The 72,089-nt window shown below is 38.9% G+C and overlaps 1 protein-coding gene across 2 annotated transcripts; it reads right to left on the bottom strand.

Moving 5' to 3' along the window:
* Positions 1-40,096: 40,096 nt before the first annotated feature.
* LOC108712939 (aquaporin-9) lies at positions 40,097-60,723 on the bottom strand. Of its 2 annotated transcripts, none has more exons than XM_018255479.2 (6): positions 60,486-60,723; positions 53,926-54,052; positions 45,105-45,242; positions 44,519-44,637; positions 43,914-44,131; positions 40,097-41,699 (listed from the first exon to the last, which is right to left on the bottom strand). In XM_018255479.2, the coding sequence occupies exons 1-6, from the start codon at positions 60,624-60,626 to the stop codon at positions 41,522-41,524; spliced, it is 921 nt and encodes a 306-aa protein (XP_018110968.1). In that variant the 5' UTR covers positions 60,627-60,723; the 3' UTR covers positions 40,097-41,521. The 2 variants fall into 2 exon arrangements, with proteins under 2 accessions (XP_018110968.1, XP_041444254.1); XM_041588320.1 differs by lacking the exon at positions 60,486-60,723 and adding an exon at positions 55,174-55,379.
* Between the last annotated feature and the right edge of the window lie 11,366 nt (positions 60,724-72,089).

Below are 72,089 nucleotides of genomic sequence, written 5' to 3'. Positions count from 1 at the left end.
TACTCTATGGCCTCTGTAAATATTAAGGGAAATTAAGTGAGAGAGAAGAAATACGGTATACTCACAGTTCACCCCAGTCCATTGGTGCATAAACATGTAACAACCAAAAAAGTTGAGTTTTTCTTAAAAAATAACCAAAAATGTAATTAAACGTTCAAACCATTTATTACAACATATAGGTGAAGGCCTGACGCGTTTCATGCCTATTGGGGCACTAAATTATAGGTCAGGCCTTCACCTGTATGTACTAATTATTTTTTAAGAAAAACCCAAAACTTTTTTGGTCTGTAAGTTTGGCCAAATTTCTCTCGCTGGGAATATCAGAGGTTTCCTGTGAAAGAATCTCACAATCATATATAAAGACTTGATTACATCCATAAATAATTAGAATGTGGAGAATTGAATTTGTGTGTGCATGTATAAAGAATTGCTTAGACCTTGAGACCTTTGGGCAACTATCTAAAAAGGGGACAAAAAAAAACTGCTAAAAATTTTCAAATTAGGCCATTCAGAACTGATTGAAATCCACATGAGAAAGAAGGGTAGGAAAAAAAACCCAGAAATGCTTTCACCAGAAAACAGGCAGTTGCTGGCAGCATCCAATCAGCCATTCAACTGTGTAGTGCAGTTAGGCTTACAGAGCAGTTGTCTGGCTTGATAAATTACTGCACTTATGCAGTTGAACCTAAAGAAAGTTTGTTAATGTGTCCCTACATTAGCATCACACTCACTGGAAGGATATGGGTGGTTTGGATGTTTTAACATGCATATTTAATATGTCTGTGCTGATATTTTATGTGGTTTAAAGGTGCCATAGACGTTACAATAATGATCTTTCCTGGAAAAGAACTTTCCAGGAAAGATCATTGTTTCAATATACCTGTTTTAGAGCTGAATTGCCAGATATACAGGTAGAAACAATAGAATTCTACCTGTATCTAATGTGACTAACAATGGGCGATCTTAGAGTGCCTCCAAAGGCGCCCCTTCAAAATTTTCCGGCCAGCCTGGTCGACAAGCCGGACGATATAGAAGTTTTCTGACGATATCGGTCGGCTTGTCTCCCACTATGAATATTGTACGGAAAATAGTTTTGTACAATATTATCAGTGCATATATGGCCACCTTAGGGGTAGGGACACACTGGGCGATTTGGGGAGTTTTAGTCGCCTGGCGACTAATTGCCGCGACTTTTCTCCCCGAATGCCTCCCCTCGCTCTGCGCCTGGCTAAAATGAAAAATCGCCTGCGCTAATCACACGCGGCGATTCGTTTTCCGAAATCGCCCGAAGTTGCCTCACGAGGAAACTTCGGGTGACTTCGGAAAACGAATCGCCGCGTGTGATTAGCGCAGGCGATTTTTCATTTTAGCCAGGCGCAGAGCGAGGGGAGGCATTCGGGGAGAAAAGTCGCGGCGATTAGTCGCCAGGCGACTAAAACTCCCCAAATCGCCCAGTGTGTCCCTACCCTAAGACTAGCAGCCAGAGATGGATTGAATGGCAAACTGAAAAATAAATAGGAGCAGGATCAAAGCAGAAAGAGAAATAATAATGAAGGGGTCTGGTAAAATAGCCACCCTTAATAATATTGGCAGCCAAATCCTCTGGGTCCTAATGGGGGACCTGTTTCTTTGTTCTGCCTTAAACTAAGCCCCTGGTTGTTCTCACAGTGTACAGTAGATGGCACTGTGCTATAGTATAAAGGCCTAGGTAACCATGTGCTCTGGGTCCATTGCTTTAGCTCTTACCAAGCAGGCAGGAAGGGAATGGGTAATATAACCTAGGTACATTAGGCCTAGTAAAGGATAAGCTATACTCTGCAATAGGTCACTCTAGGAGTGACAGACTGTTTATTTAGTTAAACAGCTCAAGGCTCAGATGAGGAGAGTCAGAAGGATTAAGATCCTGGGTACTAATTGCCCACAAGTAGGGACTAAGTGCACAGATTTAGGGATGTAGAGATTCCCCTGAGTTCCACTTAGGGAAAAGGCTGAAAGCTGAGTATACCTTCCTTTGCTGCTTCACTGCTGCTGTGTATGTTCCCTTGCCTGTAGGGACTAAGATGATCATTGGTGCTTGTGTGAGTATATGCTCTGTGCTCTATGTTCTTGATAATTCCTATGTACTCCTGTGTGGATTATTCTGTTGAATAAACTAAGTTCTCTGGTTAAGCATAAAGAACCACTGGCGCCCAATTATTGTGCACAGCACTTTGTTACAGTTCCACTACACCCTGCCTCCACGCCGTTGCAAGGGCTTACACCTGAGAGAAAGGTCTCATCTGGAGCACAAATATATAAGAATGTAAGCTCATAGTAGTGACGGTGCCACTCAGTTTACCATAGCGCAACAATAAGAAATAATATACAAAATGAATCAAGCCTCCCAATCGATTTACATGTGACTGCTGACGATATTCCGAGCAGGGGAAAGTCAAATATTTCAAAAGATACAAAGACCAGTTTTAAAGTAACAGACTCCATACAAATACAAAATTTAAAAAGTTAATTTTTTAATGAGTTTTCCCTTTACAAGAGCAAATGTATATGCATTAACTTTGCTTGGGACTTTTCAATCAAAATATTGCATTTAATAAGAAGCATATTTGCTTTTTATACATTTATATGAGCACAGGTAAATTTTGCTATCTAAAAGTATGAGTTTTATTGAAATCATCGGCTTCATAACAGATGGTTATAAGATGTGCAAAGGTGTGTAGTAAAGGTTAATCCAGAACTGTAATAAAAAAAAATAATCAATTGAAGCTTGTGCACCAGTACTAATAACCTATAGTATCCAATCAGCAAGTAGTCACCTGTTTGGAAGAAACCATCTTGTTTGGTATAGGTTATTAAACCCAATACAAATGTTACAAGATACTATCGCAAACTGCCACTCGGCGCACAGCACCAAAAAATTATTTATTTATTTATTTTTGTACTACTTATCGTCGGGAGAGGAGGTCTGGCCCGGCAGGGGCCCATGAGGGTCCGGGCCCACCGGGTTTTTTCCCGGTGCCCCACCGGGCTAGTCCAACACTGGCAATGACAATAAATGTGTAGCCGTACAGAGTATTTGTGTTTTAGACAGGGTCAGTGACCCCAATTTTAAAGCTGGAAAAAGTCAGAAGAAGGCAAATAATTCAAAACCTATGAAAAAGAAGAAATGAAGGTCAATTGAAAAGTTGCTTATAAGTAGCCACCCCACAACTTAAACTTAAAGGTGAACCACCCCTTTAAAATACACATTTTATGACCATGCCATATGTATAATTTGTAGGCACATTCATTAAAGGATCAGTAGCTGAAACTGCTATTAAGGGCATATAAACTAAAATGCACACAATTAAGTAAATACAGAATGATGGTAATGGAATGCACGGAGGAAAGTAAATAAAGCCTTGGATAATTTAATCTTTTTATATTTATTTCTGTGCCATGGCTTAAAGAGGTTGATCACCTTCGAAACACTTTTTTTTTTTCAGTTCAGTTGTCTTCAGAATGTTCCCCAGAAATAGATGTTTTCCTGGCCACTCTCCATATCAGCATTACAACCGGGAGCTCCTCCCATCCCCGCCCATAGACCAGAAACGTCCCTCCCTCTAAATCTTTAAATCCCCTCTGGAGACCACCTACCTTGTCTTTTTTCTTTTTCTGTTCTCTTATAAGCATTAAGGGTTTCTTGTTGGGAGGGAGCAGTGGATCTATTCTCCCTCTCCTCCCCCTTCGTCTCCCACGAGCCCATACCCAGAGGCTGTCTGTCCTTGCGCAGCCCTTCAGTATATGAGAGATCCGTTCTGGGCGCTGCCTCACCCAGGCAGTCTTCCCCTTGTCTCCAGCTGGCTGGAAGCTGCACCTTAGCGTCGGCGTGCAATGTCTGCAGAGGAATGGCGGCGGCCATCTTGGTTGTGGGAAACCAACGGTCAGATCTTGTCACTCTGCAGGCGGCGGCCATTTTACTTGTGGGCAATTATTCACCCGACTTCCCCTTCCTCTTCATGCTTGCGCGCACCTTTATAAACTTGTGTTTAACAAGCGTTCATGCTGCCAGTTCCAGTCTGCTCCAGTTCCACTGAGGTTCGAGTCTTTTTTCTTGGTGACACAGTACAGGTAAGAGGAGCAGGGAAAAGCTCTCTGAGCAGGGATTTTTTAGCATGTCTTCACTTATTTTAAGCCTTCTATGCTGTTCTTATAGGCCCTTCTGCAGGGTTATATTTCATCATGGACTCCTCTGCCTCAGGTGCCTCTGCCCTACAAGCTACGTAGGTCCCTCCATTTTTCAATTTTCCTTTCTCTTATTCTGTCTCTCTCTCTCTCTATTTTCACTAAGGCATTTTGTGTCTTGCAGCTTGCCTGATGAGGTCTCCTCAAGAAAACGTAAAGTCAAAGCCTCCAATCTAACTTCCTTGGAATGCATGGGTTGTTTTAATACTCCTCTAGAAGGCAAAAATTTTTGCAAAACCTGCTGGAGGGATTTTTGCTGTTCAGCTTCTTCTTTTCCTACTCTGGCCCCCGAAAATGAGGAAAGTCAAGGGTTGATTTCAAAAACTAGGAATACTGGCAATACAGGTATTACAGCAGAAGATTCTTCAGATGAGGAATTTTTATCACCCGAACATCTTTCAGATTCTTTATTGGATTCTGAGGAAGAGGCTGATGGTTCCCAGGATACTTTTGATCTGGCATTGGTCGCTCCGCTCATAAAAGCGGTTAAGCAAACCTTGGGGGTGGAAGAAGAATTGTCAGGCTCTGCTGCCCATAAAGTTTTGCCCTCTTCTTCTTCTTCAAACAGACACGTTTTTCCTCTCTTTCAAGAGGTTTCCGACCTCATCAAAGCCGAATGGCAGAAGGCGGCAAAAAAGGTGTCTTTGGTGTCTCAGGGAACCAGGTTCGCCAAAATGTACCCTTTCAAAGACCCAGAGGTCAAAGACTGGGTTACAGCACCTGCAGTAGATCCAGCAGTCATTCACCTGGCTAAGAAAACCACCCTGCCAATCGATGACAGCTCGGCTCTTAGGGACCCCATGGATAGGCGAGCTGACTCAGATCTCAAAAAAGGTTTCTTGGTAGCAGGAGCTGCATGCAAACCAGCGGTAGCTCTTATTTCTGTAGCTAAAGCCATGTCTTTCTGGATAGAGGGAATCGATAAAGCCCTGTCTGATGGAGTAGACAAAAAGAGATCTCCTCTAGTCTGTCCGAACTAAAGCTGGCCACTGGATTTATTTCAGAGGGAGCAGTGGATCTCACCAGACTGGCAGCCAGATCCATGGCCATGTCTGTAGCCGCCAGACGAGCTCTCTGGCTCAGATCCTGGTCAGCAGATGTGTCTTCCAAGATGAGCCTTTGCACCTTGCCCTTTGAGGGTTTGCGTCTTTTTGGCCCTAAATTAGACGATGTTATTACAAAAGCCTCGGGGGGGAAAAAGCCTTTTCTTACCTCAAGAGAGGAAAAAGAATTACAACCCCAGATTTTCTCACTTCAGATCTTCCATTTTTCGTGGCTCAGGGAAAACGGGTTATGGCCGTCAGGTCTCCAGACCAGGAATTGAGAGTCAAAAACCCTTTGCATGGAAGAAGGGACAAGCAGCCTTCAGAGGAGACAGATCTAAGGTCTCCCAGTTTGCCAAAAGACCCTCCTGACTATCCGTCCTCCAGAGAAAAAGTAGGGGCCAGGCTAGCGGATTTTCTGGAAGTTTGGCACACCACCATTTCAGACCAATGGGTACTAGATATTCTACGAAAGGGCTATTTTTTGGAATTCATTTCCATTCCATCAGAAGACCATTTCACCATTTCTTCATACCCCAAAAAAGGGGAAAAAAGAAAAGCCTTAGACCATCATTTACAATGGCTAATAGAGGAAAAAGTCATCTCTCCAGTTCCACAAGCAGAAAGGAAAAGAGGTTTCTATTCAGTACTTTTCTTGGTGAAAAAGAATTCAGGGGGATGGAGACCCATATTGGATCTAAAGTTCATAAACAAGTTCTTGAGCATCCAAAAGTTCAAAATGGAATCCATTTTTTCTATAATTGCTGCAGTTTTTCCAGGAGACTGGCTTCTTTCCATCGACCTAAGAGACGCATACCTGCATATTCCGGTAGCATCCTCACATCAAAGGTTCCTGCGCTTCGCCATTGGGGGAAGACATTTCCAGTTTCAATGCCTACCTTTCGGTCTAGCCACCGCTCCCAGGGTTTTCTCAAAGATTTTAGTCACCTTAATCGCAGCACTCAGGCTGAAAGGAATTTTCATATGGCATTATTTGGACGACATTCTCCTGTCCGCAAAAAAACAGGAAGATCTGCTCAATTCTCGAGATCAAGTCCTAAACTTCCTCATTTCTCATGGGTGGCTGATCAATGCAGAAAAGAGTCAATTAGTTCCATCTCAGTCCCTAACCTATCTAGGAGCCTGGTTCAACACACGGGAGAATTCAGTCTCACTTCCACCTCAGAAGATGACAGTAATCATCGAGCTTGCTTCTCGTTTTATGACAATGAGTCAAGCCACAGCCAGGGACCTGATGTCTTTGTTGGGCTCTATGGCATCAACAATTCCGGTAACTCAATGGGCGCAGTGGCATATGAGACCAACACAGCATCTGTTCCTGGACCAATGGAACAGGCAACAAAAAAACTGGGAACAGTTAATCAATTTACCACTTCATTTCAAGGAATCTCTCCTCTGGTGGACCTTGGAGGAGAATTTGAGGAAAGGTTTTCCGTTATCTCAACCTCGATGGAAGATCTTAACCACCGATGCTTCAACCTGGGGCTGGGGAGCCCGGCTAGAAGCGAGATGGGTACAGGGAAAATGGCCTTCACGTCAGATTGGAGTCCCCTCGAATATCCTGGAAATAAGAGCAGTAAAATTAGCTCTGTTTGCCTTTGCCAAAGTTCTAAAGGGGTCCTCGGTCAAGATCTTAATAGACAATACTACAGCAGTAGTTTATGTAAAGAGACAAGGGGGCACCAAGAGCAAGTCCTTACTCCAGGAAGTTCAACCCATCCTTCAGTGGGCAGAGAAGAACCTGGTCTTACTAACTGCAGAGCATCTCCCAGGGAAGAGCAACATAGAAGCAGACTTCCTAAGTCGGAACTGCATGTCAAGTCACGAGTGGTCCCTGAATCAGGAGGTCTTTCAGACTCTGGTAGTAAAATGGGGCCTTCCAGAGATCGATCTCATGGCATCACATCTCAATGCAAAACTTCCAATGTTTTTCTCAAGAAAATTTTACCCGACAGCCCAGGGCTCAGATGCCCTGATTCAGAACTGGTCCTTCAACCTAGCCTATGCCTTCCCACCATTTCCTCTTATCCTGAGGACTCTCCAGAAGGTAGTCCAAGAGAGAATCGAATTGATCCTGATCGCACCAAACTGGCCTCACAGGCCATGGTACCCATTGTTACTGAAACTATCAGTAGCTGCTCCATGGTCCCTTCCCAAAAGGAGGGATCTGTTGAACCAGGGACCCATTCTTCACCCAAATCCAGCAGCCTTATCCCTTCGGGCCTGGAGATTGAGCGCAAGAGACTGGAAAATTTAGATCTTCCGAGAGGAGTTGTAGACACTCTACTAAAGGCAAGAAAACCTTCCACATCATCCTCATATAATAGGATCTGGGAAAGATTCCAGTTGTGGTGCATCCAAAGTGGTTTTTCAGGGGAAGAATTATCACTCCCTCACGTCCTAGGTTTTCTCCAATCCGGTCTAGAAAAAGGTCTACAGTACAGAACCCTAAGATCTCATACCGCAGCCATTTCAGCTATCTTAGGGACATCCTGGGCTGGGGACCCAACAGTACAGAGATTTTTCAAAGCCATTCTAAAAATCAGGCCTCCTAGGGTAAAAACGCTACCTACTTGGAGTCTTCCGTTAGTCCTAGGTGCCCTATCCTCACCACCCTTTGAACCGTTGGAATCAATTTCTTTTTGGCTTCTTACGCTCAAGACCCTATTCCTGCTGGCCATAGCTTCGGCAAGCAGAGTTGGAGAACTACAGGCTCTCTCCTGTGCTCAGGATCACATCTCATTCCTGCATGATAAGGTTATCTTAAAGCCGGTTAAATCCTTGCTTCCTAAAGTTGTATCAACTTTTCACTTGAAAAAAGAGCTCACTCTTCCCATTTTTCCGGAGGATATCCAAGGGCATAAGGAGCTAGAGAAAATTGATCCAGTACGATGTCTCAAGCGTTACCTGGAGGTCTCACGTCCTTTCAGAAAATCCGACAGATTATTTGTAGTCCCAGCGGGAGGTAGGAAGGGACAAGCTGCTGCCTCTTCAACCATCAGCAGGTGGATTACCCTCTGCATTTCCAAGGCCTACAAAACCCAGGGCAAGCTAGCTCCAGAGGGTCTGACGACTCACTCGACCAGGGCAATCTCTTCTTCCTGGGCAGCCTTAGCAGATGTGCCAGCAGCACAAATATCTGAAGTTGCCTCGTGGTCTTCAACTCGAACCTTCATCAAACATTACAGTTTGGATTTGTCCTCTTCAAGTAACCATGCCTTTGCAACAGGAGCCCACCTGGCTTTCTCTAGTTATTAAAAAGATTTTTTGCAACATTATTGGTTATATTTTTTCCCACCCTAGGGAATGTATGGCTCGGTATATCCGGTTGTAATGCTGATATGGAGTGGCCAGGAAAGTGGAGAATTCCTATCATACTTACCGTAATTCTCTTTTCCTGGCCACTCTCCATATCAGCATTTCCCACCCAGGCAAGTACAGATGCTTGGTATTAGACAAGGTAGGTGGTCTCCAGAGGGGATTTAAAGATTTAGAGGGAGGGACGTTTCTGGTCTATGGGCGGGGATGGGAGGAGCTCCCGGTTGTAATGCTGATATGGAGAGTGGCCAGGAAAAGAGAATTACGGTAAGTATGATAGGAATTCTCCACTTTTTCAATTACTTTCCATTATTTATTTTTTACGGTTTTTCCAAAATCTAAGTTTAAAGTTGAATGTTCCTGTCTGGTGGCTCAGTGATCCAGGTGCAGACTCTAAACGGTTAAAATTTTTCAACATTTAGTTGATACATTTCTCAGCAGTATCTCTTGAGTATTAACAACCATTGGATCAATTCCAACAGCTGCCTGTAATGAAATTCTGAACAGCAAGGACAAAGATAAGAAATGTATCAACTAAATGCATCAATGTTGAACAGTTTATAGGGTCGGCGACCCCCCCCCCCTTTCCCAGAGTTGCTTTAGAAGGTGAAAAATGACACTTTACACTTCAATATTAGAAAAACGATGACACATAGAAAGTAATTGGGGGGAAAAAGTAGTTATTTCTGGTGATCTATCAGAAAACTAGTTGTTTGAACACTCAAGATGTCTGCATTCTGCATCTGTAATAAGTTTGAATTTATAACATGTAATGTGAACTGACTTTTAACTGCCTAAGGGGGACTGGATCACTAATTCTGTAATCACCTTGCTCTCCAGGAAAATTCCTCTGATTGTATCATATAAACAAGACCTGTCATTCTGTTTGTTCAAGCTAAATTATTGCTTCATACATTCTGGACATACATGGTAACTGTGACATCTCATACTGCTTAGCTAATTAAAGGCAAGACATATTCTTCACCAATGGGAAATCAAGTAAAATTAGGCTCCTGAACGTTAGAAGATATCTTTGGTGGCTTACACAATAACGTTTTAGAGTAGCTAGATTCTCAAAGAGAACCATATCCAGTATGCCTTCTTGTGACAGTTATAAAATGTATATTACAGCCGAGATTTAAACTAGGAACATAGTGGCTGACACAGCTTAAAGATGATGTAAATGTAAAGAAGTCTTTTCTAGAAAGTGGTGGGAGTGAAATGACCTGGTTAGAATATCATGCCTTTTATTCAGTGTACAGTAGTACTATTTAGTGATATGATCAGGCCACAACAAGGATGCTGGACTATTATGAAGCAAAAACACAATAGAACTTAATCCTCATAAAGCCAAATGATAATGTACTTAATTGATAATATTGAATATAATTAAAATGGCAATGTTTATTAGTCAACCATGCCAAAACATACAATTAAAAACCCTAAGACTCTTGTAAGTCCTATGATGTTTTTTGCTTCATATTATGGTAATTTAAGTAGTAACACCCTCCATTATAGCCAATTATATCTCGGTCATTATTGATCAGTAATTTTTGTTACTTTAGCATTCTGGACTATTACCACCACAAGCAGAAGTTTCATTGTTGGACCTGAATGGTTGAGGATGTTAGTGTAGCCCATTAGCTAGACTGAAGCAGAGATACAGAATCTGTCTAGATAAACTGTGGGAGAATCAATATCACACACTGTCACAACCTATCAATATCAGCACTAAAGCAGAAATTAAAGTGTTAGGTTCTGTGAAGTTATTCTCAGTAATACATGAAGCTAGGGGGTGCGGAACCTAGAGGGTGAAGTTGTCTATAGGGTATTCCATGGAAAGATAATTTCAGGAGTGAATCTAGGCTTCCTTTCCAGAACTCCTTCTCCTAAGGATGATGTCAGACTTAGGAATAGAAAAGCATTGGGAAAAGCGTGCAGCTAACCAATAAAAATTTCACTTAAGGTAATGGGACTATGGGAGGATTTTTTTTTTTTTTAGTTTTAAAACAAAACAAATAATCTGTGACACCTTACTCCACTCACCCTATTTAAAGGGTTCCTTTTTTTGATGACTGCCTTTAAGCACCATCAGGTTCCAGTCTCTTCGCAATGAGAAAAGCCAAAATAAAACTGAAAATAGAAAATAAAATGAACTGATATAGAGCTCTTCGATGAAAAGTGTGGAACAACATTATTTACATTTCATCTAAGAAGTCAGAAATAAAATCTATACTTATGTGAGATGGTGAAAAGAAGAATAGAAATCAGAATTCGTATTGTCACTTTTACTGGGGCAGGGAGGTGTTTATTTTTATCAATTTGCTGTATACCTTTGCTGAATTGGTTCATGGTGAGTCACTGCAATGTGTGGTCCTGTAATAACCTACATGCCTTGCTAGTAGTTCCTGGTTACTGAGTGTTTTTTATTGTCAAAGACCTGATAGCCCGCTTATATCATCTTTTCATCTGAGAATGCCAAAATAAGTGGAGCTGCTGAGATACTCTCATTTTTAGCTGGCTGACTAGGCATATCCTTTGACAACACGGCAAACACCGATAGCATGCTGATGCTTTTTATTCATAACAATCCTATTAAGTATTATTTATCTGAAATGACAATGAGGATAGTTTCCTGCTTAAAAGAATTCCCACCACAGTAGGCCTGTTATCATGCAGATAAGATGGTAAAATATACAAATCTATTATGGATAAAGCTTAGGTACTCAGGGATATCAAATATAACAATTTAATTTTGTGTTTCAATAATCCTACCACTATGGATATAAAACTTCTATGCCAACTAGGAGTATCTTGATGCAGAGCAAGAAATAACAATACTGAGCCATTAATAGTGCTGCACTGTTTTCCTTACATAGATCTTACATAGATAAGAACCTTTGCGAATAACATTTGAATTGATGTAATATTGCTTCCATTTTCTTTATGTGGTTCAGTTTGTTTGTAAATGTGCCCAACTGAGTTTGACTGAAACTGTATACACATACTGTAGATTTACTGTATACCTGCAATTATGTAAATAAGGCTCAACCTCAGCTGAGGAGTTAGTGTAGCCCTGGGGATAAACCAATAGTGGGGCCTTATCACAGATGGGGGGAAAAAGAGAACTTGTCCAATGTGTTCTGCATACAGGACAAAATGCATGATCAAGAGATATATGAAGAAAATGAAATATTTTTATAGGACAAAAGCTAGGATGCGGAGATAGGAGGTGTCAACAGTACAGCTGGGGAATTATTTGGGTATATCGTAACCACAGTCTCCGCGGTTCCCCTTTTGTTCCGACTCAGTATTCCCATTTCTCCTCGGGTAGAAATTCACAATATCAAATATCTAACTGGGCAAATGTACAGCAACTTTCATCCCAGTCTGACAGAAGTAAGGGACATGTGTACTGCCCAAATGAAGCCTCTGATGAAGTCCTAAAGAGTCAAAACACGTAAGGGGAAGGCAGTTGATGTCATCCCCTAGCGCCCCGGAAGTGTTAGTGTGTGGAGGCAACGCCAAATGCAATACCAAATTAAAACTTGGAAATAGCACAGACACTCGAGGAGGAGAGGGGAGTGTGAGTGTAATCGGTGAAAAAAAAAAAATAATAATAAAAAAAAAAAATATATATATATATATAATTTTTAAAGGTTTTACACTATATATCTATGCTCTACATCTCTAATAGTAAGAAGGAACCTCTGACAGTCCCAGACGTTTGTAAGTACCCAATTTAATGCACACGTGGTGAATGTAAGGAGTAACCGGACACCCTATAGTAAAACTGGAAAGTTGTGGAACTACAACAATTGATAATCTACTTTGTCTGTTAGGGAAGGGATCATAGTGGGAAGGGAATCAAGTAAGAGGGTTTTCCTGGAAGTTCCACTAGAGGTGAACACAGTGCACTAAAGGGTGCAACAGAGGTGAAGTGGGATCTTGCCAAGTCTTTTCTCAGGAGAAAGTCAATATGGGATATGGTCTGTAATTGTATATTGCTGTGACCATTTTACCTCAACTCCATCATTGATCATTGATACTATGTGAATAATTTATTTTGTGGGATAAATAAACATTTATTATTGGTTTAAGAACTCCTGGTTTAAGTGACTCCTGCACATCCATAGAAGGACACTGGGAGGTACTAGTTGTGTATATATAATATATATAAATATATATATATATATAAATATATATATATATATATATATATATATATATATATATATATATATATATATATATATATAATTTTATTTATTTATTGCTGTGCACTATAATAAGCCATACAATGTAGGCGATGTACATTGTACAGCAGAAAAGTTGCATTTTACAATTTCAATGTGCAACGTAGGCCATAGGGTAATCATATGTAATCCAGCGCAATTTCAAGACCAATTTAATTTGTCCAACATGCTTTTCATGTAGGACAAATTGAATTTACAGGCAAAATGAGTCAGACAGGCAGTATTATAAATACTCCTTCTGTGTTTCTCTTATGATAGATTTGTCTGAAACCAGGAACTTCCATTTAGTTGCTACGGACTGACAGGAGTTATAGTTCAGCTACCTGTAGCGAGTTACATGTCCCACTTTTATCTCTAATATCAAGAACAGCAATAACCAAGAGTTAAATATTGTTTCATTATACCATACATATATTTTACTCCACATAGACTGCTGTGAAAATAAGACGGCTTCAGATGTTCTCCATGACAACAAAGTGTAATATCTATTATTACTAAAGCTTGACAGGTCAAAACATCTGGCATGTGCCTTTGGAACCTAGTTATTTTCACAGATAGTTATGTGGTCATTTTGATATCTGCAAATATTTGACTGGAGGTCTGCCATTTAGATATTTATTTATGTTGCAGGCACTGAAAGACCTCATAGTCAAACTTTTCTAAATGTCAAGAACACATTTTTGACAATGTGCTGAATACCACAACACTTTTGAGAAAATAACAAGCATTTGTTCTAGATGGCATTAACCCAGAAAAAAAATGATGTGCTATAAATACAGGAAACCTGATGGGGAAAAAATGTTCTTTGTGGATTAAATGCTGATTAAATAGAAATTGCTAATCATCTAATGATCCATATTAGCCATATCTTAATGTGTTCCTATACCTCTCCCAAAGTTGGTGTCAATAAACAATTAACCACATACCACTGATCTGCCCATTGGTCCAAATGAATAGATCTGAAAGGAAGTTGAAGGATATTGTGGCCTCATTTTCTTGCTGGACAAATTGATTGTGATTCAGTGGGATCAGAAGACAGTTTGATGGAATTGCCTCCTGATATAAGCCTATACATAGGGTGGTCGTTAGGCAGTAAGATTGAGACAGACTAAAACTTCAATGCAGGTCATTCCATATATGGCAACCTATAGCTTACGGATGCACCGAATCCGGGATTCGGTTTGGGATTCGGCCTTTTTCAGCAGGATTTGGATTCGGCCGAATCCTTCTGCCCGGCCGAACCTAATCAGAATTTGCATATGCATATTAGGGGCAGGGAGGGAAATTGCGTGACTTTTTGTCAGAAAACAAGGAAGTAAAAAATGTTTTCCCCTTCCCATCCCTAATTTGCATATGCGTTCGGTATTCGGCCGAATCTTTCATGAAGGATTCGGAGGTTCGGCCGAATCCAAAAAGGTGGATTCGGTGCATCCCTACTATAGCCAATACATTACTGTGGGCATAAATGAATTAATGTGAAAAATGTTGTTTGCTATGTTTTATCTTTTGGATATGCTGGAATTATATTTTTATTTGTGCCTTTGTATCCCATGCTTTTTATAGAACAACTAATGATGATGTTGCTAAATAAATCAGTTGCATCTGGAGGATAAGGACATGCTTGCACACAGTGAACTAATAGCTGGTTGCCAGACGAAGCTAATATTAAACAGAAGTCAGTATAAAATTAATGAAGTGTTCACATGGTTAAAACATGAAATATGTTATACTTATATTAAGTATTCTGGCTAATGTTTTAGTGTATATATCTCTTTAACTATACCTGCATCCACAAATGCATGCATTGTGGTAGTAGAATTCTGCCATCTTATAGTTTCTCAGTTGGCTGTAGGCGAAGGCCAAGATGCCTAGGCACTGTCCTTGTGCATTTCTTTCACCCATAGATCCTAAGAAAAGAATATATTAAACACAAATCTGGATGCATACAGAGCATATGATGTACTTATTTTATAAATCATATTCCTGTCCGACAGCTCATCAATACTCCACCGTGCTGTACTGGCATTATCTTTACAACACTGCTGCTTATCTGTATGGCTTTATGCTAGAGAAACAACAATAAAAAAGCTTTTATTAAGAAGCATCGGAAATTCCTCACTTGGTGAGCCCAAGGCAAGATACAAAGGGGCGATTTGTTCTGGATGATATGGGGAGATGTTTTAAAGTTGGTAGTGCTAACCAATTTAACTGCTTCTTCTATTTATTAGAACACCTGACCCCATACCCGAGGAAACACATGCAGAACCAAAGGCTAACCATTTCTAAATAAACACATTGACTGACTGCTATAAAAAGTGCTTCAATCACATTTTAGTTGTTTCCTTTGATTGGCCATATGTCTTGTGTAGCTTTCACTAGGACCAATGAATTTACTGTTTTTCTGGATTTTGAAAAATTCTTCCAAATTAAGCTCCATCTGTATAGCCAATGAATATATATATAATTTTTGAACTAAATAGGTAATGAAGAACCCAGCATGGTGCCTCCTTGTCCCTATGGTCACCGGAGATGGTGAAATAAGGGCCAATGGATTATATTTTAGCTTGCAGATATTTGTACAGCTTTCTTTATTTTCTAAACAAACCAGAACCTTCATTTTATTTCCAGTAAATGATTCTATAAACAGAATGTGAAATATTTCTCATACCTAAAATACAATAAATGGCTCTTTAAATGTAATAACATACATAATGATTATTATTTGAATACCTTACGATACATATCTGCAGCTTCCATATATGGCACCTGAGAGATTTTTCATACTGGTTAAGTGCATTGTCCACTGCTCCCAGATTTTGCAGTAACACAGATATTTTTGTAAAAGAGAATTGTGTGCCTCTGCACAAACCATACTCTCTCAGAAACATTTTCTGGCTTGGCTGAAGCCCTCCATCTCAGCAATATGCAGGCCCAGGTGGCTATAAAGTGTCCCTAAAGCATAAGACAAACAAAAGTTGCAATAGTACACACAAACACAAATACGAATTCTTATTCTTATGCATTTCATAGCCACACTGTTTTGCCTGTAAATTATGGTTTTTCAATGAAATTTCAAGCAAAGGTTTAAGTTTACAGCTAAAAAGGCTGTCTTTAGTTTTATTTTTTTTTGGGTGGTTAAAGAAAATAGTTTCTAATTTATAAATCTTTGATCTTTAGTTTACAATCAAAATAACATGTTAAAATGTCAAAATGTTGAGGAAAAAAAAACATGACGGTGCTAATTTGTAGATTCACCATAAAGTCTATTATTTTTACCGTAATGTTCTTTCTTTTACTTAAGTTTTAAAAGGATGATTTACAAACGCAGCTAAAGATGATGCAAATGCTGTGCTTATTGATGCCATTCATTAAAAAAAAAAAACCTGCATTATTAGTAAGAAAATAGAAAGCATCTAAAATTGCACTTGGAACGCTGCACTCCCTTCCAGTTGTAAATTATACTTTATGAATAGGTTTCCCAGATACAATTCTGTGCACGTTTGGAAGATGTCTGCATTAGCAAACAGTGGAATAAAAACTCTTTCAGTATGAACATTGGTGAACCCTTTGCAAAAATTAGCTGTGACCGTTTTTGCCGAAGATTCACAAATTTTTTGGCGAAACGGGACAGATTCACCCATCAGTAAAGTTTATCACTGAAAGAAAATCCTCATCTTCATTTTACTTAGTTGATTTTTGTCTTTGATTTTCTCTCAAATCCAAAGTCTAATGGATACTATGGATACTCTTCAGCAAGAGTAACATTGTATGAGCATGAGGCGTAAACTGAACCATGCCTCTATTCAAGGGAACATGGCACTTACAGTATCTTTCTTGTCAAGGAGGTGCAGGGCTCCCTAGGTGCTTGACATTGTTCCAGGTGAAATATATGCAATAGAATGGTGTGTAAGTGCGTGTCTATGTCCAGCCAAGTTCCATCACAGGCACGAGTTGTTCCCATTTCTGTACAATTTACTACTAATAATTTCACTATGACATTACTATGGAATTCTGTAAAAAGAATGTTGCTTAAAGGGTAAAAGCATTGCAAACAGTTCCTATTATATTTTTTTGCACTCTGCATTTCTTAAATATCCATAGCAGCATAATTAACACACTAGAGGGCTCAATTACTAAAGCAGTGCTCCATATAATGTGCTGATTTCAGATATGAATAGCTATGTTCTTTACCCACTATTCAGTGTTTTTCCCTCAAAATTGTAGGCAACCGACACAAAAAAGAGCCTTTTATTGTAAATTGCGTGCAAGTTGTGGCATAGGTATTTTCATGATGAATCACTGGGCCATGATGTCAACAACTGCATTTAGCTCCCAATTAATTTCTGACATTAAACCAGGTGATAATGTACAGTGCTTTGCAATTCATAGTCAGAGAAGACCGAACAGACTGACACAAGCTGTATGGAGCATGTATGGGAGAAAATTTCCATGGTAAATAACATTAAAAAAAAATGTATTTGTTCCATTTTAGTAATTTGCTGTTAAATTTGCAAATGGGCATTTAAAACTAATAAGGAAAATGTGTGACAAATGTCATCATATTTTGTGGTCACAACCTCATTGCTCCCCCGCCTAATGGTTTTAAAAATTAGTGTTGAGCACAACTTGTTTGTTATAATCATATTTCATATCTCCAGGTGAGTACATATAATTTCATATTATTGTAGTGCTATAGTAAATTGTGTGTATTGTACACAACTGAGCGCCACTCCCAATAAATGTGCCCCGGATGAGACCTGTAATCTTAGGGAGTGAGCCCTCGCAACGGTGTGGAGGCAGGTGTGTAGTGTAACTGGATTCAGGGTATAATAATTGGGCGCCAGTGGTTCTTATAACTTAAACATGAACTGGTTTATTGAACATACACAATCCTCAGTTGAGTAAACAATAGAGCATGACAGGATTTAGCATCACATTGAATAGGCAATACTCATAGCACCATATGGTCTTTATTAGTCCCCACAGGCAAGAGGACGTGCTCAGCAATAAAGGTACACCCAGCTTTCAGCCTTTTCCCTAAGTGGAACCTGAGGGGAATCTATCTACCCTGTTCCTATACACTTAGTCCCTACTTCTGGGCTATTAGTACCCGGGATCTTAATCCCTCTGACTCTCCTCGTCGGAGCCTTGAGCTGCTCAGCTAAATAACCTGTCTATCTGTCACTCCTAGAGTGACCTATAACGGTGAGTAGCCTATTCTTACTAGACCTGACCTGTCTAGGTTCCACAGGGCTCAACCTGCCTGTTCAGTTCAGAGCCAGCACAAAATGGAGACTGAAAGCATGGCTTCAGAGCCTTTTATATCCCAGCACAGTGCCATCTGCTGGTCACTGTGAGAAGCAGCAGGGTCCTAGCTTAGAGCAGAAAGAGCAAACAGTACCCCTCCCAACTGTATTTTAGGACCCAGTTGGGTGTCCATAACATTGAGGGACTGCCTGCACATAATACTAGGGGTGGCTATTTTACACATCCCTACATTATCATAAAACAAAGCAGTACAATTTTCACTGTACTGAACTCATTTGAGTTTTCAGTGCATACATCCAGATTCTGGCATATCCCAAAACTATAGTTTCATTGTTCCTCTGGAAGCAATACAAGGATTTGAGGTGGCTTTATATGTCTATAAATAGCTATATGGATAATGCTAGTTAGATTTCAACCTGCCACCTAACATTTTAGGTAGATATCTGACTTTTGCATATAATCATTAAAGCACTTTGTGAAAAAAAATGCTGTAAATGTCATGACAGAACACAACCTGCAGATGGATTACAGCTCATTTTACATTGTTTTGGAGACATTCAATAACATGCAAAAATAACATAAATCCTAACTGTACCCCTATTTGTTATCGCTGCTGTTTGGAAGTTTGAGATTTTTTTACATTAAAGGAGAAGGAATAGCATTTAACACTTGGGGGTGCCAAAAGTTAGGCACCCCCAAGTGACTACTTTTACTTAACAGACACCCCAGGTAAGTATACAGATATTACTGAATATATATCATGACTGTTTCTATGGAGGTTGGAGAATTAATGGTACATAGTATACGACAGATGAAAACTGTGGACCATCTGTATGCTAATGGGCATGCACTTAAGAAATTAAATCAATAATGTATTCAGTGTACAGACATGGGACCAGTTATCCAATATGCTCAGGACCTGGGGTTTTCCAGATAACAGATCTTTCTGTAATTTGGATCTTCTTACCTTAAAGGTGGCCATACACGGGCCGATAAAAGTCGGCATCTTATTGGCCCTTGTATGGGGCCCCCCTACGGGCTTCCCCGATCGAGATCTGGCCGAAAGTCGGCCAGATCTCGATCGGATGGGACAATAACCAAAAAAAAAAACGCCAAACGAGCGGATCTCTGTGTATGGCCACCTTAAGTCTACTAAAACTCATATAAACATTAAATAAACTCAATAGGCTGGTTTTGCTTCCAGTAACTATTAATTATATCTTAGTTTGGATCAAGTACAAGCTACTGCTTTATTATAACAGAGAAAAGAAATCAATGTTAGATATTACCAATGAATCAGTGCTGTTGATATTCAGCATGATCAGCCTGTGGTTGGATGTTGTGTCCTATCGAAAGAGGAGTTACTGTAAAAACATTCAAAATGAGAGAGAGAGAATTTTTACTATGTACAAGACATAAAGATCACATCAGTGCTAATTAGCACTGAGGTACAGTTACCATCTAAATCTCCTTAAGGTGTACTTCTATTACCCATAACATTGATCCTGAGTTTAAAGCTCTGTGCAAAACGGCTTCCATATTTGCAGTGTTAATGAAATGTTTGACAGCTCCCTTAGCAACTTTCTAGCTGCTCTGTATTATGAGCCAAGAGCAAAACAAACATACTTGTTAGATAGGTGAACAGGGATGTAGCAATGTACCTTGGAAAAGTAATAAATGTTGTTGTAGTGCAATAATAGCAATTCGAGTATTATAGGACTTGTTCAATATCTGTACAGTTAACTACAACCAGGTAAAAAAAAGTTATATTCAATTATGTATCCCATTGTGTGGAAGGCAGATTTAACATAATCAAATATAGGCAAAGTTGAACATGTATGTAACAATTTGCTGTATTTCAGCTAGGGATGCATCGAATCCAGGATTTGGGGTGGGGAAGGAAATCGCATGACTTTTTGTCACAAAACGAGAAAGTAAAAAATGTTGTCCCTGTCCCACCCCTAATTTGCATATGCCAATTAGGATTCGGAATTCGGGTGTATCTTTCACGAAGGATTCTGGGGTTCTGCCGAATCCAAAATAGAGGATTCGGTGCATCACTAATTTCAGCACTGGACTGAGGTGTTCTGGCACACAAGGCAAACTGACGCACCCTTAAAAAAAGGGGGCCTTTAACAATAGTGCACCCCTGGACCTTTTTTCTAAGCCAGAAATTAGCTGTACTGGGTATAAAAAAATGTTACTTTGACCTTTCGACTGAAATGCCATCAAGGAACAGAAACCATTTTTTCTCCTAATGGGTAAGCTTTCTGCTGCAATTCACGACACACAACCAGTAGTACAAGCAAGAACTTGCGTTCCTTGGCTAAGTTTCAAGCAGGTGCTCAAAGTAAAGATTTGTTTTACTCCCTGCACAGTTTGTCTGGCTAGGAAAAGATGGACACCTCCACTATAGCCGATAGCTATATTGGTTATAAAAGAAATCTTTTCTTTGACCTCTCAACTGAAACTCCACCAAGGAGCAGAAACACTTGTTGCTCTTATTGGATACAATGCAGAACCAGTAGTACAAGCAATAACTTGCATTCCTTGGCCAGATGCTCAAAGTAAAGATTTGTTTTGTTTTATTGCCAGTACAGATCATTTCTGGCTAGGAGAAGATGGGCAACCCCAGCAAACAATTGTAAAAATTAGAATACCTTCCAGCACAGTGCCAGTTCCAGTCTGAACAAACTCATAGATGCACAAAAAAGTTGTTTGTGCAACAATTGCTACAGTCACTTGTTTATTGCAGCATGGAAACACAATAAAGTCAGTAAAAGCGAGTGTTTGTTTCTGCAATGAGCCAAGGAGAAAACCTAGCAACAAAATTTCACCTTTGAAATGCACTTATTTTAAACTGGAAATTCAACTTTTCTGGGGTTGAGAGAGCAATTGGCTGTATGCACCCTCCTCAACCCCTCCTGAATGTAAGTGATGTAAGAGTGTGGAGCAGTTTCAGGGGCTTTCACAGCCTCCATTGCCCTTATAGCTTCTTGTAGTTTGGTCATTTATGTGTAAGAAAATACTCCTGCTATATATCTATAATCACCTTCAACTTTTTTGTAAAGAATCATGTTCCTTTCCAAATGTCTCCTCTAAAGAAAACAAATCCAATCTGGTTAGTATTTACTCATAGTTTATCTTCTCCATTTTATTTTACAAGTTTAGTTAAATGTATATTCAGCAGAGCAATTAAGAGGGTATAAACCTTCCATAGCAGTGTTGCTCCTCCCAAGGATTTCTAATCTGCAACAGCGATCGATGGCTTAATAACAAGGGTTAGAGCATTACTAGAATTATATTCACAATCCAAGATCTCCAGTGCCAACAGCCCATCTGATCCATTAGGAAGCCCCTATGAGAATCCTGACAGTTCTGCTTACACTTGACTCGTTTGGAGTTATACACAATCATCACCAAAGGTATTAAATAATTGTAAAGTTTGATTACAGTCTCTAATGTTGCACTTTATTCATGCGGAACCTAAAAATGACAAGACACTCATAATCCATTTGAAAAGTGAAATGTAATCACCTAAGTAGTTTCCAAGGATAAAAGGTTTATAAAACTGCATAGTTTTGCATTTCATTTCAAGTATTTGTATTTATAATACAATTTTAAGATAGCAAATCTAAGCAGCTAATTAGCATATTTGCTCCCTGGGTTGTTTTGATTCCAGACTGTCTCCCCAGATGTTATGATCTAAACCAAGAGCAACATGATAATAAAGGGTGACCTGAAACAATAATTGAATCACCCAGTCGTGAGCTAGTACTTTATTCTCCTCACTGAGTGAAATAGGTTAGCTTGCAGCCTCTATCCAACATGCTATTTTTATTTTTAATGTTCACATGGCATGTACCATTGCTTTTATTATCCCTTATTTATGTTATACCAAAATGCTCCACGTCATAGTGGAGTTTACAATATGATTTCCCTATAACTTTAACACATTACTCACGCACTAGCACACATACACAAAAAAGCATCCACTGTGGTTTTAGGATGTTTTTTAATCATTTATGTCAAATCTGGTCCTAGGCAATCTAACAGCTATGAATCCAGTTTTCATACGTTACACAAAAAAACCCTCAATAGGATATTTTCTAAACTTGTCCATAATAAAATATGTATTAATTAATATGGAGTATTCTAAACTGAATGACCAAATATCTATTGCGAAAGTTTAAAAAATATTGTCGGATGAGGACCACATTGGTGAGTTGATAGAATCCTCTCCCGAGGGCCTGCCATAGTCCTTTTATTATTCAATCACTGGCTCAGGGGCCAAATGATCAGATCATTCCAATTGGGCTCAGCATGTTGGTGGCCAAATTGGCTGAAGATCTGCTGGCTTAGTGAACTCGCCAATAGGGATGTAGCGAACGTCGGAAAAAAAGTTCGCGAACATATTCGCGAACTTGCGCAAAAACGCGAGCGGTTCGCGAACCCCATAGACTTCAATGGGAAGGCGAACTTTAACATCTAAAAAAAAAAATTTCTGGCCAGAAAAATGATTTTAAAGTTGTTTAAAGGGTGCAACGACCTGGACAGTGGCATGCCAGAGGGGGATCAAGGGCAAAAATGTATCTGAAAAATCTGCCTGTGTGTGCTTGGAAGAGATAGTGTAGGGGGAGAGCTGTTAGTGATTTCAGGGACAGATGATAGTAAGTTTGCTGGCTAGTAATCTGCTTGATACTGCTCTGTATTGGAGGGACAGAAGTCTGCAGGGATTTGAGGGACATTTTAGCTTAGGTAGCTTTGCTGGCTAGTAATCTACTGTTCTCTTTAAACAACTGCCATACGTTGACCTTGTAGGCATTGTTTGCCCAGTTTTTTGGACGCAGCCACTGAAGCACAGTTGCCAGAAAAATATGCCATATAAATGCTGAAAATAGTCATTTTTCGCCATACGTTGACCTTGTAGACATTGTTTGCCCAGTTTTTTTGGTTGCAGCCACTGAAGCACAGTTGCCAGAAAAAATATGCCATATAAATGCTGAAAATAGTCATTTTTCGCCATACGTTGACCTTGTAGACATTGTTTGCCCAGTTTTTTTGGTTGCAGCCACTGAAGCACAGTTGCCAGAAAAAATATGCCATATAAATGCTGAAAATAGTCATTTTTTGCCATATACGTTGAGTCAACGTATGGCAAAAAATGACTATTTTCAGCATTTATATGGCATATTTTTTCTGGCCTCTGTGCTTCAGTGGCTGCGGCCAAAAAAACTGGGCAAACAATGCCTACAAGGTCAACGTATACACTACTACAGCGGTGGATACGGATTACGTAAAATATATTATGGCTGCTTGAAAAAAGTCACTCCGGTGTTTTTTCTGGAGACGGTAATATTATGGATATTTAGACAGAATGTGAACAAGGTCACACAGCTAGATGGCGGGTTGAAGAAAACACTGTGCAAATAATGCCTACAAGGTCAACGTATACACTACTACAGCGGTGGATACGGATTACGTAAAATATATTATGGCTGCTTGAAAAAAGTCACTCCGGTGTTTTTTCTGGAGACGGTAATATTATGGATATTTAGACAGAATGTGAACAAGGTCACACAGCTAGATGGCGGGTTGAAGAAAACACTGTGCAAATAATGCCTACAAGGTCAACGTATACACTACTACAGCGGTGGATACGGATTACGTAAAATATATGAATGCTGCTTGAAAAAAGTCACTCCGGTGTTTTTTCTGGAGACGGTAATATTATGGATATTTAGACAGAATGTGAACAAGGTCACACAGCTAGATGGCGGGTTGAAGAAAACACTGTGCAAATAATGCCTACAGGGCAAATAATGCCTAAAAGGTCAACTTATACACTACTACAGCGGTAGTAAAATAAAAAAAAGTAAAATAAAAAAAAAATGAATATTAAAAAAAACAAAATTAAAGTTGGTGCTGCTGAACTACTAGGAGCAGCAGATTAGCACACCAGTCCCACTCCCCAACACTGCTAGACTAATAGCACTGGGCTCTTATAGTAGTAGTAGTAGTAGTAGTAGTAAAACAACAAAAAAATAAATAAAAGCAGTCCTTACAAGGACTACTGTTATTGCAGCAGTCAGCAGATGAGATCAGAAGCAGGACAGCTGCCCACTGCAGCTACATACAGAGCACTGCAGTAGAAGGTAGATTACTAGCCAGCAAAGCTACCTAAGCTTAAATGTCCCTCAAACCCCTGCAGACTTCTGTCCCTCCAATAACAGAGCAGTATCAAAACGATTACTAGCCAGCAAACTTTCAACTGTCCCTGAAATCACTAACAGGCAGCAGCTCTCTCCCTACACTATCTCTTCAGCACACACAGGCAGAGTGAAAAAACGCTGCAGGGCTTCGGTTTTTATAGGGAAGGGGAGTGGTCCAGGGGAGAGCTTCCTGATTGGCTGCCATGTACCTGCTGGTCTGGGGTGAGAGGGCAAAAAAAGCGCCAACAATGGCGAACCCAAAATGGCGAACGTCGCGCGACGTTCGCGAACTTCCGGCGAGCGCGAACACCCGATGTTCGCGCGAACAAGTTCGCCGGCGAACAGTTCGCGACATCTCTACTCGCCAAATGAACAGATCTAAAAGGAGTAGGAAAGGTGAAGTCACTGGGGAGGGGTAGCTTCTAGTTGCTTATCTGCTACCCCAAGAATGGTTCTCCTCTTCTTCAAAAAATGCACCAGTATAGGGTACAGCATTCTGTTGGTTGAGCATCATGCTTGTATTTTCTTTAATCCTCCTGGGTCTACTTCTGTACTGCCCATGCACTCATCCAAGCCCAGTGGGGAAGCCTGGAAGTGTTGTGCTCAGCAAACAGAACCAAGCTAGCCCTGGATAGCAGTTAAGCGACTAGAATGACTGGAGGGTAACAATTTGGCAACCCAAAGTGATTCCACTTTTCCTTCTTCTTTGAGATGCATGTCCAGCTTTACTGTTGGTGCAGCAGACCTAGAACACAAACTTTCTGCTGATCACAGGTGAAAAGGAAACACTGGCACAAAGGGCAGGTGCAGCAGGGTGCGCCCCAGGATGGTCACCTTGATTGTCCATAAAACCAGACACTGCAGAGCTGATTATTATATTACCCAAACAACCCTGCATAGATTTTAATAATAGACTGGAATATGAATAGGAGTGGGCCTGAATAGAAAAATGAATAATACAAATTAGCAATAACAATACATTTGTAGCCTTACAGAGCATTTGCTTTTTAGAAGGGGTCAGCGATGCCCATTTAAAAACTGCAGAAGGAAAAGGCAAATAACTATAAAACTATGAGATATATATCATGAAAACCAATTGAAAAGTTGCTTAGAATTGGCCATTCTATATTATACTAAAAGAAGCCTTAAAGGTGACCCACCCCTTTAAGAGACATTGCAGCACATTATTTTGAAACTCTGCAGAGACCCCTGTATTAGAGGAAGAAGCCCTCTTGGCATGCTACACTTGGCAGGTTGCACATGTGAAAGAGCCCCTGCAGTGTTTATCAAAGCAGTGGAAATCATTGCCCTTGGGCATGGTAACCTTTATTATTGAAGTGCCAATATTTTTTTTTTAACAGTTGATTACAAACATAAGTATCTATTTTAGACAAGACTATGATTATAGGCATCAGAATACCATATCCTATTCATGTTACTGATTGCTTGCTTATATAGATAGAGATATAGAGAGAGAGAGATATAGATATATATGCAGTTCCTAAGTGCCTGAAGAATAAATATATTGTCTTTGTGTGCTATACAAGGCGGCACAGATGGTAGCATCAGGGGTTGGCAACATTAGATCAGGCAGCTGGAGTACTCTTAATCACATCATTATGGTTGCCTTGTTATTTAATCAGACCTGGCAGCTTTTCTGGTAAATGGATGGATTAACTTGGTGGCCATAAAAATTTTTTGACAGGCCACATCCAGTAGGCCTCCAGCTGGACAGCCCTGATTTAACTTATGAGAACAGTTACCCATTAAATGCTGAACTGGATCATATAATAATAAGCCTGCTGAAAAATGTTTTATAGGCTGCCGAAAAGTAAATCTTAGAAATAAAGTGATTTCAATATAAAAAATGGATGCTCTATAGTTCACAACTTTCCACAATAATCCAGCTTTAATAATAAATATGATTTGAGAAGGAAAGCAAACATATTTTTTATAATTGGCCATAAACCTGCTTAAATACCAGTGGGTATCCGAGGCATAAGTGTTTGCTGCCCTACACTTTCTTTGCTATGGAAACTATGAGAAAAGCAGAAATCCACTTACTTCCATTTCCATTTCTTTAGTTCTATTATAACAAAACTTAAATGATTTCCCAAAGAAATTGTTTATTCATAATCAATTCACTTCCTGACCTTCAACGCATAATCCTAAACTGTTTAACTCAAAATACTGTCAGTTTATCTTTATTTAAGTAATCAAAACATTTTAGAGGAGTTTTGCCTCTCTGCTGTATTGCTAAACAGGCCTGTGGTCTTTCAAGCTGGAATTGCCAAACCACTTCATCTTTTGCACAGTATCTGCATTCATTTCAAATCCCCTAATGTGCAGCTGTTACAATGATGCCAGAACTACAAATTAGACATAGAGTGTTTATTTTCATATAGATAACTCCAAAAAAAACCCAATCACACTAGCATCAAAATGTGGCTTTGCCATCTATTCCTTAGCCATCATTCTGTTGTACCAATTTGTATTGTACCAATTTGGTTTATTTATATGTCTGGTTGTTTTTACTCATTTATATTAGGAAATTGTGATTTGCCAAATGACCCAAGCTACTGCAGGATGTTAAAAAAAAAAATGTCAAGTCCTAAAATTCATCCAGCATCTGCCAATAAGAATGTTTTCAATGAATGTTCAGTCTTGCTTTCTGTTCCTTTCACTGTAATGTACTTATGATTCTAGGGGTGCAACGTACACATATTGTGATTATAACGCTGCCCACAATGCCAGTGACAACCACAGCGAAAGGCCAGTGAAGTGACTTGCTGTGATTTTAATTAAAGGTGACCATAACTCTTTATGAGATGTACTTTTATATGCTCTTTTTTTTCCCATTTTCTTACACTTTACTTGCAACAACAAAGCCTATTCTTTTTACACTGTTAAAAAAATGAAGAATGATGCCCCCTTTATTTGCTTACTTTGAGACATCGGGGTAAATTTGCCAGCGACGGCTTCGCAGGCAGCGCAACACTTAGCCAGGCGAAAATTCGCTCAGACAACGCTAGTTGCGTCCAGGATGACGAACGCTAGCGAAGTTGTGCTAGCGTTAATTATTACATTTGATTCTAGTTCATAAGAGCATGTATACTATTGACAATAAAAATAATCTGTTCATTATAGGGTTGTCCATCAATGTAAAAAGTCAAAGGGGTCTTACATTTAATCTAGAATTAAACTTTGCTTTGGCATTTTGCTTTTGAAGAGGAATGAAAACGATTCAAACATTCCAGCCGGTAAGAAAGGTCAGCCTACATAAGCTGTCTGCATTACTTTAGATGTTGCTATATCCAGGGTCAGACTAGGCCTGCGTGACACCAGTAGGCCCCAGCATCTTGTGGGCCTCACCAGCCGAGATCCTCACCCTGAGCTTTTCTTGCAGCCGGAGACAGTCCCAACACAGTGCTCTTGTGTGTTTACACTCATATGCGCGGCCCGGCGCAGCACTCTCAGGGGGTGGCAGCCACAGTGGGCCCCAGGCCCCCCAGTTCGACCCTGGTGAACAGAAACTTCTACTTTTTACTGCATTGTTAAGCTGGGAAGTTGAACAAACTCTCAAAAAAGTAGCTCTTTATCCTTACAGTACCACATTCAAGGCTAATCTCAAAGCAATTCTGGCTACGTTTTCTAAAACACAGAAATGTATAAACCCAGATGTCCCTAAATCAAAATTCAAAACATGGTTATGTAGCTATTTTTGTTGGAATACAACTATTGTGGTGAACCCCTGGTCAATGGGAAAGGGAAACAAATTCAGATCTGAATGTTGGCTAGGCCCTCCCCCAAGGAGCTTACCAGCACAATGAGCTAGTTTGTTACCATGTATTTCCTCTATAAATATATTCATTTAAAGCAAAGGTATTCAAAATGTTAAATCTTCATGATCCTCCACAGCATCTACTTGAGATTTCTTTTCCCATGCTCTGCACAGTCAGAGGCTTCACTGCATGCTATAAGAGCACTGGGGACGAAAAAAAAGCAGAATCTTCACAATGTTAATGTCAAATCACATAAAAGAATAAAATACTTGCCACAACAAGGGCAATTCATTAAATAAAGATTTCCATAATGAAATGAGAAAGAAATCATTATAAAAGAGTTACACATTCTTCAGTATTATAGCTGTTCTAAACAATTCCATCATGGTATATAATGGTTACATTATTGTGGAGATATAACTCTATGCTTAGTGACAATGTGAAATAATTTGAAATGTGTTTTGTGATGGTACAGTATTTTGGTTCAGATTTCTTTTTACGTTAGAGTAGGGGTAAGTGGTATACTGATAATTATTAATATTTTTAAAGAAATTGGATAACAGAACCAATAATGACAACATGTATTTTTATGAAAAGTGTCAGCATCCCTTAAAGATTTAATAATATACACAAAACGATCATGCCTGAAACCCTTTTAGTTTAGCGCCATGTAGTAACTGTAAGGTATTGGGCCCTCAGTGACGTCTTTATTAGGACCCAAATCATTCAGCATAAGGATCTGTTTTGTAAATATATACTTACTATACTTAATATAGAAATTGCCTATCACACAATACCCACACTCCCCCATCTATTATTCTGGGCCCCTAATAGTTGCTGAATCTAGTGCAGCCACTATTAACCTCTTGATACATGCCTGAGGAAGAGACAAAAGATTTTACATCACAGACCATAATCATTTTTACCCAAAGTATGAACAGTTTTAGCATGTTTTACAGGTATGGGATGTGTGAAGTTTGGGGGGATCACAGCGGGATTGTTAGCATAAATGCAGGCCACTCCAAGGTGAAAAGAAAAACAGTCCGTTTATTTTGAAAACAAAGAGCTTCCAGCAGCAGTCAAAATGTAACAGAAAGAAAACAGCTTCATTCAGCAACACAAAGTCCAGCAATAAACAAAATAGCTTACTTCAGCGTTTTTAAGTTTCCAGTACCCCCAAGGTACTATCCAGGCTTGGTCTGTGGGGAAAACACCAGGAAAATATCCACCTGGCTATCAGGCCCCACAGGTCTCTGAAAATACAGCCATTCCAACCCAACAGCCCAGCCCTCCTGTGCAGCTCCTTCTCTCACACACTGCACACCTGCTGCTGATTCCCTTAAACACCCCTTGGCTGTCCAGCCCACCTTCTGGCTGCTTAACCCTCTGGTGTTTCTTAAAGGGAACATTCTTAAATGGATGGCTCAGAACCTAAAAACCGGGGATACATATCTGCCATCCACTATAAATCCCGTCCGGCTTGTACAGATGCATTATCCACAAAGCCTGTTGTCCAGAAAGCTCCTGGCACAACTGTTCCAGCACGCTCCTTTCTGTGCCAGGTTTCAAGATGGTGGTGCCCCTTGCTCGTGACATTACAAAAAAAAGACACCACGGTTCAATGCCCAAATACAAGTCTTACTTTGTGAGTTCCTGTGTGCACTTACATTACTTTTCTGACTGGATTCCTGTTTCTTGACTCTTCTGCTTTGATCGCTGCCTGCCCTTACTTTTTGCCTGGATTTCAACCATGAGCTTTTTTAAGTCTTCGCATATTGCATATTGGACAATTTCAGCCTGGCTGTACTGCTGCTTACTCCTTGATCATGACTTCTACCTTGGTAAAGCCGCTTGGCCCTGACAGCTCTGAATTAAGGGAAGGCCATCAATTATAAAACTTCATTATAATCAAATAATTCACCTTTTACTCTGCAATACTAAAACAGTACCTTGCATTTGATCCCAACTTATATATAATTAATTCTTATATAAGTTAATGGAGGGCACTCCAAGTATTAGAAATGAGGAAAAAAATCCTTAAACACAGAAAATTGCTTTTTTAGGAAATATGAGGTACAAATAACCCCACAGTCAGTTACCCAAAACCATATACACAAATAGAAAGGGGATGCACACTCAATGAAAAAAATACTTAGCAGGCAAAGGTGGTATTTAAAAATCTTCTTTTATATAGTATGTAGCAGACAAATATACATCAGATAAACTGGTATATTATATAAAACAGTATTAACACAGATATATACATACCACCAAGTTACAAGATCAAGGCAAAAGAGGCACAAACCACAGGGAATAGATACACTTGGCAACGATGAGAATACCCCAACGTTTTGTATTCCCCTTGACAAAGGCAATAGTGCCGAATCGTTGGGGTATTCTCATCATTGGCAAAGCTAGGGTAAGAATATGATTTGTTATGCCCCATTTTATCCATACAATATACTACCAAGAAAAGCAGATCTCTCTAACCAGACACCAGACACTGGCCTAGATATGATATATACTATTTATTAATATAGCACTATACTAATATAAAAGCAGAACTTGCATTAACAGAAGAAAGAGGAAAAAAATAAACACAGAATAATCAATTAAATATAGACAATTACTTTAAAATATGTGTCCTCTTTGTTCAACCTGAGTTTAAAGAATAGAGTGCTGAACATATTTTTACACCTATTGTTGTAATCATGAAAAATCTTTATTTGTTTCTTGAGCTAAACAAGACAAACAGTGAAACTGAAGCTATTCAGTTTCTACCTTGCAAGGTAGATAAATAGATTATGTAGAATTTGCAGGAGAACATTTTACAGCTTAAGACGAGAGGGCATTTTAATTAGCCATTTCTCACCAATACATCCCCCAGAATATGCCACATCAAAATGGTATCTACATTTGTGCAATAGTGAAGGACTAATTCATAGACTTGGTCCCCAAGCAGAGTGTAGTGCAGGCAACTTTGTAAAGGTCATAAAGAATTGTTTTCTGACACACTAAAGAGGGCAGTCATAAAGAACCCCTTATATGAATGCACCACCTCCTGGAAATTAGGGTATGGAAAAAGAATTATAAAACATAATTTTTATTAACTAGTGGGAAAAGCCAGGTTGCTAGTTAGAACTACCTGTCTGGAAATAACAGGACACATTATTATACCCATTGCTGCCCCTCTTATTTAGGCCATTAGACAATTTCCATTGCTCTTTTTTATAGTTAAGATTATCAGAGCAATTACATCTTTGATGAAGAAATTCACCATAGGGAATAGCTCTCTTTGTAGTTATTGGGTGATGGCTATTAAAATGAAGGATGGAAGTTGTGACTGTAGGTTTCCTGTAAAGGTCAGTTGACAAAAAACATCCGAAGTTATGCGAAATATCTTGTCTACAAAGTCCATTGTCTTGTTAGAAATTCCTGTGAGGAATAGCAGGATGCTGAGATATTTTCGATATGGTATACAATCGTCCTATAACTCATAGGTAGGTAATGTTGGAAAACAGACAGATTGTTCCAGTGTGTGTTACTTAAAGTCTATTGTTGCTTAGCAATGTGATGTCATGTTTGACCTGTAACCCTGTGTGATTTTCTTCTTCCTCTTCCGGCGTATGCGCTTTATGAAAAGTTCCTGTTGCACGCATGTTATGCTGTAAGTGTTTATGCTGAGTTCTATAAAGCAACCAAGTTACTGTTCACACAGAAGTTGGTGTGTCTGTCCTCACTTACAAAGAAGCTGCACGTGCAGTTCAGATCAGCTTTCTGCTAACAGGTAGTAGTCAGAATTCAGCGTTTCTATGCTGCGGCCCTAGTGTCAATTACCTTTGGCTGCCACAGATTTTATTGCCCTGTAATAAATCCATGGGTAGGGACAGGGGGTCCGTTTACTAAAGTGCGGTAAATTTGACTTTAAGTTTCCGCATGTTATCGATGCGAATATTTTTCTGCCAGAATATTCACAGCGACTTAAGTTTACTAAACAGCAATGCGCTCAGAAGTCATTGCGATCACTTGCGGTAACTACGTTAACAAACCAGCTTACGTAGTGGTAATTTTGGCGAGTTGCGAATTTTCTGGCGACAAATTACGTTTTTGCGAATATTTATGCTGTAAAATAGTCTTGTTGTTTGGCGGTTATTATGGCAATTTTTGCTGTGACATTTATGGCCAGAAATGCATCTTCAAAATTCATAAACTTTATTGACTGATGATTATACCATCCAACAACATTACCAGAGTGACACCAAACATTCATGTATCATATAAACCCTTCTGCCAATAGAATCATATGAACAAGAAATCATACCAGTCAATCTCTTTGCTTCATAGAAATGCACAGTTTAATCACAATGAAACCAAAAAAGCGTAGAGGCTGACAAATCCTTGGACTGTGATACCCACTGCCAAAAATAAGCCTCTGAGCTGAAACTGCTGCTGTTGCAACATATAGAAGCAGAAGCCAAAACATCCTGTCAGCAATAGCTACAGATCTCTCTCCTGTCAGCAAAGAATTATGGGTAAAAAAAAACAAGTATTCTGGAATATTTCCTGCCCCTTGAGAATTTTCTGGCGAAAAAAATACTTTTACGCCACTACATAGGTGGCGGTAAAATTTTGTGAATATTCTTGCACATTTTGTTGTTTAGTAAACCAGGCATTAATGTGCACGTAGCGTTATTTTCATCGAATGCAATAACTGGTAAACACTTAGGGGCCGATTCATGAAGCTCGAGTGAAGTATTCGAATTAAAAAAACTTCGAATTTCGAAGTATTTTTTGGGTACTTCGACCATCGAATTGGTTAAATTCGTTCGAATTCGATCGAAATCGAACGATTCGAACGATTCGAAGTAAAAATCGTTCCACTATTCGACCATTCGATAGTCGAAGTACTTTCCCTTTAAAAAAAACTTCGACCCCCTACTTCGGCAGATAAAACCTACCGAAGTCAATGTTAGCCTATGGGGAAGGTCCCCATAGGCTTGCTAAACTTTTTTTGATCGAAGGATATTCATTCGATCGTTTGATTAAAATCCTTAGAATCGTTCGATTCGAAGGATTTAATCGTTCGAACGAACGAAAAATCCTTCGATCGAACGTTTAGCGCTAAATCCTTCGACTTCGATATTCGAAGTCGAAGGATTTCAATTCGAGGGTCGAATTTCGAAGTATTTTTAACTTCGAAATTCGACCCTTAGTGAATCTGCCCCTTATTCTTGCGCAAGAAAATTTGCAAATTTACATGTATCGCAGGCTAGTAAACTGGCGAAAACCTATTCGGCGACAAATATATTTTGTGCGCATATTTTTACTGCGCTTTAGTAAACAGAATCCAGTGAGACACTAAGGGAAACGGAGGTAATCTGGGTATGACATACAGTATAAGCATCGTATGATTTCCAGTCCTTTATTACGATTTATTATATCCTCAATTCTTTGATTTCTGACTTAGATTGGTGCTATTTTTAAGGGGATTTGGGGAATTATTTTCAATTGTATAATTAATAATAACTGTGTTTTATAATCTTTTTCCATACCCTTATTTTCGGAAGGGTGTAAGGGTGTAAATGACTGTGTTTGTCTCCAGCATTTACCTTGCCCTAGATTTGTGCTGTCATTGCTGTGAGATGCAAGTTTTTGGTGCAAAAGAGTAATAGCTAAATAAAAACTTGTGTTCTTAAAGTTAATTGGCGACTGGCAGGGGCAATGTACATCTACAATGTAAAAGGCTTTCATGTGGGAGGCTTCCCCATTCACGTCCCTCTATATTAACATGTAAGTAGTAGTGCTTGATGAACTTTGATGTGTTTGGCGTTGATGTGCTTTGATGTGTTTGCACCCAAGGGTGTTTATTTGTAATTTTAAATTTAAAGTGGGTATGCATTATTTCTTATAATGCACAAGTTCGGTGAGTCATGTGACAAATCAATCACAAAGGATAATTTATGAAATTATTTAACACTGTTTATTAAAAATATTACAGGATTGTAATATTAATTTCTCTCGTGTAATAATAATTATTTATAAAGACAAACTGCATTTGGTGCACAGCAAGGTATGTAAGAGTTTCCATTATGGAACTGTAACAGCATGAGAGTGTGCCATGTGCTATCATTCTGGAAGACAGAGGCATAAATTCCTGGTATGCCCTATTCTGGTCAGAACTTTTGTTGCATGGAGACATTGTTGTTAGTGGGGCTTCTATTCTAGCATAGTACTGGGAGAATATACTTTTGATTTTCTAGTGCTTGGAGACAGAGGCAGGAGTGCAGAGATATGCAGAGGTATGTAAACAGTCATGTAATGCCTTTATGGCAATTACATTTAAAAATAACTTTAAAACCACAAAACATTTTAAATTAATGACTGCTGCTATGTATTATCTTTTCAATGTGCAAAAAAAGCTTCTTTTTTTTTTGTGGTGAAAGACCACTTTAAAGGGGTTGTTCACCTTCCAAACACGTTTTCAGATTATTCACCAGACTTTTTTCAATTGCTTTCCATTTGTTATTTGTTACTGTTTTTCCAAAACTGAAGTGTAAAGTTGAATGTTGCTGTCATTGATGTTTCAGTCTGGCAACTCCGTGATCCAGGTGCACATCCGGAACTGTTACATTTAACCTTAACAATTCTTATAATTTGCTGCATTTAAATAAATTTATCAGATGCATCTGGAGAATATAGCAACTATTGTATCAATTCTAACAGATGCCTTTAATGAAACTCAGTGATTCTGCTCAGCAGGGACAAACATAATCAAATTAATGTATCCGAACAGTTTACAGGGTCAGCGACCCCCCCCTCACAGAGCTGCTTCAGAAGGTGAAAATGTAACCTTTTAGATTCTAGATTATTAGAAAAACGGTTTCAAATATAAAATAGAATGTAATTGAAAAAAGTCTTACTAGTGAACAATCTGAAATCAGCAGAATTGAAAAAAGTGTTGGAAGGTGAACAACCCCTTTATTATGAAAAAGTCCTATTATGCAATGATGAAAGGCTGCAATTAAGAAATATAATTAAAACTTGCCGTGCGTATTGTGGAGGATCTGTATGGCAATTACTTTGAGGAAAGAATCCGATTAAAATAATAATTCAAAATTAACCTTAAGAATGTGTGCAAAACTGATAAAGGACGTTTAATGATTTGCAATTAACATTGCTTTATTAAATGGGCTAAAATAAAAGAAACAGTATATTTTACCTGCCTATTACAGTATGTAGAATATTATGGTGTTTATTGACTTGTAAAGACCAACTATAGAATATCTTTTAACAGAAGTAGCAATCTTTATATACCACAGGGTGGTGCTGTTGTAGCATAAATCACATCTCTGCTGCCGTATACCACAATATTGGTGTGAATTTCAATATTTTCTGCACGTTACGGTTAATAGCTGTTGCAATGTAACCATTTTTTAAATACACTAGTAGCTTTTAGAATTATACCTTTAATATCTGACAATTTATGGAATGGAAGCATTGGCAACATTGGTCCTGACTGACATTCAAAATAGACCTTGGCATTTCAAGTACACAGAGGCCCAAACTGTTCCCCACAGGCCCGAAAACATGCCATCTTCTAGCAGCTCTCTGACATCTGAATCTATAGATTGCCAGTTAGGGCCTGTTTAGCACTGTGATTTATTTTATATTTTACTATGAGCCCATTCATCTAAGTTAAACAGAACTTTTTCTCTGAAAAATACTTTTGTGAAAATGCCACTTTGTAAGGGTGAAAAGGGGATGTTAATCTTACGGGATAATGTAAATATAATTATGAGGTCATTGCTAGTTTTGTTAGCAAAGAATTATGGGGAAACTTAAGTGTAATTGCAACACAGGGTTCTCTAGAGGGGACTATTGAATAGAAATAGGTTTAAAGAGTGGAGGAAAATCCCAAGGGGGTGTAGACTAGTAGGGTATTAATAGGGGAAGAAATGTGTCATATGAAGAAATGAAAGGCAGAAAGTCATCTGCTCAATAGAGGCACCCAACAGGAAGAGGTAAGAAAACTAGCTAGTGTAGGGCCTAGAACACTATAGTATTGTGAGATTAGAAAGGATAGTTGGAATGAGCTCTAGCCCTACCAAGAAGAAAGTGGGTATAGTGGCCCAGCAGGTACCCTGTCAGTCAGGGCACTGTCACACCATAAACCGGTGCTTGCCTTGCCAGATGCTTTCCAAGAGTGCCTGCCTGTGACTATGTGAATCGCATCAATAAGTAATAAAACAGATCCTTTTTAGTTGCAACTCCCAGAACCTTTGTGTCTTCTAGTATGGCCAACAGTAATTAATGGGAAGTATTGCCTATAACTTTACCAATAGATGGCCAACAGTAATTAATGGGAAGTATTGCCTATAACTTTACCAATAGATGGCAAGTACAAATTGCAATAAACAAGTGCCATGCTTTTGGAAGTGCATCATGGCACCGTTTGTACTCCAAGAATTGACCATAAACCATTTATACATAATACAGGTATGGGATCTGTTATCTGGAAACCCATCATCCACCCATCCTAATTAGGGGAAGTCCATCTCCTTTAGACACCATTTTAATCAAATAATGCAAATTTTTAAACATGATTTCATTTTCTCTCTGTAATAATATGAGTACTTTGTACTTGATCCCAACTATGATGTGAATGATCCTTATTGGAGTCAAACAATCCTATTGGGTTTAATTAATGTTTACATGATTTTTTAGTAGACAGACCCTTATCTGGAAAACCACAAGACCCAAACATTAAGAGTAACACGTCCTGTATTGCTGCATACCACATACCAACCCCCTCACACCCTCTCGCTTGCACATAATTTAGTATAAGACAGAAGTAATCACACATTGCTAGGCATATATTTATAGTACTGCAACAACTGTTACCTGTTTAGGGTAGACCTTTTTTTAAGAGAGAATTTCTGAAGAGCAGCACTTATTGGAATGAGGTGCTTATAACACATGTATGTGATGTGCTTTATGGTGCACAATTCTGGTATAGCAAATGCCCACTAATACTACATCTATATTGCAGCTGATATATCCTGTCTTATTACAGGGATAATGAAGATTGTGACTGATACAAATATTATTCACACTATATTGTTTCATGGTCAATATATTTGTACCTTCACTTCAATCTGCAAAGGACTCATAAAGCGTACTCTAAAGTTTTGTATTGTGGAGCTAAAAAAGTTTGTCCAAAATGTATCCAGGCTCCCCTTATCTTATAATAAGATTATGCATGTATAAAACTATGATCATTAGACTTACTCTGCCCCCCCCCATGTTAAATATGTATCTGGAACATAAAGCCCCATAATGTTCCCTCAATAAATCCCCCAGGGAGCTCTAAATAGCCATAAAGGCATTATAAGAAAACGCATAAAGAGCCGTTTATGATCTGAAGAAATCAATGCTACACTTTAACCCTACAGTACAATTACTATTAACACTCTCAACCCTCTAAGGGTCCGGTCATACGGCAGATTCGGGGAGATTAGTCGCCTGGGGGCAGGCACACAGAGCAATTTGTTTTCCGAAGTTGCCCGAAATTTCCTCGTGAGGCAATTACGGGCGACTTCGGAAAACAAAGCGATCCATGTGTCTGCCCCCAGGCGATTTTCATTTTAGACGGCGGAATGCGACTAATCTCCCTGACTAATCTGCCTGTGTGGCCAGCAGGGCCGCCATCAGAAATCGCAGGGCCCCATACGAAAAAAATTTCTGGCCTGCGCCCACCACAAGCCCCACCTACAGGTCCACCCCCCCCATCACACACTACAAAAAACATTGGTGGCTATGGTTCCCACATGTAAATAAAAAAATTTTGGTGGTCTGGGCCCCCCCCTTGGAAAAAAACATTTGTGGTCAGGGCCCCCCATTGAAAAATATTGGTGGCTAGGACCCCACATGGGAAAAAAAAATTGGTGGCCAGGGCCCCCCCACGTCATAAGAACACTGGTGCCCAGGGCCCCCCTTAAACGTCGATGTTATAAAAACTTGCCCCCCCAGAAGTTTAAAAAAAAATTGGTGCCCAGGGCCCCACCACACAACAGGGACCACAAAGGGTTACCTTTAGGGGGGCCCTGCCATGTTGCACTTACTTCATTAGTGTGGCCCACCTGCTGTAAGTGAGCTGCCAACTACAGAAGGGAGGAGGGGAGCACAGGTGGCTGCATCTTCTTCCAGTGATAGCATTTTCTTCCCTTATTGGTCACAGAATTTCAAGTGCTGGTAAAGCTGCATGGTGATTGGATGAGCTGGAGGAGAAGTTCAAACCTCAGCTATCCAATCCCTGAGCAGCTCAACCGGGACTTAAACTCCGTGACCAATAAGGGGAAGTAATGGACAGAAGATACCTCCCCTTGTGCTCCTGCCCTGCCTTCCCAAAGTCAGCGGCTCTCAGAAAGCAGGGGGGCCCAGATAATCAAAGTGCAGCGTGGCCGGGCCCCCCTTACCCTCTGGGCCCCCTACAACTATCCCCCCCCTGTCCCCCCCTGATGGCTGCCCTGGTGGCCAGACCCTAGTTCAATTACAGATAGAAATGTTTGACAAGTTCAATCTCCCTTATCAGATAATAGTCTTTATCCTATTATAGATAAAATAGATAAAAACCACCATGAAAGCCTAGGGGGTTATTTACATAAGTCAGATTTTTTTTTTTTTTTTTTTTCTGATCAGAGTTTTAATGGGGATCATTTTTAATAGGAAAAAAACTAAATTTGTTTAAAGATTTATTAAACCCAGAGGCTGCTAAAAGTCCAAATAAAAAAGTACTCCATCTGAAACCTGCCGAGATCATGTAGAAGTCAATGGCTGATGTCCCCTTTACAATTGGAGGATATCATGATCTGCTCTGGATTTAGTACAATAATCCGCATAGTTTGTGGTTTTTGGACGATAACCCAAGAAGTCAAAGTGTTCAGGCGTCAAATCAAAAAGAATCATATGATTCAGATTTTTTCTTGATTTTAACAAAGGGAGTTTGGTTGGTGGTTTTTTTTTTTTTTTTTTAAATAATGAGAATTTTTTAGATTTTAGTAAATAACTAGTGATGGGCGAATCTGACCCGTTTCACATCACCAAAAATTTGCAAAATGAAAAAATTTGCTGAAATGCATTTGTCTATTGGTGTCATTTTCGCTGCGTAACTTGGCAAAAAATGTTACCCATCACTAAAATAACCCCCATAATATTCCTGTGTTTCTGCATTAACTCTTCAGTATACAACTAAATGAGTTGATGGCATTTGGAAGAGCATCATACAGTATTGTCCTTATGTACCAGGATATTGATCATTCTTCTTTCGCTTATATATACAGACTGCAGAAACCCACATAGGGACCACAGCAAAAGACTGACACAAATATTTTTTAATTTGTCTTTCTATTTATTATTTTCTTGGTACAGTATTGATAGATTTACGCCCTTGAACGTGTGGTAACAAAACCATAGATAAGATATGGCCAAGAAACAGCTGGTCTGCTCTCCTCTGATAGCTCTCTGTCTGTCTGACAGGCTTCAGTTTGTGTGTCTGCAGCCAGGCCTGAAATTAATACAGAAAGAGGAAGGAGTGGATGGGTTGTTTCTTCTAATGTATTTATAAGTGGCAGAGAAACAGCCCCATGTGGGAATAGCCTATACATTTGGGCAGCACCACTACCCTACATAACAATATGAATATACTATTTATTATTTAATCCGTTAGAACCTGCAGTCTTAGGCTGTAGATCAGGGGTCCCCAAACTTTTTTTACCCGTGAGCCACATTCAAATGTAAAAAGAGTTGGGGAGCAACACAAACATGGGTTGCTTGTGTTGCCAAATAAGGGCTGTGATTGGCTATTTGTTAGCCCCTATGTGGACTTACAACCTACAGGAGGCTCTACTTGGAACTATACTTAGTTTTTAATAATAATAAAACTTGCTTCCAAGCCAGCAATTTAAAAATAAGCACTTGCTTTGAGGACACTGAGAGCAACATCCAAGGGCTTGGTGAGCAACATGTTGCTCAAGAGCTACTGGTTGGGGATCACTGCTGTAGATGAATGAACAAAGTGGTCACTCCCATTCCCACCCAGACTACACTCTAAATTCAATTCAATTGAATTTTGCTTCATCCACTTCTTATTCTGTCCCATTAGACCTGCTCATCCCTACTCGCTTTACCCATGTATCTTCACTCTGAAGTGCATTATGTTTACTGGTATGTACTTGCTAGACTTTTTAATTACTTTAGAGGGATAAAGGTGTTGTTAAAGTGGGCTTCTAAATATTACCTCCAGCTTGCCAGAGAAATGATCAAAGGGTACAAAGGTAAGCTCTTTGAGCAGAGCTCCTTGATCTCATTAGTATTTTGCAACTCTTTTTATTCTTGCAAGACACCTGTGTTTGTTATACTGTATATCAGTGCAAAACACTGCGCTGTATAAACAAACCATGATGGTGATAAAAGTTTTTATCGAAATCCCAGTTGATAAATTGAGACAATACATCACTTTACATAAAAATAGTGTAAATTGCAACATTTTGATCTATAAACGTGGATATGGATAGTGGAATTAATAAACCTCTATTTTATGTTTGTATGTACTGTATTACATGAGTGTGTGATGTGAGAGTCAGTGTAGTCTATATTCTATAGATGAAGCTAGTTGCAAGGGCAAGGAGGGCTAGGATGCTCAAGTTCTAAATGTATGCTAGTGATACCACAGACAGGAGAGGACATATAGTTGAGGTACTTGAGTTTGATAGATAAAGAAAGGAAGAAAGCTCATTAGAGCTAATTAAGGTTGGGCCATTGAATGGCTTGGCAGTTCCTAGTAATCCTGAGCACAGTGGGTTTATTGCTTCATAGTTTGCCCCTTCTTGCAGCAAAATTAATGGCAATGTAAAATACATTTCCTTTTAGATGGGGAACAATATCCGATTGACGTAAAGCTGTTGGCCCCTGACAATAAAATCATTTTACCAGGTAGCATATTTTAATGGTACTGATGATTGATCACAGCTATTACACATTAATGCATGACAAGACCAATCACCTGCAAACACCTTCGTGACCCAGTGTATGGTCCATTAGTGCTTCATTAACACATGGGATTTATGTCCCAGCAATTAAGAGGTCATATGATTATGGCGCAGTACTTTTATCTGTGTGAATGATGGCTAAGAATAAAATGTAAAATGAAAGCCATTAAAAAAAGCGAACATTTTCCTTTTCAAAGTGAGCTGGTAATATTGTGGCTGTTATATGTGCTTCATCACAGTAAAATGTTGTATTCCTTAGATGAGCTTATATTGGTAGGTGGTTGTGGTAACACCACAAGGCAGTATTTGACTCCCAAGTCCAAACAAAGGGTTAGATTAGTCCAAGTGGGCATATCACGCCATGTTGGTAAATTCCTGTTTTTCATAATGATCTACTTCCAGGCTATTATGGGCATCTTCTATGATGTAATCACTGCAATGAGCTTCTATACAGAGCACATAAATGAAGGCACCAATGGCTGCTCCAACCATAGGCCCCACGACAGGAACCCACCACCAGTTATTTCCATATCTGTGCAATAAAAACATACAAAAAAAGCATTATGGAGGTGCATTTTTTCCATTAAACAGAAGTAAAGCTACTGAAAAATTGACGGCATGTAGTTCTCTTTATTAAAAAAAGTAAGAATTTTTATATCCCCAGCAGAGTTCAAAAGCTGCTGCTTCTGAATTAGGGCATACTCATTCTGTGGGGCAAATTTACTTACCTACGAAAATTCGCCAGCGCTGGCTTTGCGCACATCGCAACACTTCACCAGGCGTAAATCCGCCTGGACAACACTAATTCACAAAGATCCAAAGTTGCACACAGGGTACCGAACGCTTGCGAATTTACGCTAGTGAAAATGTGATCAGCAGTTCAAAGTTATACTAGCATTGGCTAATCTGCATACTGCGTGCAGTTAAAGTACAATGCCCGTATATGGTGCAGCAAATACATTACACCACACAAGGCCAGGGAACCTTAATAAAATTGTTACAATGCCCTACACATGTGCCCAAAATATAGTTTAGGTGCCAAATGTTATCAAATGTAGGGGGGGAAGGTGGGTACCCCAAGAAAATGTTTTTGATCTTTTTCAGCCTATTACCCTGTAAAAAGGAAAAGACGCCAGCAGTTTTTGGGAATTTTCAACAAAATTTCAAGTAAGTCCTATCTACTCCATTGCACTCCGCGTAGTAACACTCTTTCACCAGAGAGAAATTGAGCCAGCGTTAGCCATTTCTCCCTTTAGTGAATTTGCCCCTATGGGTGTTGTAAGGCTCTGGTTGAAGGCAATGTTTGCAGCAGTGCTCCAGCCTATCACATCCTTGCCATGGCTGCTGCCCAGTATGCATAGAGAAATATACTGGTCAACCACATGTTATAAGGGTGCATCCACATGGTGCTTTTTTATGCATCTGATATCATTGGAGGTGAAAGATAGACAAAGTTCCGTGCTGAATTAACTGAAATGGATGTTGTATTCATTCTCTCTCCCCCCCCCCCCCAATTTAAGCTGCGTGGGAATGCTTTGTGTATATAATCAATATATAAACAAAAGTAGTTCTAAAAAGTAGATGCTCCTATGTACTGTCTGGAGCAGCAGCCAGAAGTTAATGGGTAGGGGTCTCTGCTTACAGCTGCAAAAACATTTTGATGCTCCAGACTGTAGACCCACCAGCCCTCTCATCTATGCTGAGCTTTGGGGTAAAGTAGGTGTAACAACAAGCTATTATTAATTATTAAAAGGGTACAAAAAATGTGAATGTAGAGGTAGGTGTCCCAGGAGTGCAGAATCCAGGATTCAGTTCAAGATTCCAACAAAAACTAGTTTTCAGAACTCTTCTTCAATGGAGCAATTTGTCATCATATCTAGGAATTATCAACAGTAGCTAGCAGTGGTAATTCTCTTTGGGGGCAATGTAATAATTCAATTACCATGGTGCTAGAAAGCTAATTGGGGCAGGTGTATATGGTTATAAAATTACCATAATCCAATCATCATGTTGCCATGAAGCTCATTGAGGCAGGTGGTACCTATTTAAGTTAAATGACTGAAGGGCTAAATTGGTGTTAAACTGCTGGGGTAAAACTATTAGAATAGCATTGTATGTGGCCAATGGGTTGTGTCATAAGCCCCAACCTTCTTTTTTGAGATTGAGCTTTGCAACTTTCTATTAATAGCATCTTTCAAACAATTGTCTTCTTTACGGTGCAGTTTGCTATCCTCAAATCACTGTCCCATTTATAATACTGGCATCCACCCCCTAGTTGTCTAAATGGTCACCAAAATGATCTTGTTGTTGTTTTACATACAGAGTTTATTGTATAATTGTGGCTTCATTTTACTATACAGTTGCAGGAAGTTAAATTAACCCAGATCAGGTGGGATTAGAAAATTATTTTGCTAATGGTCCTGGAACTGAATAAAGGATTTATGTTACTACTACTGCTATAAAACACAACCCTGATTTTGCAGGACTACAGCTTCCAGACTGTTTTACCCTTGTTAATGTACGAAACTATGCTGGGATTTATAGTCAAGGAAAGATTTAGTGTAGTGGAGTAGCAGTGTTTGGATCCTTTTTATATTTTACTACAGAATTCCTTACTACCCCACTTTGGTTTGCCATGACCTGGATGTATAAAAACCTTTGTAGATATAATCAGCAATGGTTAATTACAATAATAAAAAATGTGCTATTTCTACAACTTATTTCATAATTGTTCAAAAAGACCTACGTGAATACATCCATGCCCCATCCAGCCATAGCAGTGAAAATCCTTGGTCCCAAATCTCTTGCAGGATTCATTGCACATCCAGAATTCATTCCAAGTGACAATCCTAAAAGCAGAATGAGAAGCCCAACCGCAATTGGTTCTAGCCCCTTAGGCGTTCCCAAATTCTTGTTGTCAAATATTGCAAATACTCCAATGAGTAGGAGAGCAGTAGACATCACCTGTAAGATATGCAAATATAGCCTGATTTTCAGAGCTGCTTAGTTGCTAAAGCATCACTTGAATTAAAATTTTGCATTTCAGAGAGAGCACCCACACTTATCTAGAGGAGGGGAAACAGTCAATCAAAAAAGACCTCTATCTGTCTGTCTATCTAAAACAGAAATGTCCTTATCCTGAAAGCTCACCTAAACAAGATAGTATAAGTGGATGCACACTAACTAGGCAGTGCCTTAGTACTAACCAATTAATTAAACATGAGTATCTTCCTTGGGGAGCCAAGTTCTTGACATCAGCCAAATCACAGCACCCATCCTTCAATTTCCTTAGTACAATATACAGTATCCAGTGTTATTTGTGGCTGTTTTTTCTGGCAATCTTTTACTCACCTGATCTGCAAAACCACCCAAAATAGACAGATAGGGTTGTGGATATGTTGCAAAAATGTATGCAGTGGCATTTGGACCATCAACTGTAAGGATCCCTCCTGTGTAATTATATAGTGCATCTGAAAAATATGACAACAATCAAGAATGACTTTTTTTTATATAACAAGTACAACACTTTTACAAGAAGAGATTTCCAGGGTCATGAATTTTGAGCTGGTTTTCTGCATGATTGAAGTAGTACAAAAAAGTGAAAGTGAAGGGAAATTCCACTGCTCCTTGTTCACATGTATGGATTTTATAGGACATACTGTACTTATCAAAGGGGTAAAATGAGAGTGCACCCTTTTATATATAAATATGCCCCTAAAATCCTGAGAAAATCCTGCTGGAATATTATATTAAGCAAAAACTATATTAACTGTTGGAACTTAAGCTTGATCTGCCTTGACCACAAAGATGACATAGTACTGAAGAAAATGTGAGCAGAAAAAGATGCAGACAATGGTTTATGGATCACTCAAATTATTTAGTTACTCATGCGGCCAAACATATCCTAAAATAATTGTCATATGAAAACACTACTCACCATAATAGATGCCAAAAATTGCTGCAGATCCAGCCATTGCACCTAAAAACTGTGCACTTACATAGAAAGGAAACTTAGCCCACTTTAGTCTTCCTGTTAAACACATGGCAAAGGAAACTGCCGGGTTTATATGGCCACCTGATAAGGAAGAAGCAATAAAATCAACTTGGATTATTCTAAGAAAGTGGCACTTTTTAATACAATGTTACACATTAACATTTATAAAAGTATTTATTTTAGGAAATAAATGGTCAGACACTAAGGCAATATCTGGATTGCTAAATTGCATTGTAGCAAATATGCCGGGCATGCATATTATGACACCCACATGCCTAGGCTGATTATTTAACCCATATTGTATATCTGTTGAATAAGGTCATTGATCTGTGTGTTTTTTTTTCAACAAACGCTACAAAATTGCTGTGATCTCTGAGATTTATTAGTCCAATCAATTATTTTGTGGGTGATGGAAGAACAGATAATTACTGTATATAGTTTGATCAAAAAGTATAACCCCTAAAGATGCAAAAAGTAATACCATAACAGTAACTAGATACGGCTGAACACAGATCAATGAACCTGCTCTATAAGTTTGTTGGTTACGCTATATCGATGGCCTATTGTATGGGAGGGTTCTGTTGAGACTCTACAGGACTGTTTTAATCACCTAAATGATGATAATTTGAAACTTACCTATACATATAGTCACCAAAAGGTAGACTTTCTAGATATAACTATGAAAGATATAACTATGAAGAACAAACTATCTAGAAAGATGAAAATGGACAGTTACAAACTGATATCTATCACTGCCAGAATTGCCGCCCTTTTTACTTTACCTGTTTTCTTTTATTCTTTTTTAGTACCAACAACTTTCGCAGTTCAGCTTAGGAAGCACTATACATTAACTATTTAATAATTCCCATTTTGCCTCCTTACACTCATATACCCAATGATAAAAAAGCAAGAAACTGCTCTGATTATGATATTTTCAGACAAAGAGCAGAAATGTCAACAATATTAAAGGTTGGAACAACCTGTAGAACCTGGAGTATTAAGAAAGGCTGGAACAACCTGTAGAACTCCTAGACACAACCGAAAGATGCCAATAGTAATACAGAAAATATAAGATTCATTACTACCTATTACAATCAATGGAGTGAGAGGGTAAGAAATACAAAACAAGGAACTGAATAATTCAGAGGCTATTCTGGGACAGAGAGGGTGGCGACTTGATAAGAAACAGTGATAGGGATTACGCCAAAATCAAATTTGATGTCTCTGAGAGGACATAGTGATGAGCGCGTGTTATAAACATTGTACACTTCCGAATCACTTCTTATACACTTAGCATGACTGAGGTGTCAACCTAACCTATATTTACCCAGTTTCTTATAATCACCTCCCCCGGGTCGGTAGGTCTGATATATGATCCAAGATTTTCTAAGGGGATATTGATAGTTCCTTAAGGCAATACATACTGTATGTACCTTTATACAATATGAATAGAGCCTATCCCAAAGAAACTATATGACTTGAATCATAAGATATCAAAATTATAATTGGTTTTGATTTCATCTTTTTCTCTGACTATAATTTCTAATCTAAGTGAATAAAAGTTAAGTTTGAATTGGTTTCTATATCCTCTTAATGGAAACATTCTCTGGGTTCACTATTCATTTTCTAACACTGAATTGTCTGCTGTGTGAGATTCAGCTATGAGTTTTGTGTTTCACGTGATAAGCAAAACTTGTCCTTACATAGGGGCAGATTTACTAAGGGTCGAATATCGAGGGTTAATTAACCCTCGATATTCGACTAGGAACTAAAATCGTTCGACTTCGAATATCGAAGTCGAACGATTTAGCGCTAATCCTACGATCGAAGGATTATTCGTTCGATCGAACGATTAAATCCTTCGAATCGAACGATTCGAAGGATTTTAATCCAACGATCGAAGGAATATCCTTCGATCAAAAAAACGCTGGCAAGCCTATGGGGACCTTCCCCATAGGCTAACATTGACTTCGGTAGCTTTTAGCTGCCGAAGTAGGGGGTCGAAGTTTTTCTTAAAGGGATCCTGTCATCGGAAAACATGTTTTTTTCAAAACGCACCAGTTAATAGTGCTACTCCAGTACAATTCTGCACTGAAATCCATTTCTCAAAAGAGCAAACAGATTTTTTTATATTCAATTTTGAAATCTGACATGGGGCTAGACATTTTGTAAATTTCCCAGTTGCCCCTGGTCATGTGACTTGTGCCTGCCCTTTAGGAGAGAAATGCTTTCTGGCAGGCTGCTGTTTTTCCTTCTCAATGTAACTGAATGTGTCTCAGTGGGACATGGGTTTTTACTATTGAGTTTTGTTCTTAGATCTACCAGGCAGCTTTTATCTTGTGTTCGGGAGCTGTTATCTGGTTACCTTCCCATTGTTCTTTTGTTTGGCTGATTGGGGGGGGAAAGAAGGGGGTGATATCACTCCAACTTGCAGTACAGCAGTAAAGAGTGATTGAATTTTATAAGAGCACAAGTCACATGACTTGGGGGAGCTGGGAAATTGACAATATGTCTAGCCCCATGTCAGATTTCAAAATTGAATATAAAAAAATCTGTTTGCTCTTTTGAGAAATGGATTTCAGCGCAAAATTCGGCTGGAGCGGCACTATTAACCGATTCATTTTGAAAAAAATGTTTTTTCCTATGACAGTATCCCTTTAAAGAGACAGTACTTTGATTATCGAATGGTCGAATAGTCGAACGATTTTTAGTTCGAATCGTTCGATTCGAAGTCGAAGTAGTAGTCGAAGGTCGAAGTAGCCCATTCGATGGTCGAAGTAGCCAAAAAAACACTTCGAAATTCGAAGTTTTTTTAATTCGAATCCTTCACTCGAGCTTTGTTAATGTGCCCCTAACAGTATAATTGAGACACACTTTAGTTGGCATTCTATTAAGAACTTACACTTATGAAAAACACTTTTTTCACAACATAATCTGGACTGTGCAACAATTTCACTCCTCCTGGAGTTTCTCAGTGGTTGTAGTATAACAATTGGAGGTGTCGGCACGTCCAGTTCAGCCAATTCTTAGGAGAATTAGTTAGGAGGAGTGGAAAATATTATAAATTACTGATGATAGTCTGTAGTCTTTGTGTATCTGTTAATTTTACAGTGAGGAAAAACTTTTTTATAGTCTGAACTTGTAGGACTGCTCTCACAGTGGAATTGTGCTATCTGGTGCCAAAGGGCAAAACATGACACTCAGCTGCTATTTCAGTCGAAGGATAGGTAGGAAAAAAGTCACATGTAAGCCCCCTCCTATGTAATCATGCGCTCAACTAGGGCAAACACGTAAGAACTCCGTAGGATATTAAGCCACTTATATTGCATCAAATTGAAAAAGTATCAATTTATGAAGATGTTATTCAACTATTCTAATACGTTCCAAGGATACACTGTAGCAAAGAAAAGTATCACAGGCAGGAGACCCAGGATAAATTGTGTTATGTATTTAAACTGTTTTGGATAATAATTAAATTCATTGTAATACTTGATACATTTAAAATTGTCAGAATTCTTTTTAATTGACTTACAGCATACCTTCCAACATTTGAAAAATGTAAAGAGGGACCAGAATATACATTTTTTTTTACCATGCCCATTTTATGGCCACACCCCCTAATTAACTTGTCCATTTTATAAAATTAGGCAGGTTATGAAGATTTGAACACATTTTTGGGAGTTTTATGTGTTAACAGTTTTGCTAATTAAGGTGAAATTGCCATTTAACATAGTTACATAGTAAGCTTGGTTGAAAAAGACACACGTCCATCAAGTTCAAACTTTTAAGTCTATATATAACCTGTCTTAACTGTTTGCGTATCTTAATTTGTTACAAATGTTTCTAAGTGCAGGTGCTGAGTATTCCAAACTTTATTTTAATATAGTTTCAGAAACTCTTTCTTTTTTTTGGCGTCAGTGCAGGAGATTAAAGACAAACTCGTGACATTTCAGTAAGAAATCCAGAACTGCAGGCTGAGCTATCAAAATAAGGACTATACCGCAGAAAACAGGACAGTTGCGAGGAATGTAATACAGGAGCATAGTTATGTGTTGGACAAGCTTTTGTATATAAATTAACCAGTGAGCTGTACATTCAGTCACTGGATCAAACTTGCATATCTGACCTTGTGTACCTTGGGTTAACTGGAAAGAGTTGCTAGACATAAGCAAGCTCTCCTGATACAAAATGCTTTACTAGAACAGGTCTGATGCACCATGTATAGTATGGAATATCTCAATGCAAGTTGGGAAGTAATTAGTGCCAATTCAATGGCAGATGGGGTGCAATCGCTGCATTTGCACTGTCCTTAGCATTGGAATTTGTGTAGCAGCTTTATTCTTTTATAGAATAAAAAGATTTATGTTTATGCCGGGGTTCTTAATAAATGCTTTGGCTAGTTTAGGTTTCTTTTTTTTTTAATGTAAACTTGAGCATATGAATCACGCTAACAATTTGTTGACATTAATAGACAACCTGTCATTGCATTATTATTCCTAAACTAACCCAAAGCATCCAGATATTATTTTAAGTGGAATGAGTCTTATAACCCAGCTATTAAGCTCCAAACATTTTAGCATGAAATACCGTTGTTCCAGTGTTTTCAAATCATCTAATTTGCTTGGCTAGATCTCCAGCAGATGGTTAACCTCAAACAGTCAAGGGCTAAGATTTGTACCCTCAGCAGCTCCTGGTGTAGTTCTGCCTTTCCTGTGACTGAGACTTGTATAATCAAGGGTTACACAGTCAAAACCAAATATTTTTAGAGACGTTTTTAATTAAGTACATGTAAATAGGAACCACATAGGCAAAACCCACTAATTTCGTTCTTAACTAATCCAGTCTCGTGAGCTATGTGTATGGGCATGAAAAACAGAGCAATTAGTATGTTATTGGTATCCAACAGAAGTAACCCAAAAACAAATTATCTATGGCATGAACACGCTGGAACTCCTGTGTCAGAGCCGTAGATCCTATGATCTGATGCATGGAAAGGGTTAATTGTCTGTGCACAATAGAAATGCTTTTTCATATTCGAGCTAGCTACAAAAAAATCTACAGGTTATGCATCAGATCCTGTGTTCATTTATTTTTCAAAAATATAAGGCTTTCCCTCCTCATGCCCCGTTATCTATATTTACTTGCTCAATGGAATTGAAACCTCTAGTCTAGCAAACATGAACTAAAAGCATCAAGGCCATTTGTAGCTCTTGCTTGGCTCAAAGGTTATGTTTTGTGACAACATTGCAGTGCACATATTTTATAAATAAAATGACCAGGTATGGGAACATTTAACCAAAAGCCTATTATTCAAAAAGCTCCCAAAATACAGAATTTACATTTTCTACAGAGCTCTATAGCAAAAAATTCCTTTTTTTTTCTTTCAATTTCCTTATACTTGATGGTAAGCTGTATGGACCATATTAGTTATAACTGTTTTTGTAGCACTTAGTTCCTATGCATTTCAGGTGCTATTATAGTATTTCATTTTATGCAGCATTTCTAATTATGCATACACTGTATTTAATTTGCATATAGTCCAGTTATGGCTTTCATTGTATATCCGTTGGTTTATTAAACAAATCTTTGAGAAAACAATCACTTTTATAAGAGCCTGAAAGCACCTGAATAGAAAACCATTTAAATGTTACATTTTAAACAGGGGCGCTCCACCAATGAGGCTCGTTGAGCCACTCGCCTCAGGCGGCACGCCCCCCCGGTTGCCAGGGGCGGGAATAAATGTAACTAAGTGCCGAATTTCCAGTTTTCAACACAGAAATTCGGCTCTTCTAGTGCAGAGAGTGCAATTAGCGAGGCGCACTGCCCCCGACCCCCTCCGGTGCTGAAAAGGTAAGCACCATGATCAGGTTTGGAGGTGGCAAAGGGAGGCCGCCTCAGGCGGTGAAAAGCCAAGGATCGCCGCCGATTTTAAGATTCAAAATGTCAATATGGGAGTTATTTACTAGAATCCAAATGTTTCTCACATTTTTACAGTATTTATCAATAAATTTACTAAAATAAAATCTGGTGCGGGCAAAGACTTGATAAAATTTTTCAGATTATCGCCCAAAAAACACAATTTTTTTCAAATTATTGTACGAAATCCAGTGCAGATCATGATATCTTCCGAATGTAAATGGGACTTCTGTCATTGATTTCTACATGACCTTGGCAGGTTTGGAGTCTTTCAATGATACAGTCCCACTCTCTACTCCGGGTGGATAAATGTAGATTAACACAGTTAGCGATACCTGCCCCAAGGTACCTTTCCCTTTGGTAGCCACTCCCACTTGGCAGGTATACAAGTAAGACCTGTCCTCACACCGGGGACACATAATGATTTCAACAGGCAACCAACAGCTGAACAGGAAGCAAGGGTATCCTGCATCCAGGTTACCCTGATTTTAGTACGACTCATAGGTTACCAAATATCTGCTTCTTTGACTGTGCTTAATGAGTGGCTGCTTCAGGCAAGATTCAAAGTACAATGGCCAATTATCTACCCTAAATTAAAGGAATGTATTAGGAATGTTTATACCATATAAGCAACTGTCACCCCTATATATAATTAATTTTGCAGCTAGCATGTGAAATGTTAAAAATATTTGTATTGAATGGGAGAGGGAATATTGTTCATGAAATCTGTGGATCAGTCTTCTACATATAATGCTGATCTTAAGGGAATAGGCTAGGTTACCTTGAGGGGGAAAGCAACTGCATATAGTTCTTTAGCAGGTTCACATGACCAAATTCAAACACCTCTGAAGCAGGGTCCAATTTAAGTCTATCTGATCACTCTCTACATTAGTACTGATTGCCTTTTATTATCAATTTTTATACTCTGGGCCATCATTGAAAACCCCTTTTCCATCACTATTATAAATGATTAAATAACAGAATGCAGTGTTACCTTATAAGGGGATGGTATTCATCCTTCTGCTTTTGGCACCCGTTCTTAAAGCTATTCCTTATTGCCTAGTTCAAATTATGAATTACTAGTATTAGACAGGTTGTTGCCTACCTGAGTGCTTTCATGTAATTGCAAATCCAATAGGCTCAGCTAAGTGGTATTGAGGTTCTAAACCCTGACCTTTTCCATTCATAAATGCATTGAAATTCTGACCATTATTGATCTGCTTTTTGTTATTAAAGACCATCCTTCAAAATTATTATATGCTTGACAAATTACTTAAACTATTATTTCAGCTGTCTAAAACTCACAAAACCTATTGGTTGTGAACTGGATGATTCCTTTGCATGCAAGTCTCTCTGTTCTGTGAATGTATCTAACCCCAATGATTTTGTTGGCATTTTGGACTGTGATATAAGGTAATGGACCAACACATCAGTGACATTTTACAGCTAAAGTACTATAGAGGAACTACAAAAATCATTGTTTGTGTTACTGCTTTGCCTACCTAATCAGAATATACAATACAACTGACATACACGTGCATTCATCCACTGTACGAATAAGTTAATGTGGTAAAAGATTTGCTGGTACATTCAAACACTGTTGGGAGATCTCTCTCAAATCCACTACAAAATGTAGCCACACTGACCTTAAAGGGAGCCAACTGAGATGGGAAGTTGGCACTTGTAATATAAATGTACCAGCAAGCTATGTGAGACACATACAATCACAAGGGTTTCAGCTGCCCAAGATTTTAGGCGCTAGTACATATATACTTTCATAAAAACCCTATCTCTTGCATTCTCAACTTATTTGAGGGAGTCAATATGTATGCTTCAAATAACGGGACATATTCTTTTTGATTAGGGAAATTCTCTCACTGTATATCTCATGAAAACTCAGTAGAAGTCTATGGGTAAATTTGGAACTGTATTAGATGATACATTTTTGTCATCACATTGAATATGACCTGATACGTAAAGGTTTTTAGCTGGCCATAAACTTACACAAATTATTATACACAAAAAAGCTGTACAGAAAAGCAAGTCCTAGACCAGATCAGAAGCCCATTATCTGCATATTAAAATAGAAACCCTGCAATTCAAAAGGCTACACTATATGGTCAAAAGTATCTAGACACATGGCCATTGAACATATCATTCATAAACTGGGGATATTAATATGACATTAGTACTTTATTTTCTGCTATAATTGCCTCTGCTCTTCTATTGGGGCTTCCCAATAGATTATAGAACATTGTTGGTGACATATGCTTCCATTCAGCCAAAAGAGCATTAGTGAGTTAATGATGGCAGGAAGAGGCTTGGCTCACAGTTGGAAATCCAATTAATTCCACGGGTCTTCAGTTGAGTTAATGTGGGCCAGTCTGCTCCCATCCAAGCAAACTCCCTGTATGGACCCCTGTTTGTGCATGGGGGGGGGGGATTATTATGATGGAACTGTAAACATTAAAATCTCAGATTAGATGTGATCTTGATTTCTATTTTTACTACTATTAAAGAGTCACTATAGCATCATTGATCCACTGCCAAGAAGCTGGTGTACCGTCACTGTGGGCATGAGAATGGGAATAGACCTGTAAATCAAACTATTCATGGCAAGGAACAACTCTGAAAACCTAAGCAAAAAGATAGCAAAAACCATGACAACATAGGCATATCCGTCTACTAAGCACTTTACAGGGAAATGTAAAAGTAATGTTAGTAAATTCATTTTCATTATTATTTGACCACCTGAAGTTAAGCAGCTTTATAGAGTTCCATTTTATTTTAGTTGGAAATAATACACAGATTGAGAGTTTTAATAACCCTTTTAACATGAATTACTTACCTGATACCCCTCCAGCGACATACACTGCTATAGTCACTGCCATTGCAAAGCCCAGGTTATTTGTGAGGTAGGCATCTGATGATCTATTGCTAAGAACAGAGGTTGCAACACAACCACAGCCAAGAATCTGTAAGAGAAGAAGACAACAGTTTAGATGATATGCCTATGGTACAGTTGCATGATGCTCAGGTAAGAAATCCTTGAAAGTCATTAATTTCATTTAAGTTCTCAGGAGCCTGGTTATATGTTAATTCTCACTGACATGAACACTCAGTAGCAATGAATGTGTCCAGTAAGCAACCCTAATGATTCATTAATCATTGGGAAAGGCATGTATTCAATAGTCTGGGAAGCATCTCCTGGTTTTGGTGAACCTTCGCATTTCATAAATCTCAAGTGAACTGACCTCTTTATTTTTACTACAGGGAAGCATTTTTATATTCTATTGATCACAGAACTGAGTAAATATGATTTAGATATTAGCAATATATATTGCTCTATAATTCTCTCATTTTTCCTTAGCAAACCATGAAATGTCGCCCTTGAGGGGAAGCAATATAATGAACAACAGTAAAAAACAACTAAATAATATGTGTCTTTCAATATAGTGCATTGATTAAAATCTTTTAAAGTAATTTGATACCATAAACACCATGACTGAGGACAAGCAGATATATAATAAAAATATATGGTGTATTTAAGTATGTAGTCTTTAAAATAAACGCTAATCATAATGATGATAAATGTACTTTGATATTAACATAATCCACAGTTTTGTACTATTCTGACCTTTAAATACCATGTGATATAGTGAGCAACACTGTTAAGATATGTTTGGCCAACAAGCCATCAACTTATTATGAGAACAAAAAACACATGTGCCCTTCGTTTTAAAAAAAGAAGACCCCCAACTTAGAAGTATTGGTTATATTCAGTTTATTTCACATTCACATATGTGAACACATGAGAAAACGGTTTGCAATCCATTGAAAAGACAATATTGCACAGTTATTCAAGTAAACCAGATGCAATTCCTATTCACTTAAATTTTTAGATGTTTCATCACCCATGCCGGAAGCAACTTAGAGTGTTTTTACTAAAAATCCTGTAAGTGCTTACAGTATATACTAGAGTATAAGCCGAGTTTTTCAGCACCCAAAATGTGCTGAAAAACTCTACCTCTGCTTATACTCGAGACAGTACGCGAAAAGCTGCAAAACAGGCTGTGCTTCAGGAGCTCCTGCGTACTCTCTCTCATGCGTATCCTGGCGGAAGTGCTTCAGTGCCTCATCAGGTAGCGCCTCCCGGCTTGTGTGTGTGACGCTGGAGGTGTCTATGTTTCTGAGCGGGGAGAGGAGTCGGTTCTGGGGATGGATGGGACAAGGGAAGCGACAAGGAATCCCTTAGCCCTTCCCTGGGATCTTTTCTCCATCTGGCTGCATGCTGTGTGTGTGTGTGGTGATTTGATCTGGAGCTGGGACAGACCGTGGAGGTGAGTGTGTGCGGCGTAGAACTTGCTGCAACTTTCCTATCACGTCTGATCTGGCCACACAACTATGTTCAACCTCAGTCTCTCCAGCCCTCCTTCAGCTTCAGCCCCCACTGTGCTCAGTTCACTGGCTTGTAGTTCGCTGGCACCTGCACACAGTCGGGATCAGAAGCGTGTGTTCTGCTCAATATGTCCTAAAATGCATTTCTCACCCCAGGCTTATACTCGAGTCAAGTTTTCCAGTTTTTGTAGGTAAAATTAGGTACCTCGGCTTATACTCTGGTCGGCTTATACTCGAGTATATATGTAATGTACCCTTATGTAAATTGCATATTGTAGACACAGAGAAAACTAAGCTTTTCATCTCCAAACAAATTTTGCCGATGGGTTAAAGGAACGATTTATGGCTTTATTTTAGTAAACAACTTAAAAAAATTAAAGCGCATTAGGTGAAAGTCATACTGGGGTATTTCAGCTCCAAGCACTATTAGTATACAGTTATTGGACCGTTATCCAGAATGTTTGGGACTGGGTTTTTCGGATAAGGGGTCCTTATTAATTTAAACATGAATTAAACCCAATATGATTGTTTAATTACATCTTAGTTGGGGTCAAGTACAAGGTACTGTTTTATTATTACAGTAAAAGTATTTATTTTTTCAATCTTTGATTAAAATTGAGTCTATGGGAGATGGCCTTCTTGTAAAAATAACTGGTTTCCAGATAACAGATTCAATACCTGTAGTTTGAGAATCAATGCATAACACTTCATAGGTTCCTAGAATTGTCTCAAGGTGTGTATGTATATTTATTTTTGCTTCACAAATGGGTGTGAATTTCTGCTTGATTTATCATTGTTATCCTACTTTAACTTCACCTGCTAAGTCTTTTTTCAGATGATTTTCAGTAGTCATCGGCCCTGGCTTATTGTATTGTACTATAAAAATGTTACAACTGTGATTTAGCACAAATATATATATTAATAAATAATATAGGAAGCAGATTGCACAAAACTATATTTTATGAGCATACATAAAGGGGGTATTTACTAAAACTCGACTTTTCAAGATTTATTATGCTCCGAAGCTGCTGAAAATCTGAAACCAAAAATACTCTTTACTTACACTTCCGTGCAGTTTCTGTTTCGCAACAACTGCACATGCGGCTGAAGAAGGTGCCCATTAACTTCGCTGGACAAAATCTGCACAGAGGGGCAAGTAAAGAGTTAGGGCCATTTGCCCAGGGAGGCAGCTAGGCTGGGGGGGGGGCCTATGTAGGGTAGGGGTGTTTTTTTTTTTCAAGGGTTTGTTGTCCTTTAAAGGGAGTATTTTTGGATTCAGATTTTTAGCAGCTTCAGAGCATAATAAATCTAAAAAACCCCGACTTTTTTCCTCTTAAAATTCTAATTTTTCCCCTTTAAAAACTCAAACAGAAAAATGCAAGGTTTAATAAATAAGCCCCTAAGAATTATGTCATGTTTTTGTCCTCTTAAAGGAGTGGTTTACTGTTAACTTTAGCATTGCATGGTTAATTCTAAGCAACTTTTCAATTGGCCTTCATTTTATCTTTTTTTTTTTATTATAGTTTTTGAATTATTTGCTTTGTTTTTGTGACTCTTTAACGCTTTCAAATGGGGGGGGGGGGGGGTCACTGACCCCATATAAAAACAAATGCTCTAAGTTTTTCAAAAGTATTATTGCTGCTTTTTATTACTCACCTTTGTGATCAGGCCCTGTCCTATTCATATTCTAATCTCTTATTCAGATCAATGCAGGAGAGCTGCTGAATCAAAAACTACAAATAATAAAAACCAAACAGGAACTTTTTAACCAAATTCGATACACCAGACAGATGGATTTTCTGATAGCTTTATGTAACAATACTGAACACTTTAATAAAATTTGGAATAATTGGGATTTAAACCAAGAGGTGATCTCCAACTGAAATGCTACTCCCCATTAAAGGAGAAACAAAACCTTAATAAAAAAAACTTTCAGAGAATAATTCAGAGAAATCACATACCAAAAAACTGTTCAGTTAAAAATGTTAAAAAATGCTAATAACCCACACTCAGCATATACTACAAAGGATATGGTACTTTAAGCAATGCATGCAAGAGCACTTAAAGGAACAGTAACACTAAAAAAAATAAAGCGTTTTAAAGGAATCACATTATAATGTAATGTTGCTCTGCACTGGCAAAACTGGCTTCAGAAACACAACTATAGTTTATATAAATTTACACTTATTTTTTGGTATTACTGTTCCTTTAACAAACTAGGGTTACAGAATAAAGATGGGATCCGAAGGTCTGCTCAAAATAGCTCACAATCAAAAATAACTGGCTGGATCCCCAGCCCCACGACTGGCTAGAACTTTAAGTATTAATGAAACCTCATGAGTGTTAAAGGAGAATTAAACACTACAAATGAATACAGCTAAAAATCCCATCTTTTATACACTGAATTTATTGCACCAGCCTAAAGTTTCAGCTTCTCAATAGCAGCAATAATCCATGTCTTCAAACTTGTCACAGGAGGTCACCATCTTGGAAAGTGTCTGCGACACTCACATGCTCAGTGGGCTCTGAGCAGCTGTTGAGAAGCTAAGCTTAGGGGTTGTCTCAAATTAAATGAGGTTGGCCTGTAATAGAAACTTATGCTAAAGGGCAGATAATTGAATTCTGGCACTAGTTTCACTGGTTTCTGTGCTGCCATATAGTAATCATCTGTATTAATTACTAATCAGCCTTATATTGTGACATTTATATTCTATGTGTACTGTATATATTCTATGTGTACTGTGAGTGGGTCCCTCAGCACAGAGCATGTGCAGTGAATCAACAGAAAAGAAGATGGGGAGCTACTGGGGCATCTTTGAGGGCACAGATCTTTACTGCTAAATGGTTGTGGTTGCTTTGGGCTGGTATAAAAGTCCAACACATAATGTACAACATAATGTACGACATAACGCCAAAAGCATGAAAAAAATTGAACTACTAAACCCTGGTCAGGGTTATAGGTGCAGAAATTGTTGACAGAGCACTTTGGACATTGGCAAAGATAAATTATGCGCAATAAGACATATGATATTAACATCAAACGTCTGGTCAAATAATAATTACAGGTCAAAGCTGCCACCATCAGGCATTATGGGCAGAGACATGCAAATCACTCCTTTATGTCCCTGTGGACAACTATGCATCTAGAACTGCTGGTTTTATAGCACAAATACAACCAATTAGTTCAGAGCCATATATCCAAACTTACAGACAGCCTGTTTCAGTGCAAGATATTGGAACATGGCTTCTGAGTGGGTAGGACTTGGAGAGCAGAGAAACCATCTTAGGGCAGAGACAGACGAGATGATTAGTCGTCCGGCGACAAATTGTCTCTTCTTCGGACGACTAATCTCCTCAAACTGGCTTCCCGTCGGCTAGAATCTATATAGACGGTGGGATAGCACAGCATAGTTTGTTTTCTGAAGTCGCCCGAAGTTTTCTTGTGAAGCAACTTCAGAAAACTAATTGCTCCGACTGCCATGCTGCCGGTGATTTAGATTCTAGCCGGTGGGGAGGCAGTTTGGGGAGATTAGTCGCCCGAAGAAGAGGCAAATTGTCGCCAGGCAACTAAATCTCCCTGAATCTTCTCATCTGTCTCTGCCCTTATATGCACTTAATAAAGCAAAAAGCTTAAGTTTCCAAGCTCAAATTATAACCACTTGATCCAACAATAATGGGATTCCTCTAAAACAAGAACTGGACTTCTAAGGAGTCAGGTACACATACATGGACAGATTTAAGCTGTCAGTTCGGGTCCTTTAGACTGATTCAGCAGCTTATCTGCCAGTGTCTCTGATGGGCCTCTCTGACCGATATGCAGCCAAAAATCAACCAGATCTTGATCTGACAAGTTTGAGTCTTCTGTGTGTGATCGAGGACTGTATTGGCTAGTTGATGCAGTCCTTGTCCGCTCTGAGCCTATTCCCGGCATTGCAATTCGATCATTTGGCCCCAGGGCTTAACAACCAGATTAGCCCAATTTCACCTGCTTTTGGTGGGTATATCGGAGGGGAAAGATCTAATTGTTTGGTGACCCTTGCCTTTCTCCGCAGGCGCGTCCATGTCATGTGGTCTTAGCCTAGCCTTATCCTCTGAGATAAACTGTGCTTCACCAGCTTGGACTTGGTACATTCGACGAAGCTGTCTTACACCAACATTATAGATATATTTATAGAGAATTCACTAGTTATTTAGAACATCTGAAATTCACCTGGTTACTTATAGCGATTGGTAACCTGCAGCCTTCCGGACATGGCTGGGCTGCAAGGATGTTGTGGGTGGTGGATGTTATAGTTTAACCACTGTAATGCCAGAAGTTGTCAGATCTACATGCTGTGCTGTACTCAGCTTCTGCCTGATTATTTCTACATTAACAGGGAATATTTGGTGAAATTATAACATTGTAAAGAAAAAAGAGTTACACCACTTGGGATTTCAACATGCGTTAATATTGTATAAGATATATTCCCCCACCACCAACAAATCTAAACTACAAACACTGTAAATGTATGAAATACCATCGATATATAAAATGTTCAGAATGCATAATAACTCATATTCTCATATCTTTTAATACCGCTGTGGTTAATTAACTAAGTAATATGTAAGAAAGTTACTGCATTAGAAATCAGGTTGCTATATTCACTGCCTACAGAGGTTCATGCTGTAACCTTTTATACAGTTTGTATTCCTAAAAACTCTATATTTGGCTGAAAATGCCTTGTGGAGGAACTTTACTTAGTTTGCAGAAGCACTAATCATGCTGCATATTGTGATAACAGGAAACTGAATTCTGAATCTAAACTAAGAGTCAAGTTTTGGCATTAAGCAGGAAACAAAATGAGTTACATGTCAGTAGCAGGTCTATTTCATGAAAGTAGCTTTATTGTGGATAAGTATAGTTCGCCTTCACAATCTATGAAAGCCTTAGCCAAGCAGTACATAGCGGCAGTCATATTCCCACATCAGCACAGTCACACGCACAGAAACAGGAAAGCAGCTGATACTTACTATCAGTAAACATGTGGCGAAAAACTCAGAGAGTGTTTCTTTTGCCAGGCTGTTCTTCAGAGCTACTTTATGTTTAAACTTTCTGTAGACTTTCATAGTCACACTATTGTAATTGGGGTTTTTCCTGCCAGCTTCAGACATCTTCTTTTCTGCTGTTTTGGCTTCTCGGATAAACTTTACACACGTGGAAGGCGTGAGCTATTACTCCACTGAAAGGACTGATTCATATAGTGCCAGGAAAGTCCTGTGCCTGCACTGTCATTGGTTCTCTGCAAACTGACCCCTTGTCCTGAAATATTCCCACCCTCAGCAGGATGTATTCACATGGACTTTTTTCCCCTCTTATCAGTAGCTATTTACTGTGCATTGTTAACACACTGGAAGCAAACATAAATAAAATCAATGGCATATGATGTGGGGCTGCAGGACATTTAGGGTCAGGGCACACGCTTAGATTCAGGGGGGTTAGTCACCCATCGACAAATCTCCTCTACTTCGGGCCCCTAATCTCCCTGAACTGCCTTCCGCCGGCTAGAATGTAAATTGCCGGCGGGATGGCACTCAGAGCACTTAATTTTCCGAAGTTTCCTGAGGTTTTCCAAAGTCGTCCAAAGTTGCCTCAGGAAACTTCGGAAAATTAAGTGCTCTAAGTGCCATCCCACCGTTCAGGGAGATTAGTCGCCCCGAAGAAGAGGAGATTTTGTTGCCGGGTGACTAATCTCCCCGAATCTGAGCATGTGCCCTGACCCTAAATGTCCTGCAGCCCCACATCATATGCCATTGATTCGGGGAGATTAGTTGCCCCCCGGTACTCGCTGTGATTCGTTTTCCGAAGTCGCACAAAGTTTCCTCGTTAGGCAGCTTCTGAAAATGAATCGCCTTGTGTGCCATCCCGCTGGCGATTTTTAATTATAGCTGGTGGGAAGGTAGGGGAAGGCAGTTCGGGAACATTGTCGCCCCGAAGAAGAGGCGATTTGTCGCTTTGGTGACGAATCTGCCCATGTGCCCTTACCCTAAGTTCAATTTTATTTATTTATTTATTATGCTCAGCTTGACCCATTCTCACTTGTTGGTAGTGAGAAGTAAGTTAGACAATGAAGGCCCCATCTATAAATTAAAATAGCAACACGGGTTAAATTTCATCAAATACTCCCATTTTCCCTACTTAAGATACAGGTATGGGACCTGTTATCCAGAATGCTCGGGAGCTGGGATTTTCCAGATAAGTAGTATTTCCATAATTTGGAACTCCATGCTTTAAGTCTACTAAAAAAATAATTTAAACATTTAGGGGGTTATTTATTAAAGTCTGAATGCCAAAAACTCAAAAAACTATATAATATAAAACTATAAAATCTGAATTTGTAGTGGGAAAAAAACAAATTCTTCAAGATGTATTATACTCTGAGGATGGAAAAAGTCTGAAAATCCAGCATCTAAGACCTACCGAGGAAGTCAATGGGAAAGGTCCCTATCCTATTTGGAATTTTATGTGGTCTGCGCTGGAATTAGCCTGAAAATCCAACTATTTCTGACTTTTCGGGGAAAATCCTGAAAAAAATTTAGCTATTCGGGAAAAAACCTCATACAATTAGTTTTTTGCTTTTGTTCATAATAAATGCGCTCCAATCGTGGATTCTAGTTTGGTTGGACTTTTTTAATTAAAATAGTCAGAAAAAGTCGGATTTTGATAAATAAGGCCCCCCCATAATCCCAATAAAGATGTTTTTGCTCCAAAAGGGATTAATTTTATCTTGCACAAGGTACTGTTCTAATTTTACTTCAATTTAAATTGAATTGGAAATTGTATAAAGGTAATAGAAATGTAGAACCATTTTAATTTTATAATCTCAGTCATTTCCACCTCCAGCAATCAAGCAGCAGGTATAATTTTTTGGCCACCTGTTTCATATCATATTGGTTACTATGAATTACTAAATCTGGGCAAACTTTCTGCCTTGTATTGCATATGTATTTCCTTAAATATCAATGAAGTCCATTATACATGTTCACAATAAATCGATTATACATAGATACAAAATTAAATGGATAATGCAGCACCTAAATTGCGTTAGAACAGGTTCTTTCAAGACATCGAAAGACATTGGGGCAGATTCACTAAAGGGCAACTTGTCGGCAGCAAACACTTCACACACTTCCCACCACTTTGTCAGGCGAAAATTTGTTACCACTACGCTAATTCACTAGAATGCAAAATTGCGTCCTTGGTGCCGAACGATGGTGACTTTTTGCTAGCGTTACTTTGGCAGTGATAGCATTTGAACAAAATTATTTTAGCAATCGCTTCTGCCTAGCAAAACTCCGTTAGTACTCTTACTCTTAGGTCAATTTGAATGGATGTTGTTATTAGGGAATGCTTGAAGTGGCCACTTTTTATTACAAATGTTCAAGGAATATGAATAAAGACAAACGAGATCCTCTAATGCCCTAGGCATGAGCCCACCCTAAAATGAATGTCCCATGCCCCTCAAATGTCTGGGGAAAAATGCTAACCCAAAAAAGTAATAGCTAGGACTTTTTCAGGCAATGCTGCTTAAAGAAGGACAAGTCGCCAGTGTTTGTACAACTTTAATGCATTTCCAGCAGACAGGATATGATGTCACTGACATAAGATTGAGTAAGATATAACCTCATTTTAGCAGTTTGTCTGGCCTGAGGTGGCAAAGTCAACTTTAGCCAAAGAGTCAACGTTCATAAAAATTCCCACTTCACTGAATTTGCAGAGTAACGACCGATCGAGTTAAACAAACGCTATCAACGGTCCCATTCGCTAGCGAATCGTCGCCTAAACCTGTTAGTAAATAAGTGCTGTCCCTGCGATGTGATTTCTGGCGAAATGTTGCTAGCGTTAGCCACTTCGCCCTTTAGTAAATCTACCCCATTGACTGTAGTGATGTGCAGGTTGCTATACAAAAAATGATGCGATTCGCATCGGAGCTCACCCAGTGTTGCTGTGTCTTCCTGGCCACAGCCTGTGTGAGACGCCAGCCACTTCACGCCGGTATTCAATGCAAGACACTCAGTATTCTCAACACATTCGGCACTAGTCCAGGACACGATATGTAGGCATCGGCGCAAAATATTAGGCTTTATTTCAACACATACATGAATGAGGGTTACAGCGGTGGATATGCAGGGCTGACTGACTACTCCTGAGGATCCCATGTCTTAGAACATAAGGAGCATGCAGACCTAGCATACGAAGCAGGATGAAGTGGGGTGTGGGTCCTACAGTGGCATCATTTTGGGTTAGGGTCGGGTAAAGGTTGAGTTTCTCCTGACCTGCACATAAATAACTACTTAGGCTCTCCTCACCTCTTGAATAGTTTGGTTTTCATGAATACTGTAAAATAGAGTAATTATTTGTAATAATAATAATAAATATATCGAGCTAAATTAGTATATACTAATATAAGTATTAGCAGAGGCGGAACTACCGGGGGTGCGCTAGCACCCCCTCAGGGCCCGCCGGGGGTTCGCATGTGTGCGCATCCAAAGCGAAAATTGTTTTTGGAGGAGGTGGGGGGCGGCTGCATGGCCTGCACCTGGGCCTCACGGGGGTGTTAGTCACATTACAGATTAATATATATTCTGTTTCTCTGTATCTTGTATAACTTGTAAAACAAAAACAGTCACTCAGAAAAAAGCTGGATCGTTTTTTACATCTCTAGATTTGTCATGGAGTGAAGATTTTGAGAAACTCTGCTATTTGCAGTAGAGAAAGCAAAAGCCGTCATCTGGAGGTTAGATTAGGCTTTATTCATTTAAGGAAAAAAATTATAAGAGGCAAAGGTTATATATATTTTTAGATGGTGACTGAATGTGCCCATGCTTGCACGATTGCCATCTTCTATGCTTACACCATGCTTCTGGCTGACATTTTGCCAAGCTCATGTTTGAGCTTGTGCTTTTATAGCAGAGCAATCACGCTGGACATGCAAGCTTCTTGTGAAACTCACTTTTAGCCCTTGTAAATTGCATACATGTAGAACTTTTTAGGCATCCTGTGTGCAACGTAATTCAGACAATAGTTTTGTTTCTCCTCATCCTCACCTGAAATTTCTCAAATATCTGACAGACTGCAAGATCAGGTGCTTGCTGGAACACGAGTGAAAGACAGGGAACTTTATGCATCCTGATTCCACCCTATTTACTCTGGGAGGCCTATTTAAAATTGCTCAAGCTTTGGGGACTGATAACCTCATCAAACTTCAGTTTATTCCACAGGTCTTCTTTTAAAAAATAACAAACAAAAACTTTTAGTATGATTGCAGAGGGTTATATTCTGAGACAATTTGCAAATGGTCTTCAGATTTTATTTGTGGTTTTAGAGTTATTTAGCTTTTTAGTCAGCAGCTCTCCAGTTTGCATTTTCAGCAATCGGGTTCTGGGGTTCATATTCCCAAAAAACCATGCATTGATTTGAATACGAGACTGGAATATGAATAAGAGTAGTATGAATATGAAAAGGGCCTGAATAGAAAGGTGAATACGTAACATAGTAAGTTAGATTGACAAAAGTCCTGTCCATAAAGTGCAATCTAGCAATAACTATACATGTATAGCCTTACAGAGTTTTTGGTTTTTTTTTTAGATGATGGCAGTGATCCCCATTTGAAAGCTGGGGAGAGTCAGAATAAAAGGACATAATTTAAAAAACTATAAAATATATAATGAAGACCAATTGAAAATTTGCTTAGAATTTCCATTCAATAACATACTAAAGTTAACTTAAAAGTGAACCACCTATTAAAATAGGCCCGTGTGTATAGTAAATACCATTTTGGCAAAATGCTGAAACACTGGCTGAACGATTCGCATGACTGGACAGTTAATATCAGTGGTTATACTTTTGTTTCAGAGGGACAGGGGCAATAGAAAAGGAGGAGGATATGTCTGTTTGGTAGACAGGATTTAAAAGCTAACATAATGGAGGAGGTGATGTTAGAAAATTAAGGGCCGAAGCCTTATGGGTGGAGCTCTTCACTGATTGCACCATGTGTAGGGGGGCCCTCCAAGCATTAAAGGGCACACTACACCAAAGTATAAAAAAACTTGAAAGTTTTTATTAAAAGTATTTTCAAAATCAGCTTACCAACCAACGTTCAGAAATGTTCCATTACAGATGCACAGGTATTCAATTATTCCCCACAGACACCGGACTTGTGAACCCAGCCTCTAGGCCTTTTCTTGCACCACCTACCAGTCAGGCAGTCTGTCGTACGTCCTACGAGCCCTCCACCTCGCCCCGGCAGGGCCGGCCTTAGGCCTATTGGACCAATTGGGCCCAATAGGGCCCCGCACCTCTGGGGGCCCCGCACCACAGGGCAGCACAGATAATATTTCCCTCAGCACATGATGCTGCCTGGCCTGCCCCCAACTTTGAGAGTCCAGCCCATCCCCAAATCCATAGGTCCAGCCCACCCCCAACTCTGATAAGCCAGCCTATCCCCCAACTCCATAGGTCTAGCCTGCCCCCAACTCTCATAGGCCCAGCTTTCCTCCAACCTTGATAGGCCCTGCCTGCCCCCAATCCAACCAAGCCTGCTCCCAAGCTGAATCGGCCCAGCCTGCCCCAAACTAATTGGCCCAGTCCACTCTCCTATTTCCTCCCTCTCTGTCTTACCGTGTGTGCCCCTATTATGTGCCCCTATTTTATCCCTCTCACTCTCTTACCTTGTCTGCCCCTTTCCTTTCTATTTTGTGCCTGTATGCCCTTATTTTCCTTAATACTTGGAGTGTCAGTAGTCAGCAACACTTTGTCTAGGGGCCCCGCCAACATGGTCCCAATTGGGCCCCACATTTGATAGGATCAGCCCTGCGCCCCGGTAGGAATTTCCATCTGCCACTTCCCTCCTTGAATATAAACGCTATAATAAATGTTGTAGAACACCAATTAGGGAGGCAAAGATAGAAAATGAAGATTGCATTGCGGCAGAGGCTAAGTCTAACTCCAAAAAGTTTTTTTTAAGTATGTTAATAATAAAAAGATCGGAGTTACATAGTTAAATTGGGTTGAAAAAAGACAAAGTGCATCAAGTTCAACACCTCCGAATGAAAACCCAGCATCCATACACACACCCCTCCCTACTTTCAAATAAATTATATATACCCATACCTATACTAACTATAGAGCTTAGTATCACAATAGCCTTTGATATTATGTCTGTCCAAAACATCATCCAAGCCATTCTTAAAGGCATTAACTGAATCAGCCAACACAACATCACCCGGCAGTGCATTCCACAACCTCACTGTCCTGTGAAGAACCCCCTACGTTACTTCAAATGAAAGTTGAGAGTGTGGTTCATTTAATAATAGTACCAGCATAGTTGTAACAGATACTGAAAAGGCAAATGTGCTAAATCAGATCTTTTCTTCAGTGTTTACAAAAGAGGAGTCAGAGTTCCAAAACTAGCCACTAAGCTGCACTGTTAACTTACCTCAAACTAGTTAGTGGTGCAGGATATGGTTCATAAAACTTTACTCAAAATTACTGTGAACAAGGGTTACATTTAAAATTTTGTCCTGGTGAATGACATTATGAGCAGTAATCAGCATGGCTTTAAGAAGGATAAGTCATGTCAGACTTGTAATTTTATATCTTTTTTTGATGAGGTAAGTAAGATGCTGGACAGTGAATGTTATCTACTTGGATTTTGCCAAAGCATTTGATACAGTGCCCCAAAAATGACTACTTTTTAAACTAAGGGCTATTGGGCTTAATGAAGAAGTTTGTATATGGATAAGAAACTGGCTACAGGATCGGCTACAGAGGGTGCTTGTTAATTTTATATTCTCTACTTGGAGTAGGGTTCTTGGTGGGGTCCCTCAGGGCTCTGTATTGGATCCACTTTTATTTAACTTGGTAATTAATGACTTAGGGGAGGGTGTTGTAAGTAATGTATCGGTGTTTGCAGATGACACAAAACTATGCAGCCCAATTAATTCCATCCAGGATGCAGCATCCTTGCAGCAGGATTTTGACAAACTGGCAATCTGGGTGACTGGAAGTGGCAGATGAGATTCAATGTTGATAAATGTAAAGTCATGAAAACTGGGATGTAAAAATATGCAAGCCATGTACACCCTTAATGGGACTGCACTGGGTAAATCCAAAATGGAAAAGGACCTTGAAGTCCTTGTAGATAATAAACTTTGCTGTAACAAGCAATGCCAGTCAGCAGCTGAAAAGCCAAACAATGTCGAGCTGTATTAAAAGGGGCATAAATTTGTGGGAGAAGGGGGCAATTATTCTACTGTAAAGAGCACTGATAAGGCTCCATCTAGAATACACTGTACAATTATAAATTATTGGATTAGAGAGGGTCCATAAAAGGGCAAATAAGCTTGTAAAAGGTATGGAAAATGTCAGCTATGAGGAAAGACTGTTAGGGTTGTTCACTCTGGAGAAGAGGAACTTGAGGGGTGATATAATAGCTATGTATAAATATCATATTTATATGTCCTATAATATATCATCTCTCTGATGCTTTATTTACCAGTAGGTCTTTCCAGCTGACACCAGGGCACCCGTTCCAATTAGAAGAAAGGAAATTCTGGCTAAATATTCGGAAGGGGATTTTTTAAGTGAAAGCTGTAAAGATGTGGAATTCTCTCCCTACATCAGTTGTACTGGCTGATACATTAGATAGATTTAAGAAGCGGTTGGTTGGCTTTTTAACAAGGGAGGGTTATGGAAGATAGCTCACAGTATAAGTTGATCCAGGGACTAGGCCATTTTGGAGTCAGGAAGGAATTTTTCCCCCCTCTGAGGCAAATTGGAGAGGCTTCAAAAGCATTTTTTTTTTTTACTTCCTCTGAATCAACTAGCAGTTAGGCAGATTATATATAGACTTAAAAGTTTGAACTTTATGGGCGTGTCTTTTTTTTTTTCAAGCTAACTTACTATGTTACTATGTTATTCTGCCAACACATGTTGTAAATCTGCAACTCTGACAACAAGCAGGATATCAAAAAGCACACTGCATATCTGTTGAGCACAGAAAAAAACACTTAGCATAGCAAAGTACAAACAGACTGGAGCATCCTGTATGAGTGTTCAATGAAGTGCACAGAACATGTCCCAAGGTTGAAAGAGACACATGAAGCTGTGCTAGTTATGGCACAGAAAATGCCCATAGAAACTAAATATGCTTACCAGAGCACTTTGATTGAAAAAAAAACATTTTATTGGGTGATATAAGTCCACTTTATAGACAGTGTAACCTTATATCTTGGATTGATTTACAAAAATAGCTTTAGGCAATAAGAATCTGTAGCATGTCCAATTTACCATGCACTCTTAAGGTGGCCATACACGGGCCGATAAAAGCTGCCGACAGACCGTGTCGGCAGCTTATTGGCCCGTGTATGGGGCCCCCCTCCCGTCAGGATCACGGCCGCATCTATTCGTTGATGCGGTCCCGCAATCCGACCGCCCGTTAGGCATCGTTAGGATCCGATCGTTGGGCCCTAGGGCCCACGATCGGATAAGCCCGATATTGCCCACCTCAAGGTAGGCATATCGGAGGGAGATCCACTCGTTTGGCGACATCGCCAAACTAGTGGATCTCTCCATGTATGGCCACCTTTACAGGAATGAATGAACACAAACGGTCACAAAAACAACAGATGATTTGTGTTTCTGTCATTTCTACTGCAAACAGTCTGTGAAAACTTCATCTGGAATATAACTCAGTACATATACAGCACATAAAGCTGTTTAGCATTTTTGCTTGTACAGGTAGAGGATCCATTATCCAGAAAAAACACGTTATTCAGAAAGCTCCAAATTATGGAAAGGCCATCTCCCATAGACTCCATTTTATCCAAACAATCCAAATTTTTAATAATTATTTCCTTTTTCCCTGTAATAATAAAACAGGAGCTTGTAATTGAACCAAACTAAAATATAATTAATCCTTATTGGAAGCACAACCAGTCTGTTGGGTTTATATAATGTTTACATGAAAATCTAGCAAACTTAAGGTATGAAGATCTAAATTATGAAATAATGCGTTATCCAGAAAGACCCAGGTCCCATACCTGTATATGAACTATGTAAGTCCCCTATAGAAACTTCAATTAAACCCCCAGAAGAGTACCAAAACATTCTTTATGAACTTCAGATGGTTATAGAAGAATGAAGCGTATACAGGTAAGGGCTTTTGCCATTTAAATATTTAGTGGGCACCATGTTCACCATATGGAGGAAAGTATATATCCATGTACAAGATAATGAAAAAGAAACGTGCAATCAAAGAAAATGAATTATCTATACCCACAGTTAACATAATCTGAATATCCATAACGATGCAACAATGCAAAGCTTATGATACAACAATCAAATTGTGATTTGACAAGGATAACATGGTATTTCAGTAACTTGTAGGAAAACTAAAGCCTAAAACTGAACATGGTTAGAAATACTTTATTTAACTTTCTGAACTTGTTACACCAACAAAATTGTTGCAGCCCTATAACAGTAATGATCCATGCCTTTAAAGCTTGCCATAGGAGCTTTCCATCTTGGATCTTGTTAGGGCACCTTTCGACTGACACACATGCACATGCTTTATGTACTCTGGGCAGCTTAGGTTGGGGTTGTTGGAATTCATTAAGCAGAAAATTAGGTTGGTATGTCCTAGAAGAAAGTGCTATAGAAATGATTATAAACTTCTTATGCAGAATGAACTTATTTCTGAGCTGCCATGTAATGTGAATTTGATTTAATGACTAAGTAGCCTTGTATTGTGATATGTATGTAAGTATATCTACAATAATATATAATTTAATACATGCTAGGTACTGAGCAAGAGGGGCGATGCCTACATGCCTTCTTCCACCTGTCCTTTACTAATACATTGCCAATTAACACCACAAACAGAGCGCAGAGTCCTGCGGTTATTTATGCACACCCAGACGCAGTGCAGATTGCAGCCTTTTTTTGTAAGCTGTGTCTTGGTTTGCAAATGAGCACTGCCCTGTATTTTACTTAAGATTTAGTTCTAGTTCTTTTAGTACTGGAGCTTGAAATCTGTCTTTAAGTGTATTTTTTTACTTGAAAGTGTGTCTTTTTGTTGATCACATTTATTTATTTGCCGCCTTCTTTGCGTGTCTTGGTTGGGACTTGAGACGCTCGGTGGCAAGTTTACTAAAGAGCGACACACTCTTTTTAAGCAACAGGGCATCACCAATTTATTAAAAGGTGAAGAAGCAAAAAAGCTCAGTGCAAGAGAAGTCTCATGCCGTTTTTCCAGAGAATTTTTGCCCAGGCGCACAATCACTAATCCACAAAAATGTGAACTTCTATTTCACCACGTTTTGGTTGGTGAATTGATAAGATGAACCTAAATACTCAAGATTATTATGTCAGTGACATCATATTCTGAACTTCAAAAAGTCATATAAAAGACAAAACACTAGTGTTTTTTTAATATATTAAATGTGTGATTATGTTTACAGGTTGTAACTGTTAAATGTTATTTACATACATGTCTAGGACAATAGAGGATCTTTTTTTTTTCCTTTTTTTGCTTCCTTGGACATTTTTAATAAGTGGCCATTTCCAGCAATTTCACCAACATCCCTAATAAAGACATACAAATGACCTTTATGTACCTGACATATGTAAATTGATGCAAGCATAAGTATGTTAACAAAAGTTTACTAGGAAGAAATGTTACTCTAAAGAAACATTCGCGCTGATGAATTTTCGAGGGAAAGTACATCAGTGTTCATTTACTGAGATTAAGTTTCACATTTTGATGAATACACATATTCGCCACAAAATAACAACTGGTGTAGATGCACAAAGTATGAGTGGAAGGTGTGTTACAGTGGTTTTATCCAGTTTACTAGTGTGCCAATTGATACAACCATATATAAACCATATATTGACCACTTCGGAAGCAGGTATTGTGTTTCTAGGCAATCTGCTGCTTATCTGGGGTAATTAATGCGTCATATGGCACACAATGAAAGGCATGTATGTATGTTTTTATTTAAATTTATATAAAATAAATGAATCGAACTAAACAAGGGTTGTTACTATAATAGATGCAAATAAATACAAATAACATTAATAAATACAGATAAATACAAAGTACATACAGTTACATTAAATATTTCCTATTAAATGTTGAAGAAACGTTTGGAAATGTTGGAAAATGTACTCATTCAATGATTATATGCTAGTTCTGTATTATGATTATATTGCCTGGATACCAGCATTTTATGATATATTAGTTCCTTCGCTGATTCAGGCCAAAAGACTACCAAAAGACCAAATCAGGACCTGAATTGGCTAATTTGTCTTACCAGATGTTCAGTGCACCAGTTCATTTGTCAGGTGGAATGGCCAGACCTGCCCATATTTAGCGCGATTCAGAAATTTATACACATGTAGATCTGTCAAAACAAATGTATATACAAAGTCTACATGAACCTTATACATACATGCATGCATTATACATTACACTGGTAAGTGAGAGCCAACAGTGTGATTGATATGTACAGCTGGCATGTCGGAAGGGATTCGGTGCTATGAATGTGCATAAAGTTTTGCACAAACCTCCATAA

This window comes from Xenopus laevis, chromosome 3S, assembly GCF_017654675.1.
Source record: "Xenopus laevis strain J_2021 chromosome 3S, Xenopus_laevis_v10.1, whole genome shotgun sequence".
In the NCBI taxonomy this organism is placed as follows: Eukaryota; Metazoa; Chordata; class Amphibia; order Anura; family Pipidae; genus Xenopus; species Xenopus laevis.
This window is presented reverse-complemented; position numbering and strand designations above follow the sequence as displayed.

What these genes read in the sequence shown, in the direction of transcription:
- LOC108712939 (XM_018255479.2), bottom strand. Translation starts at nt 60,626, where the DNA reads ATGTCTGAAGCTGGCAGGAAAAACCCCAATTACAATAGTGTGACTATG. An exon ending in AATTTTTGGCATCTATTATG is followed by an intron (nt 44,638 to 45,104) that starts GTGAGTAGTGTT and finishes CATATTTTTCAG; the next exon opens with ATGCACTATATAATTACACA. An exon ending in TGGGTGGTTTTGCAGATCAG is followed by an intron (nt 44,132 to 44,518) that starts GTGAGTAAAAGA and finishes CATATCTTACAG; the next exon opens with GTGATGTCTACTGCTCTCCT.